We start from the raw sequence: 54,695 nt of genomic DNA, 5'->3' as shown, positions 1-54,695 counted from the left end.
ACTGCATTAAACTTAAAGTTATAGTGTTTTAAATACTTCTGTAGATGTACATTGATGATGTGTGTTATAAAGGAGCAGATCTTAACTGATATAAATACTACAGGTATCTTAAATTTGTAAATGAACATTATTTTAAGTTGGTAAAAATACTCCTGATCTGATTTAACACTGGTTTTTGTTTGTTAATAAATGTTGACGTTTTGATTTGAGAAGGAGTTTAACATTTTTTGTAAATCAAGCAGAAAACACAACCCAGCAAACCAACCAACTAATCTGCTAACTAACTAAAAACTAAACTCAACTAAAAAAAAACAACCAAGAAAAAAAAAAACAAAAAAAACTGAAAAAAAAACAAAAAACAAAAAACAAAAAACTGAAAAAACAACCAAGCACTGAAGTCACCAAGCAACCAGTGAAGCAACCAGCCAACTAACCAACCAACCTATGAACGAGCTAGCAAACCAACCACCCACCCCGCTAACCAAGCAACCAGCCAACTAACCAACCAACCTATGAACGAGCTAGCAAACCAACCAACCACCCCGCTAACCAAGCAACCAGCCAACTAACCAACCAACCTATGAACGAGCTAGCAAACCAACCACCCACCCCGCTAACCAAGCAACCAGCCAACTAACCAACCAAAAAACTGAAAAACACAAAAACCATGCAACAAAGTCACAAGCAATCAGTGAAGCAACCATCCAGCTGACCAGAAAAGCAAGCAACCTACCAACCAACCTATGAACTGGCTGGCAAACAACTAAGCAACCAAGCCCATTTGGTTTGTATTTAAAAGTGAGACAAATCTGACTATTTGCTCATATGTTTGTCATGTTTGATTTTTTTTTTCTAAGTGTAAATGGCAAATCACACTGAATCTGGCATTTTTGTATCAGATTCAGGACACTTTCCTATGTGGTACTCAATTAGGACCTGCAGTGTGAACACAGCCCAAGTCATAAAGAAACTTACTGGCCTCAGAACCAAGAAACCAAGAAACCAATCAACAAACCAACCAACCAAGCAACCAACCAAAGGAACAACCAAGCAAATCAGGTATGAACCAACTGACCGACCAACCAACCAACCAAGTCAATAAAACAACCCACCCCACGCAACCAAAGGCAACCAAGCAATTTAGAAATGAACCAACCCACCAACTTATCAACCGACCAACCAACCAAAGGAGCAACCAAGCAAACATGTTGCAAAGGCAACAAAGCAATTCAGAAATGAACCAACCAACCCCATGCAACCAACCAACCAACTAATCAATCAAAGAAGCAACCAAGCAATTCAGATATAAACCAACAAACCAACCAACCAACCAAAGTACCAAGGACATATGAATCAACCAAGCATCCAAATACAAAAAAGAACCAACTCACTCATCAGCCAACCTACTTACCTTGCAACTGATGAAACAAACAAGCAATGAAGCTATTAACCAACCAACCAACCAACCAACCAACCAACCAACCAACCAACCAACCAACACACCAACCAACCAACCAACCAACCAACACACCAACCAACCAACCAACCAACCAACCAACACACCAACCAACCAACACACCAACCAACCAACCAACACACCAACCAACCAACCAACCAACCAACACACCAACCAACCAACCAACCAACCAACCAACCAACCAACCAACCAACCAACCAACCAACCAACCAACACACCAACCAACCAACCAACACACCAACCAACCAACACACCAACCAACCAACACACCAACCAACCAACCAACCAACCAACCAACCAACCAACACACCAACCAACCAACCAACCAACCAACCAACCAACCAACACACCAACCAACCAACCAACCAACCAACACACCAACCAACCAACCAACCAACCAACACACCAACCAACCAACCAACACACCAACCAACCAACCAACCAACCAACCAACCAACCAACCAACCAACCAACCAACCAACACACCAACCAACCAACCAACCAACCAACCAACCAACCAACCAACACACCAACCAACCAACCAACACACCAACCAACCAACCAACACACCAACCAACCAACCAATCAACCAATTAACCAACCATGCAACCAAAGAAGCAACCAAGTAATGAAGACATGAATCAACCAAGTTACCAACTCCCAAACCAAACAACTCATCATGCATGCAACAAACCGATCAGCTAGCTAACCATCAAGGCAACTAATTAATCAATCAATAAACCAACTAACAGAACAAACCAACAATCATCTTATAAAGAGTTATCTCTCTATTTTAAAAATAATATAACAAAAATTCGGGAACAAACCAATGTGTTTTATTTTTAATGTTCTGTGCAGATTCTTGATGTTGGCCATTCCTGAACTTCAGACTCCAGAGCTTTGTTCCACCTCCATAAAGTTACTGATATTTTTAATAAGCAGGCCATCAGTGGGTACAGAGAATCAGTGGTTTTACATTTATCAGCTTTCTTTATGAAAGATGCCTACAGAAATCATAAATCCATCACATGTTCACATAAATGTGTTAAACACCAAAATAAATGAATTATTGGATTAAATACAGGAACTGGGTTTCTTGAAAGGCGCTATATAAATTCAAGATATTATTAACTTCTGATTTTAATAAGTAAATTTGAGTCTCATGTTCATCCTGCTGTAGATTCATGGCCTATAGAGGCGCTGTAAGAAACTTTAAGATTAATATCTTATTTGATCTTACTTTCAGACAGATACCCTCACTATAAAGACCGTAATGATGCTGAAATAACAGACCAGGCTTTCACATGGTTAAACCAGAGACATTTATGAGTGAAACCTTATGAATTATTTCACACCTGCCGCCCATATAAGGCATTTCCTTCCTCAGTGATCAGGTGCATTACTGCCTGCTGGAAGCAGGAAGCCGCTCCTCTGTTAGATTGATAACACCGCTTGGCATCGTGGGTAAACACGGCGCTCGTTTGAAGCCTTATCAGCGAACGGTTTGGATTGTCAGATGGAGTTTTAGTTCTGTTGGAGCAGAGAGCAGCATCTGTCTGATGAGATTACAGCTACATGAACAACACTGTTTACTGTTCTTCTGATCCTGCAGATCTGAACCAGACAGACACGTGCACACGTTCGCACCAGGGCCTGATGTTTGATGGAGGGTTGATGTTTGGATCAGGCTGAATTTGTGGCGTCTCAGAACAGAAACCAGAACACTTCCTGTGCTGCACAGATCCTTCACGTTCATGCAGAATTTGAAATCAGAAATAGCCTTACTGATGTCTTAAATTCTGCTGTAGAAGTGAAGATTTTTGCAGAATAAACAAGTGCAGAGGCGTTTAGAAGCGACCTTTGCTTTGCTGCAGAACTCTGTGATTTCTGGTTAAACTGGAGCACAGAGGCAGCAGCAGAATTTACCAAAGGTCAGGCTTGTGTCAGTTGCGTTTCTTGTAATTATTTGCCACTCTGCTGTTCTTCTTCTTGCTCTTTTGATGTGACCGAGCGTGGCGAGCAGAGAGATGTGATGGGGAGACACCGATGACTCACATTTTGCTCACACATGCTGATTTCTGCATCTTCTGAAGCATTTAGTTTCCACTTTTCAGAGCATGTTTTCTTTTTTAGACTTTTCGTCTCAGAGGGAAACCCCCCTCAGACTTCCTCCCACTGAAAATCCTCCATTGTGACATTTTCATCTTATCTTTGTGATGATCGTTTGCAAATTTGACCCTTTATCTCACAATGCATTGTTCATATTTTCCCTCTCAACCTTACAGAAATATTAGAGAATTTTCTCAAACCTTGCAGACCTTTATTTTAGCCCTTATTCAGATATTTAAGACTTTTTCTGTCCTGCTTGTTTCCTCTGTCTGTCATAGTGCCTTGGTAAACAAGGCCTGGGCGATACAGCCTGAATACCATATCATATATTTTTTATTGTGGTATTACAAAACTAGAGGAGATAATAGATTTAAACACAGATTCAGGTGTTACTGCCTTCGTCTCCTCCTTAAATAAACATGTGCTTGCAGGTGAAACTCTGTCTGAAGTTAAGATCTCAGAAAAGTGATTTAAGTCTCTGTTTCCATTTCTACCTGTAGTTCTAAGTTTCATTTCTCTCCTGCTGAGGTGTGCCAGGCTGCTACTAAAAACATATTTTCTGATGTGGACTTAAAACAAGCAGGTCACGAGTTAAAACTCACCTTTGAACAGCTGTATAAGCTGTAATAAGAATGCTGCAGCACTGGGCTAGACACAAACCAAGTCAATCCAACACACCTCTCAGAGCGCAGTAAAGCCTCAGACAGGAGGATAGAGACGCTGTGCAAAGAGGGCACACTCACTGTATGTTGCTGTTATTACAGACAGCAAACTTGGGGAGAAGAGATAACTTTTTTCCCAATAAAAGGGGTTTCTGGGGCCCAGCCAAATGCGGACCCATGGAAGTCAGCAAAATCCTGGTCCACTGTAAAGCAAAGCTGTGAAAATCACACTTTATTTTCAGCTTGAATAACAACCGCCCTTATCATTGCAACAAACAATTAATTTCATTCATTGATGCTGTTATAGGGCTGCACGGTGGTGCAGGGGTTAGCACTGTTGCCTAACAGCAAGAAGGTCCCTGCTTTCTGTGTGGAGTTTGCATGTTCTGCGCATACATACATGCGTGAGTTCTCTCCGGGTGCCCCGGCGTCCTCCAACCACCAAAGACATGCTCATTAGGTTAATTGGTGACTCTAAATTGGCCGTAGGTGGTTGTCTGCCTCTATGTCAGCCCTGTGATTGACTGGCAACCAGTCCAGGGTGAACCCCGTCTCTCACTAGGGGTCTAATGGTATTTGTATTCATCCCGTACCATCACGGTTCAGTGCACGCAGTAATACCACGTATACGTCTGAGTGAGCATTAAACAAAAGTCAAGTTCTCACTTCGATTCAGGCGGAGGCAGTGAGCCTAAAAGCTGCCAGCAACCGTCATTACAGAAGAAGGAGCAGTTACAAAAACAAACGAAGAAGAGTGATGGCGCATGTGGAGTTAGAAGAGCCGCCGGCTTCATTTAAATCACCCGTATAGCGATGGTGCTCTGTGAATCATATTAACTTTACCTTCAACTATCAGCCTCGGAGGAGAGAGAGAGGGACTCTGCAGCTGTGTCACAGGTAAAGTTATCCTCAGATTTCACACGGCTTTGACCTCTTTATCCTCCAACATGGGCTGTGAAAAGTTCTTCCACTCTTTTTAGTAGGTCCCATTGGTTAAAAAAGTAGTCCAGTCCTGAAGTCCATGTTGACTTCAGCACTAATTTGCATACTTAACAAGCTAACTTGCGGTTGTGTGATGATACGTTCAACTTTGCTGGGAAATTTTAGTGTTTAAAGAACGGGTATAAATATGTCAATATATCAATGAAAATAACCTAGTTATTCAAAAATGTATTTATTTATTAATATTTTTAATCATTGAAGAACTTTTGAAGGGAGGTGGCAGCATTATTTATAATTTGAATTTAATTTATTCAGCCTATTTATTTAATACAATTTAATTAAAAAATTAAAATTACATTTTATTTATCCGCTTCAATCACGGTACTGAAAACGTGTGAACCGTGACTTCAAAACCGAGGTACATAATGAACCGAAATTTTTCTGTACCGTTACACCCCTACCTCCCACCCAGTGACAGCTGGGATAGACCCCCAAAAAATAAGTGGTATAGAAAATGGATGGATCGAATGCTGTTATACAATACAACCCTTATCAAATATGAACCTCTTTTTTTTTATAAAACAGAATTAATTTTTTATTGGTAATGTTTGCAATGTGGAAGAGCACACTGAACTAAACCTTTAGGAGAGTAACGTCATACTTTACAGCCACGCCATGATGTGCATGAGTGTCACGATGCCAGAAAATAAAATTGAGAAAACTGAGACAACTCTGAGGGAAAAATGATTGAATAATTGTTAAAAACACGCAAAAAAATGGACCAAAAAGTGACGAAAGTGTGTAAAAGTGGCTTAAAGAATTGCAGAGTGTCAAAAGGGGTTTACATAGATTGAAAAGTGTCAGTAGTGGGTTACAGGGGGTAGAAATGGGCAGAAAAATTGATTTAAAAAGGGGTTGAAAAGAGGTGAAAGTTAGTTGAAAATGGAAAAAGGGTTGAAGGAGAAAAAAATGGGAAAAGAGGCCAAATAGTAAAGAGACGTGGTGAAAGAAAGAGGCAAAAATGGTTAAAAGTGGCAGATGAGGGCAGAAAAATGGTTGAAAAGGGGTAAAAGAAAGTGTCTAAAATAGGTTAGAACAGTCAAAACATTGGTCAAATGTAGCATAACCTGGTACAAAGGTGCAAAAATTGGTTAGAAGTGGCCAAAAGTGGCTTAAATGCCTATGCTAAAAAAAAAAAAAAATGCATTTAAGTACTTAGAACGTTAGAACCCAGCAAAAGCATGACTCAGTCAACATGCTAAGAGAGCCAGGTTACCACACTGGAAGCCGTAGTATACTCTGGCATCTAAAGGTCATATGTAAGGGGATTAAAAGGATCTTGATGACTAAGGGTCAGCTGCAGCTGTGACTGCCCAGTGCTCCTGCCCTCACCAGCATACAAAAACAACAGAAATTAATAAAAAATGTAGAAAATTACAAAAACTAGAGTAGATCAGAAGAGATCATCCATGACAGGCTGCATTTAGGATCACTTCTTCTTCAACAAGAAGCTCTTTATGTCATTAATGCAGCGGTTAGGATGAGATCTCATTTACAGGCACAGGTCACTATGGAAGTATAAATATAACGTGTCTATCGTCCCCACGCCGCTCACTTTCCCACACTGAGCCACGTCAACAGAAAGTCCGTTGTGTTAAACGTGCATAAACGTGTTTTTAATGGAAAGTTGTCGCTCTGTTTCTATCGGTGGTCTGCAGACAAACAGTTTCACTTTCCCCTGAGCGTGGGAGGAAGTCGACGCTCGGGAAGCCCTGCGGCTGATGCCCTGGGTGGGCGGTGTCAGAGGGGGAGACCGTCATGGTGTCCCATGGGGGCTTAGCAGGATGGGCGGGGGGAGTACAGATCTGCACCTGACTGAGGACTTTTGACTTCCTGTTAGAGAGGATTAAATTTGATCTGCAGCAGTGTTCAGATGCTTTTCAGATATTTTACTTTAGTCTTTAGATCAAATGCCTTTCAGTTTTAGTCATTCTTACCCTTCTTTAGTCGATGAAAACTCTAAAACTTTTAGTCCGGTCCAAAAGTTTTCACATTTCAGTCTAAACTTCTGGTCAAAGAATTTACCCTCTTATTTACCGCTTGTGCTTTCTCATACCATGGACTTTTAATGTCCAATGAAAGCTTAATTATATTATTCTCTCATTTTAGTCTCCTTGATGAAAACTAAACTCACTTTTTGATTTTATCATCAAAGATCTCATTTCAGCTAGTCGTCCTCATGGAAAAGAAAAGAGTCGACAAACATTTTCACAGTTTTTGGCATCAAACTTAACACTGATCTTTAATCAAAGAGAGCCATAAAAGTCTCAAACACGTCATATCAAGCTGATGCCATGCCAGTCGTGTTGGACTGTGCGACTGAATGGTTACAAGCGATCAGTGCTGACAATCTTCACAGCTGCATGCAGGCACTGTGAAATTATCCCCATTATGATGGATTTTTGGATAAAAGGGACAAGAACAGCATCCTGGTGAAATGTAAGTTTAAAAGCTCCGTTTGCTTTCGTTGAATCAGCTGTTCAGCGGTTCCAATTGCACGCTGTTATTATGCACAGCGTTTGAGTGATTCTGTCTGCCTCTGCTCAGCTTGTTGTCTGATTGTGAGCATGTTCAAGAGCTGTAAAGGTTTCCCTGTCTGTTAGTGGTGTTCTTAGGCTGCAGAGATACAGACTGTAAATAAATACAGGCTGTAAATGATGCTGTACATTGGCATTAGAGTCTGCACATTTAAATGCAGACGTGCGATCGGCATCTGTTGTTTTTACAACCCCCAAGTGGAACGAGTGGCTTAAAGGTTTTAATATTTAGTAACGCAAAAAGTAGTCTAACGCGTTAGTTTTAGAAGTAGGTAACGCAGTAACGCAACAAATTACTTTTCTCAGTATGTAATGCAGTAATCTAATGACTTAGTTTTAAAAGCAACGCTACCTTAACCTGACACACCAGATGGATTTGTTTCACACACCCATCTGGGAAAGCTTCAATAAGAAATGTTTAAGAAAAGGCAGAGGATTTTAAAAAACTCAGAGTGTGATTGGATGAACGTTCTGTCTGTCACATGTCCACGGGCCAATCAGAGCAACAAAACACGTGACGTAGCTGCTATCAGGCTGTGTGTACTGAGGAATAACGCAAAACACAGCCATTATAGACATGTCAGTACTCAACTTTTGTTGTTTTTGAAAAGGAAACAACTCACTGCTGTTCTTTGTTCTTCTTTTAATGAAGAAATGTCGTTAAGTTCTGATAAAACTGGCGCTTTAGCAGCATCCACGCTAATCTCTTCCTCCATAACTGCACCAGCTCTTGCTGCTGCTTGTTTACGTCACAACCCTGCTGTGTGTACTGCCCCTGGTCGCTGATTGGTCCTGTCACTGTCTAACCAGGCCCAAACGGTTCAGATGGGAGCTTTGAGAGATGGATTTGCCAGTGAAAAACAAGGAAATAGGCGCATCCATCTGCTTTGCAAGGTTAACGCTACCCAACACTGATCAAGAAGCAAGTTGGACAAAGGAGGAAGCACAACAAGCACGGCCATGGCAACATTAGTATGCAGAAAGCTTATAGTTACATGGATGTCAGAAACAGGTGAGCAACTTCTTGATTTTTGGCGATGAAACTAGTTTTTAACTTGTCCTCTAAAACATATCCAGCTAAGCGTGATCAGGCACCACTTCCAAACCAGTCATGTGACTCCATGAATCTGCTAGAAATCCCAGTGTACGCCTGGCCTATGGACTGCAAACATTTCAGTCAGGAGAGACTTAATACAAGTTTAATAATAATTTATTCTACAAACTGAATGAAAGAATTGCGTGAAGTCCCGTGAGGATCTGGACTAGATGCTGAATAACTAAATGGAGGTGGCTGGGGTGGAGGAGGGTGGCAGCGTCCAGTACGACTGGCTGACTGTGAAAGAGAGGAGGACAGATTTAACATCTGACAGGTGCACGATGATTGGTCGAGCGAGGTTGTGGCAGAATCTGATTCGCTGAGCACTTAGGAGAGTGAACGCCCATAATCGGAAAAGAGAGACATGAAGAATGAGCAGAAACAGTCAGAACATGAACTTTAACTGGGCTTCATATCCATTATGCCACATGACTTTGACGGCAGCATAGTAACGCCTCTTTAGGCGGTCGCCATGATGGTTTTTGGTTCTTTTGGAAGCCAGAAACCAGGGTGACTGCAGAAACAGGAAATCCTTCAGAGCTCGCTCATTGCTGACCATCCTGGATAATCTGCACAGTCTTAGCGTGACTCAGCAGAGAGTCACGGTGACTCAACAGGTTTAGTGGATAACAGAAATGTTAAATATGCAGAGGGTGAAACGGCCGTGGTTAATGCTCTGTGTGTACACTAACAGTTGTTTGTCTGACAACAGTACAGGAAAGGAGAGGAACTTTAACTACAAACAGCTGTCAGATCACTCTCAACTTTCACCTCGTTTAAAGCAGTTTAAGACGGTCAGATTCCTTCAAACCACAGTCAGCAAAGGTCCTATTACCAGATGGTTCTAATGATTATCAGGACAGGTAGTGTGAAGTGTGATTTCACCCTTTCTGATCCATTCAGATGATCCAAGCTGCTCTTATTTGAAATATTTAATGTCTAATATTAAGGATCCTAACTCTGTTGGTGCAGTCCTCAGCTGGTCTTGCCATTGGACCCAAATTTCTGAATATTTTCCCACACTTAAATTCATTTAATAAATGATGTAGTTGCAGCAAAGATGCTGGGCAGAGCTTTAGGAGGATGATAACGTGGGGTTTGGTAAATATTTTAAAAAATAAGGCCACTATCCTGGGAAAAGGAGTTTACTCACTGTCCAGCTAAACAGAGTTAAATAAAACAGATTGAGACCGACAGCCTTGAACTTCTGTACATCTAAGACACACTATGTGGACAAAAGTATTTGGCCACACCTGTTAATGAGATCTATTGACACAGGTGAATAAAATCACCTAGCCATGCAGTCTCAAACATCTGAGATCCTAAACGGGTCGTTCTGAAGAGCTCAGAGATGTCCAGTGTGGTTCTGTGATGATGCCATCTTTGACATAAGACCCTGCTGGATGTTCTACAGTCAGCTGTTAGTGATATTATTAGAAAGTGGAAGAGTTTAGGAACAACAGTAGCTCAGCCATGAAGACTCAGAGTGGGGTCAACGACTGCTTAGGCTCATGGTGTGTAAAAGTCTCGGCTGATTCCACAGCTGAACTTCCACTGGCATTAATTAATGCAAACAATAAAACTGCAGCAGGAGCTCCATGAGTGGGTTTCTATGGTAACAGCTGCATGCAAGCCTCGCATCACCAAATCAAACGACAAGCATCAGATGCGGTGGAGTAAAGTACTGTGACACTGGACTATGGAGCAGTGGAAACGTGTGACGAATGACCAGTCACGCGTCTCTGTTTACTGTCAGATGGTGAGTCTGGGTTTGGAGGATGCTGGGAGGATGTTACCTGTCTGACTGTGAAGTTTGCTGGAGGAGGGATAACGGTATGGGGCTGTTTTTCAGGGTCTGGGCTAGACCCCTTATCTCTAGTGATCTTAATGCTTCAGCAGACCAGGACATTCTGGACAATGCTATGCTTCCAACTGTGTGGCAACAGTTTGGAGAAGGCCCTTTTCTATTCCAGCATGACTGTGACCCAGAGACCAAAGAAGGACTAGAAAGACCAAGTCCTGACCTCAACCCCATCCAGCACCTCTGGGATGATCTAGAACAGAGATTGTGATCCAGACCTTCTGGACCAACATCAGAGCCAGACTCATAAATGCTCTACAGAATGAGTGGACACACATTCCCACAGAAACACTCCAGAATCTTCAGGAAAGCCTTCCAAGAAGAGCGGAGGCTGTTAAAGCTGCAAAAGGAGGAGCAACTCCATCTTAAAGTACATTTACATTAATGTCATTTAGGGCTGGGTGATTAAGGCAAAAATCAAAATCACGATTTATTGAACTTTTTACCTCGATTACGATTAATGAACAATTATTCCACCCCCAACCTCCGACTCGGTTTCTTTTGTAAATATTTGTAGAATCTTAAAACAAACAAATGGAAGTAACATGCATGGATAAACAATTTATGGTTATTAGTTGAAACATTTGAAATCAAAACACACAAAAGCTGAAATGAAAATGATTTTTCGTAAAAAGCTGCATTTTTCCAAGAAAAGGGGAAAAATTTGAAATAATTTCCAAGACAGGTTTATGTCGGTTAGAGGCTTTAAATGTCGGTTTGGATTATTTTTCGATTAACTGCCCAGCTCTGTCATTACAGTCCCTGTTGGTGTAATGGACAAGTGGCTGAATACTTTTGTCCATATAGTCCACAATTTTTTTTTCCAGACACCAACTCAGAAACCTGAACAACAGCTCCATGACCCACTGTTAGTGTGTGCTGTGTTGGTCGCCACAGATAAAAACAAAACTGTTCGTTTTTATCATCATTTTACATTTTCATGAATTTCAAATATAGTTTGGCCAGGATTTAGTCCAGCACAAATAGTTGGAATGACAAGAATATCATTATTATTTATATATATTATTTTATTTTTGTTGATGTATTTTTATAAATTGTATTTTTGTTTTTCTATTTTTTTACCATCCATTTTTTCTTTAAATATTTTCATTATTCTATATTTATTTTCTACAATTAATATATTTACTATATATGATTATACATAATTAATACAAGATTATTATTATTCTTATTATCATTACTATTGTGATGATTAGACCACTGATCCGGCCTCAGGGCCCACCAGTCTGACTTACGACAGATCGCGACCAAAGTTTCCAAAACATTTTCAACAACGCATGTTTAGTTGATTGAATATATTTCAGTTTGGAGCATGACTGTACCAAAACACCTGATATAAAAAAAAGAAAAGGGATAAGACTGAAAAATTTCATAACTTCTTTCCTCATTATTATATATCAATTTTTGCCAGTTTTCCAGAAAGCTTGTGAAATTACTTCATTATCATGGGAAGAGTAGCCATTTATCGCAAGAAGAGGAGAAAAATTAGTTGAAATGTTGATCAAATGTTTAAATTTACCCAGTTTCACAGTAAAACAGGGTAAAATAAGAGGTACTGATGCATGTCCAATAAGGACCTCGGGACTTCTGCCACCTTTTCTTTCCCCAGATATCTAGTCGTGACCCACTGAAGACTGCTCCGCGACCCACTTTTGGGTCCCGACCCACCAGTTGAGAACCACTGGATTAGACCATGATTATTTGAAAATATAATTTATGTAACACTTCTAATGAGACAAAAAAACACCTTTAGCTCAGTTCTGGTGTTGACCTCCAGTGCATGAAGGGCTTTTATTCTGACATTTGAACAGTCCTACTCTGCTTTTATAACATCAGACACACAAAGAAACATATAAAAATATAAAATATAAAATTAAAAATCCATGCTTTAAGGAATATCTTTGATTAAACACATTTAAATTAGTCATAGTCATGATTATTACCAGCTGCTGCATACATTTCAGTATATTTCTCTAGAATGTTTTTAAATAAAATGTGAAAACAGATTTAAAGTTGAGGTTTGCAGGATTATCAATAAAATAAGATAAATACAAACACAGGGTTTTCAAAATAAAGCTCTGATGGCAGTGCATTCGTCATAGTGCATCATGGTCCTTGTAGTTCCACGTTTGTGTGCCGTTGTTTCATAAATATCTCATCATTAAAGTTGTAGCTGCGTCATAGATTTTCATGGTCCAGTTCTTCACACATTTAAAGGTGACTCCAGTGATTTTAAAATCTAACAGTCCTCATATAGGTTGTTTCCACCGAGCAGTTCGGTTCAGTTCGGTGCGGGACGGCACGCTTTTTTTTTTGTCGTTTCCATAGAGAAAGGATCCCAAAAAGGTGAACTGTACCGTCCCACTTTTCGGCAGCCTTCCGTAGGGGTGCCAATCTTACCTAACCGTACCAAAAAGGTGGAGCTACACACACAACAATAGGGGCTGCACTGACGTCACGTCAGCGCGGAGACTCAGCTGCTCGCCTCCGGGCTTCAAAGACGGAAGTCTGCGCTGTGAGAAGTGGGCGAAAACAGGAGAAAAATGGACCAATATCTGCCTAAATGGGAAATATCTGGACTCGACGGAGATCCAAACTGTTTCCTAGTCTGTGGATATTGGTATCTGGCCACAAATCAAGTTTCCTGACGTTTATCTGGATGATTTTAAGAACACAAAGCAGAGCCCAAAGGCTCACATCAGCCTGATCCATCAGCGATGGATGAGAAACTAAATTAATGCTCAAGTTTTGTGAATATGAAGCCTTTGAACAGTTCATTCTCATCAGTAACTAGTTATTAATCTACGTCTTACGTTAGATAACCTGTGAAAACATCGCTCTGTGGTTGTTTAACGGGCTCGTAAAACTTCAGGCTGCAGACTATTTTTAAACGAGATCAGCGCACCCCAGATTTCTGACTTAATCTAGCTTGATTTTATCACCAGCTGAACTTAACTTTATTTTGAATGCGGCGAATTCTCACAGTACAGCTCTAAACTCTCATATTTCATCATATAAACTGTTCTGGACTCGATATATTCACATATTAACGTAGCGTTACGACTTAAACCGTCTCTGTACACTATTCCATCAGCTGAGGATCTTTACAGACAGCGGTTAACGTCATTAAGATGTAGTTATTTTTTTAAAAGCACTTTCAGCTGAAATAAAGCTGTTTACTGCTTATTCCCGACTGATTTCTGTCACTCATCCTTTCTACAACTCTGCAGCTGGAACAGCTGACTCGTGCTGTCTGTGACTTTACATGCATGCTTTTACAGCCTCGCCCAACCAAGTGAGAGCACGGGTGTCTGTGGAAACGCAAACTACTTTGGGGTTTAGCGTACCAAACCATACCAAACCGAACTGAATCAAACCGGACCCCTGATGGAAACACGGCTATAAAGTCCTGAGCTGCTTCAGTCTGTGCCTCAGCTCTCTGCTCCTCCTCCTCAGCTCATCCTTCGTCGTCAGCAGCCTCCTTTCCTCCTCTCTCATCTCCTTGATAAATTCAGTCGCCTTCTTTAGGATGACCACCTTCGCCGCGCGATCGTTGTTCGCCAGTGCCGGGATCTCGTCCCTCAGAGTCAGGAAGCTCATCTTCAGCTCGTTCCTGCGCTGCCTCTCCAGCACGTTGTGAATCCTGCGTTTGTCCTCGTAGTCCTCGCCGTCTGACCGAGGACTGCTCTGCCTCGGCGCCGGGCAGGTGCTCTGGGGCTTGAGCCGTTTCCCTGCGGGCTGCTGGGCGGCGTAGTTGTGCTGGTGGATGTCGATGTGAGAGCGTTTCAGGACCAGCGGGGAGATGCTCCGCCTGCTGCTGTTTTCTGAGTGCCGAGACGCCGTTCGCCTGTCCACCGTCACCACATCGATCTCCCCATCCTCCTCCTCTTCTTCTTCTTCTGAGGATAATTAAAAGATTATTTCAGTTATTGAAATACTTTCACACGGTCAGGTATTGAAAAATACAAATAAAACTGTCAAGAAACTCAACTTTGGTCTGATTTTTGCTGTTTTGTTGAAAATCTTACCAAAAACTGAATTCTGACACTTACAAACCTGTGCTGTACACTAACAAACTCTAGGGTCAATGTTCATATGACAATCTAAAATGAAAACAGTCAACTGTTGTTGCATTTTCTGTTTTTCATGCAACAATGACACACAAAAATGTCCTGGCATGCATACAACTGCGCTTTCAGACATTTCTGCAGATCCATGACTACTCTTCGATATAAAGACGAGCTGCCATGACTTAAAGAATAAATAAAACAACAAAAGTTGTAAAAAAAAAAAAACCAACATGCATCCTTGACTGAGTTGGTTATAATGTGACTTCTCACAATAAAAGCCTGCTCTAACCTGATTCGCTGTCACTGCTGCTGAGAGGCGGAGAGTCCAGACACAGTTCTGATGCTACCTCCATCGCCACGTCTTCATCGCTCTTCTCACTCAGCGTGGGGCACGGAAACACCACCGAGGGGTCGATACAGTCTGTGGCTGCAGCATGGAGGTCCTTCAGGTACGTCGTGCTCTCCTGAGAGCTGCTCACCTGCTGATCAGCTGCTCTGTCAGCGTCAATGTTGGTCGCAGAGTCCCGGCGTGCCTGCAGAAGGGCCAGCCTCTCGGACACCACCCTCTCCAGCTTGGTGGCGGCAGCGAAGCTGCTGCTCCACATGCAGTCCTGGATGATGAAGGACTGGAGGAGCGCCGCTGAGGGGTTGCAGTCCTCATCCAGCAGGTCGGTCACCGCCTCCAGGTGTTCTGCAGCGGAGAGGGGCACGTTTGAGATGGAGGGTCTCCGACTGGGGGACAGAGGGGGCGTCGGCAGCAGCTCAAACTTCTTCCAGATGTCCTCGCCGGGGCCTGGGAGGTGCTGGCTGCAGGGGGGCAGGTAGAAGTCCTCCTCCTCGCAGTCCAGCAGAAAGTAGGGCTGCACCGTGTCGTAGTCATAATCGTAGTTCATGCTTGGCATAGTTAACATGGATGGCATCAGGCTACCTGAGGAGACAGACCTGAGGTTAGTGTTGGCCAGTTTCCCCCGAAAATACTAAAATGATCCTCTGAAGCAAATATAGTATTCATTTAATCAACAAATAAAACTAACAATAAAACATGACAGAAATGACTTTGACACTGAAACTTTAAAGTGAGCGTGCCTATATTTACAACCAACTTTGGCTCATATTGACAGCCAAAACTGGCCGATATAGATCAGTGTTTACAGTCAGTTAGGGCTGTTATTACAGTCAATAAGGGCTGACATAGATGAGTGGTTAAAGCCAATTAAAGGTCACATATTCTGCAAAATACACTTTATCAGGCTTTTCTAGCAAAAAAATGTGCTTTTCCCCTCATGATGTCACATGGGGAGTTACCCCCCCCCCCAAAAAAAAATCCAATACTGGAGTAAAAAATCCAGCAACACACTTCTCAGGCATGTTTTGGGGACCTCTGAGACCAATATAAACTTGCCTTAAAGGGTTAAATATGTGACCTTTAGGGCAGGCACTTACAGTTAATACAGGGCAATATAGGTCAATGTTTATGGTCAAGTTTGGATGACATTTACAGACAATTTCGGCTGATATTAACAGCCAATTTAGGCCAATATTGACAGCAAATATAGGCCGACATTTACAGCAGAAATTGGCTGATAAAAGTCAAGGTTCACGTCCAATTAAGGCCGATATATATACAACCAATGTGGGCTGATATGGATTAGTTATTACACCAAATTTGGGCCAATATAGGTCAGAGTTTACATCCAATTAAGGCCGATACTTACAGAATCTATGAGCTGCTTTTTACAGCAAATACAGGCTGATAAAAGTCAAGGTTCATGTCCAATTTAGGTAAATATATATACAACCAATTTGGGCTGATATGGATTAGTTATTACACCAAATTTGGGCCGATATATGTCAGAGTTCACAGCCAATTCAGGCCGACACAGTCGATTTTGGCTGATATAGGTCAGTATTTACAGACAATTTTGGCTTTTACATATAGCCTATTTAGGTATATATTTACAGACAGTTTTGGCAGATATCTTTGCACAATTTCCACTGATATTAACAGCCAATTTATGCCAGTACTGACAGTAAATATGGGCTGATATTTACATGCAGATATTGGCTTGTAAAAGTCAGGGTTTGCATCCAATTAAGGCCGATATATTCAACCAATTATGGCTGATATGGATTGGTTTGGGCTAGTATAGGTCAGAGTTTTCAGCCAACTAAGGCCGATAATTACAGAAACTTTGAGTTGATATTTACAGCAGATATAGACTGATAAAAGTTAAGGTTCATATCTAATTGAGGCCAATATATATACGACCATCTTGGGCTGATATGGATTAGCTATCACACCAAATTTAGGCTGATAAAGGTCAGAGTTTACAGCCAATTAAGGCAGATACTTACAGCTGATTTTGGCTGATGTAATTGGATTCTTACAGCCAATTTTGGTTGATGTTTACAACCAGATAAATATCAGTATTTACAGCCAATTCAGACTAATACAGGTTAATGTTTCCAGCGGATTTTGGCTGATGATTATAACCAATCTGGCTAATATAGGTCAATGTTTCCAGCTGATTTAGGCTTATATTCAGCTCTCTTTACAAGTTCCACCCATTTTTCCAATCATTGTCAACATATTTGTGCAATTAAGACAACATGAAGGAGTTTCCTGCAATTTCTGGTCATTAAAAACCATAATAGCCCAATAATGGATGTCTAGGACTTTTATTATGTTGCTGCAGAAACAAAAAGGCATCTGTATGTTTGATTTTTAATACTGATATCAATGCTCTTCAAATAAAATGATTAAAATTAACATTCAGTTGTTTCCATGTTAATAAGCATAAATATCAGTGGTTGTGCTATATCTTTTCACAGAGCATCTTTTTAAATCAGTATACTCTATATAAATATAAACATTACTGTCTAACCTTAAATCCCGTTTGAAAACATGATAATAAAGCCTTAAAACTTGACATATTTCCCAGCCCTAGTTTAAAGCCAGCAAAGGGTAAAAGTTGTTTCTTGAGGCTTGGAGGGTAAAATAGAGAAAAGCAGTAGTGATGCAAAACCTAATGCATGGAAATGGAAATTTAGGATTGACTTGCAGGTAGATAAACAGTCATAATGTAAACAGCAGCATAGGTAGCGTGGTCATATCAGTGGATGCTGTTCGTCAGTTCGGCTTGTAGAAATAGCATTTACTATCTTTAAGAAATTAGCTTTAAGTTGCTTTTGTTGTCCTTCTTAAAAGACTCTTTAAAAACTCAGAAAATTAAAATTTAAAAACAAAAACATAACATGGTCTTTATTTTTAATATTCTGTTTGATAACTTTACTGGAGAATCAAACTTGGCCTGCTTTAAGTGTAGATATTCCTGCTACCAGACTCCGTTAAGAAAACATGTAATTCTTCTTTTACATCACTAAATTACAGCTTTAACTAAAAACCTTTAAGATGATTTTTTGCAAACAGTCGAAAATATTTACCATGAAAAGTTCGGCTAACTTTCTAGACTTATTTGGAGTAAACTGTCCTGATGAGAAGTAAAAAGAGGCGTTAAAGTCAGATGACCGTTATCTGCCATTAAAACGTACCGTTATATCTCCCGGGGTAAACTTGAAGGAAAGTTCCAGTAAAATCCAAACGTTCCGAAGATAAGAGTTCGGTTTGTCCTACAGAACCGGTGCCTGTCAGTAAACAATAACAGCTATTTATCAGACTAAAGTGCTAAACTCAGAGAGGTCCTCCCGCGTCGCCCCCTCCGGATGAATCACAGCTGCCAGCTGCTCCGAGGACATTTAATACTCCTGACTCTGCCCTTCTTTCTTCATCCGCACAAACGTCAGTTTTGGCGCCAAATGTGAGCTACGTACTAAACTTAAACGACGATTTAACATATCATATCCACGCTTAAAAAAATCAAGCACACTCCTCACAAGTTACACTTGACTTTATAGTAAAATCATCTTCATAAAGGCAGTAAAATGAGATATACTTTGGGACTATTTTACTCCGCGGATGTATATGGAAAAAATGTTCCGGGCTACCAGTAAATGATGCAGGGGGACTTCCGGAAAGCTGCTCTGATTCAGTGGTTGCAGGCTGAAAAAAAGAAAAACAATTATGTAAACAAAGGGAATTTTATGTAAATAATTATACTAAATGGAAGGGGGGGATTTGACATATATTTAACAAAATATATTAGACAAAATATAAATACAATATTTTTTTAAAAATAAAATAAAAACGTTTTAAAAGAAGATGTGTAATATAAGCAACCAAGTAAATCAATCTATAAATACATTTTGAAAAATGGTAAAAGGAACAACAATAAATAATTTTAAAATGAAATATATCATTTATCTCTCTGTAATTTTCTGAAAAGGTATTATTTTCTTTCTTTTTTTTTTTCAAGCAAACACATTTTTTTTATGTCCAAATATAGGCCTAACAAATATCGTATAAAAGTTTATTTTCTTATAGTAGCTATCTTAAGTCTTGGTCCAGCATCAGGGGGTTTGTGTTGAGCAATAAATGGGTTATTTCTGGGAGGACACACTTTTTCACACTTCCTGTCATTACTGGACTTATTCTGTCAGACATCATTGTATCATTGATGACGAGTCTGATGTTGATCACTTTATGGATTAACTTTATTCAAGAACAAAAATGGCTGACAATCATTTAATGATTCTTTTAAAGGCTGTTCACACTGACCTCAGGGCAGTAATAGATCATAGCATCCTGTAGGACAGAATGAGGCACAGGATGGAGTTATTCTCTCTGTTTCTGCTGCCCCTGGAGAATAACATTGAAACACATGGTATGTCACTGAGTCCCAGCTCATCACAGAGAAAGTGCTGCCATCTGCTGGTTCCCTTTAGTAATAATACAGCACATTGGGAAAGTTTTATCCACTGCTGTCCCCAGTGGTTGAATGGGTTTCCCAACTATAGTTAGCTCGCACTGTCCTGCTCTACTTCTGGGATTTCTTTGCCCAGCTCTTTGGGAATGATCCAGCACTTGGTACTTGGTAATTAGTTGTTGTGAAGTCTAATGGATGGCGATTAGTGATCCCACATTTTCCTTGATTCATTGTTGCCGTCTAATAACAAAAAAACAAAACAAAAAAACAAAACAAAACAAAACAAACAAAACAAAACAAAACAAAACAAAACAAAACAAAACAACCAAACAAAACAAACAAACAAAACAAAACAAAACAAAACAAACCAAACCAAACCAAACCAAAACAAACCAAACCAAACCAAAACAAACAAACAAAACAAAACAAAACAAAACAAAACAAAACAAACAAAACAAAACAAAACAAAACAAACAAAACAAAACAAAACAAAACAAAACAAAAACACACACACACAAAAAAAACTCCACAAGAACAACAACGTATATTTAAGGTGCTTTGCCTTAAACTCTACATGTGTCCAGTTGGACCTGAAGCACTTGATGGCACTTACTGATGTTGTTTCTTCTTGTCTAGATCGTTGCTTGTGTTGTTCTTACTCTCAAATGTACGTCACTTTGGAGAAAAGCGTCTGCTAAATGACATTGTAACATTGTATTCAGACCCCATCACTTTATTTCAGTTTAGCTATGACACAGCCTGATGCTACAGTAGAAAAAATGTTATTTTCATTCATCTACATTCAGAACCCCATGATGACAAAGTAAAAACAGAATTTTTTTTTTTTTTTTGCAAATTAATTAAAAAAACTAGATCCAAATTGCAATTACAGCTGAAATTGTGTGGAGATGCTGTGAGCTGAATGGTGGAAGAACTGCTGAAAATAGCCAAAAGCACAAAAATAGCTGAAAATAGCATAGAAATAGCATACAATGGCACAGAAGGAGCTGAAAACGGCATTCAATAGCTTTAAAAATGATAAAAATAGCTAGAGGTAGCCAAATAAAAGCTGAAAGTAGCCTAAAAAAGCTGTAAATACTCTAAAATTGGCTGAAAATAGCATAAAAATAGCTGAAAAGCATAAAAAGCAGGAAATACCCTAAAAAATAGCTGACAGTAGCCTAAAATTATTTGACAATATCTTAAGAACAGCTAAAAGTAGCCTAAAAAAAGCTGAAAATAGCATATAAACAGCTAAAATAGCATTCAATTGCTGAAAAAGCATAAAATAACTGAAAATAACCTAAAAGTAGCTGAAAATGCATTAAACCAGCTGAAAATAGACTTAAAGTAGCTAAAAATTGCATTCAGTGGCTGAAAAAGCATAGAAATAGCTGAAAATAGCCTAAAAGTAGCTGGAAATAGCATACAAATAGCATGCAATGGCATAAAAGCTGAAATTGGCATTCAATAGCTTAAAAAAGGAGAAAATAGCTGAAAGTAGCCTAAAAAAAGGTGAAAATAGCATAAAACAGCTGAAGTTAGCCAAACAGAGAGCTGAAAATAGCCTTAAAATAGCTGAGAGTAGCCTAAAAATAGCTGAAAGTGGCTTAAAAATAGCTGACAATATCTTAAAAATAGCTAAGAGTAGCCTTAAAATAGCTTAAAATAGCATAAAAATAGCTGAAAAAGCATAGTTATAGCTGAAAATAGTGGAAAATTAGCTGAAAACAGCATAAAAGCTGAAGAGCACAATACTTGATTTGTGAAGAATGTGAAATAGTTGCTCAAAATGTAGAATTTAGTTAACACAAAAATTGATCACTGCCTTATTGACAGAGTAGCCTCTTGAGTCTAAAGGCTGAAGGTGTGTGAGACTGTGCTAAAGATGGAGGAGATATTGTTCACAGCAGTGTTACTCAACCCTGCCTAACCAAAGAGCCACATTGTTGAAAAATACCTTTGCAAAAGCCACCTCTTTCACCTTGCAAAGATATTTGATTATATCATTAGTGTGGACCAAAGAGCAGTTTGTTGGGAAGTTCTGCCTCTGTTTCACACAGTTTCTGTGCTCTAAGTGTGACATCGTCACTCTAAGGCTCTTCATTATTCCCATTGTAAATGTTTGAGAGAGCTCAAATATTCATGAAGTTTGATCAGTGATTATAAAAAATTTGTTAAAGATATCAATAATGTGAATCAGTCCTAAATAGCTGAACAGTTTGTCTACGTTTGAAAGCAAAAATGAAGACTGTGTGTGGAAGTGAGCTGAAGTTATGAGCCTTAGAAGTTAAAACAGTTTTGGATGATTTACTGAACTGGCCCATCTGAAATAATGTTATTTTAATTAAAAAAAAAATAGTTGAAAAAGTATCAATAGTATAAAAAAGTATTATAAATAGCTGAAAAGAGCACAAGAAGCTGAAGAGTCTGATAATAGAATAAGAAAATAGCCCAAGAAATGCCAAAGTTATGAGGAGTTGAAGAAAGTGCAGATTTGTGAAATTCTGCCATCTCTTTATCATTGTTAAACAAAGCTAAATATTTTAAAAATTATAAAAGTTAGAAATAAGAAAAGTCAGAGCAGTCGAATGAGGAAGAAACTGAATTTAAAGTTTAAACGGTGTCGATACGACAAAGAATGAAGGAGGAGATAGCCAGTGCGCAAGAATAATAATAAACAAAATGGCCGACACAAATATCAATAGTGTGTGGATGCTCTAACCTTGCAAAGCAGATGGATACGCCGTTTCCTTGTTTTTCACTGGTGAATCCATCTTGTTAAGCTCCCGTCTGAACCATTTGGGCCCGGTTAGCCAGTGACAGGACCAATCAGCGATCAGCGTACTTTCAGGCCAAAGTGTCGTGACGTAAACAAGCAGCAGCAAGAGATACAGAAGGAGGAAGAGATTAGCGTGGATGCTGCTAAAGCACCAGTTTTATCAGAACTTGATGACATGTCTTCATGAAAAGAAGGACAAAGATCAGCAGTGAGTTGTTTTCTTTTCAAAAACGAAAGTCGAGTACTAACATGTCTATTGTCGCCATGTTTCGCGTTAATCCTTGGTAGCAGCGTAAGCGCCGCTCGATAGCGGCTACGTCACGTGTTTTGTTGCTGTTTGGCCCGTGGAGATGTGACAGAACGTTCATCCAATCACACTCCAAGTGTTTTTCAAATCCTCTGCCTTTTCTCAAACGGTTCCTATTGAAGCTTTCCCAGACGGATGTGTGAAACAAATCTATCTGGCGTGTCAGGTTATGGATGCTCAGCATCCCCACTAAAAACCCCTAAAACACCACATTAGCATACAGTAAGTATTAAGACCTTTTGCAAAAACACTGTTGATGTAGCTCAAGCTCCTCCCATTTCTCTGGATCCTTGCTGAGACTTTATTCACCTTGATTGGTGAGTTAAACTGATTTGGAAAGTCACACACCTCTTTATAGAAGACCTCACATCTGAAAATGATATCAGAGCAGAAACCACGAGGTCAAAAGGAGTCTTCTTTGAGTCCGAGGCGGGTTTTCGCATGTTTTCCACCAAGGTGAGTCTTCCACTCTGCCATTAAGCCCAGGTCAATGAAGGGGTGCAGAGATGGTTGTCTTTCTAGAGCTCTGTCCCAACTTCACACAGGATCTCTGGAGCTCAGTCAGAGTCACCATCAGGTTCTTGGTCTCCTCTCTTACTAAGGCCCTTCTCCCTGATCGCTCAGTTTGGCCTGGCAACCAGCTCTTGGTAGAGTCCAAGACTGACCAAGACCAAGTTTGAACTGTTTGTCCTTAATTCTAAATATTGTGTCCCCAGGAAGCCAGGCACTGCTCATCACCTGTCCAACACCGTCTTAACAGCTAAGCATGGGGGTGGCAGCATCATGCTGGGGGGGTGTTTCTCGGCAGCAGGGGCTGGGAGACTGGCCAGGGTTGAGGGAAAGCTGAATGGAGCAAAGTACAGAGATGCTGGGCCAAAGGTTCACCTTCCAACATGACAATGACCCTAAGACCACAGCCAAGACAACACAGGAGCGTTTCAGTGACATCACTGTGAAGGTCCTAGAGCGGCCCAGCCAGGGCCCTGATTAGAACCCTATCAGACATCAGAGGAGAGATCTGATAGTCCCCATGGAACCTGACTGACCAAAGAAATCCTGAGCAAAGGGCTGGAAACTAATGCCAATGTGAAATCTCATTTTTTTATTTTTTAACTTATTATGATGTGGTAGTGAGTGCAGAATAATGAGAATAAAAAATGATTTTTCCCACTGTAGCATCAGGCTGAAACAGAACAAAATTAATTATTCTCCACAAGATGGCGCTGTTTATCAGCAGCTAAACAACACATAACAGCATCACCATGATGACAAAGAGCAGCGTCATCAGGGGATCTCTGCAGTTCTCCAAACTGACCACAAGGTGGAGCTCTTTCTCCTTCAACTTCAAAGTCTGCTCCAGCAGCACACTGAGGTGCTCCTTCTAAAACACTGCTTTAAAATACAAACAACAGCCAATAGGAAGAGCTGGATTTGATCATGTGACACTGAGCCAACAGCAGAGAGACACACAACTAAATCTATGATATATAGTTGAGTTTTTGCAGCACTTTTATTTCTGGTGAGACAAAACAAAGGGACAAATGTCCATGAGAGAGAAACAGTCCTTAACATCAGACAGACTTATTCTATTACTGCCTTTAGAACTCACTGATGAACACTTACAACATTTTCTTCACTACAATCATCCTGATAGTTTACATCAAACTGGATTTCCGTCTCTTATTTTAGAACACCTGGGTCCTGGAGGTTAAAGGTCATCTACTTTCAGACGTTTTTTCTTCTATGTAATAAGATCCGGCCTGCTGTCACACCGCAGCCTTATCTCTTCACCGCAAGGGCTGATGGGAGATGTGAGGCCGTGTCAGAATCAGGTGTTCCTCCTCTGATGTCTCAGCTCGTCCTGGTTTGCCCTCAGCAGCGTCAGAGCGTCACTTCTCCTCAGGTTCTCCAGAGGATACACCACGGCACAGAATGCTTCTCCTCCCAGCTGCTGCCCTGTGCTGTCTGTGTTCAGGTGAGAGTTTCCAGCCAATCAGGAGCCAGAAAACTCCACCTTTACCAAACACTGTCACACTCACCTTCACCTGTCTGTGTCTTTGTCTGCAGCGCTGGTTTCCATGGCGACAGAGCTGATTCAGGATGATTTAACACTGACCAGGAGAGTCGGTGAAAACGTTTCATTCAGCTGTGGAGGAACTGACCGGTGTTTGAGTAGCATCCCATTCATATTCTGGTACCAGAAGAAGGAGTCAGATACATTCAGACTGATTCTTCTTATTGGCAGTAGTGATGGTAAAATATATAAAGGCTACAATCATCCTCAGGAAGATGATTTCTCATCTGTGAATAAGGGGAACGGCTGGGAGTTGCAGATCCAGAGAGTTAAACTCTCTCATTCAGCCTCATATTTCTGCTCCTGTTACTATGATCCTGGTCCCCACAGTGAGAAATGAAGCGAGGAGCCTGAACAAAAACCCTCAGATGAACAGATGTCAGTCAGAGTTTGTAACATGAAGAGAGCAGTAAACCACATCCAGGTTCACATGTTTCACCTCCATCTCAGCCAGAGTCACAGACACTGAGGGATTTATTTCATCACTGCTGACAGGACCACTGGAAAGTCAAATCACAGATCAGACTTTATTGATGACAGCAGCTTTATTGTTGCTCCACATAGTCAGAAACAAGGGAAAGATACAGACACAGAGGAATGGAGATGAAGAGAAAGCAACAAAGATCCTCTGGAAATAATCCAGTGAAATGTCCCTTTAAATGAGATCTTCACTTCTTTATCATTGAAGTTGTTTGATCAAATATTTAGTGAGGACTAAATCCTTGAATGTTTGTTGAGCTGAGCCCACAAGCTGAGTTTTTAGAGCTCTACTAACTGCTGATTACTGTTGTTAGCTGATGAACTTTGTCACTGAGTTCCACTTTCCTCAGTCTGTTAAAGTGGTTTCACATGAAAGACTCAGGACCAGATCTGAGGAAAACGGACCTCAAAGTACAAACAGACTGGACTCAGGGAGCGTGTCTGAGTCCACTGGATCAGGAAGTCCTGGGCATGATGGATCTGGACTTGGGGACGGTATGTTGGTGATGTGGTAGGGTACTTGTCAGCCAGTAGGAGTGTAAAGGCACTTCTTAACGTCCTGTCTCTTCAAAATGTGTGTTTGAGTGCAGCCTGGGCCCATGACATCCTCTGAGCTTCAAGGTAGAAGTGGAAATAGGAAGACAAATGTGTGTTGATGAGACAGAGCATGGAAACATCTCTGTTATCTCTTTAAAGTCATTCATACAAAGGTGCATGCTTTTTCAAACATCTCTTCATTTGATCAGGTCTTTGATTCAACTTGATAACAGAGTTCACTCCCTTTTTGCTTTTTATTGGTCAGTGGAGGAGAAATGACAGAGATGATCTTGGATATTTCATGTTTGATAACCCTGATATTTGGAGAAATATTCTGAAGATAAAGACTTGAACTTTCACAACCTTAATGTGAACCTGATCTTCTTTATCACTGAACCAAAACAGCATTCTGCAGCTACATTTCTGTAGACATGTCTGAAATATCAACTCAAGTAAAAATTCTGTTTTGTTTGAACAATTTAAAAGTTTATTTCTTATTTTTTGCTCAATCTGGACTTCCTAAACTAATCTTTTGCTTGTTTTATTTTGAAAATCCTGTTGTCAGTATTTGTTATCAGGTCAAGTATGGGATCATTTGGTTCAGCACTTGATCAGCCTTGGTCCTGGACTGCTCTGTCCTCCTGATGGACATCCTCCAGACCTGCTCCAGGTCCATGTCCCATCTCTCCAGGTATCCTCCCAGCTGACCCCTCCACAACACACATGGTGTCTCCTGTTGTCTGGACCAGCCCAGTGTGTCCTTGTCTCCCAGTATGCAGTGAGCTGGATCAGGAAAGCGTCTGCTAGATAAAACTCCTCAAAGCAGCCAGACCATCGTAGCTTGATCTCTGACTCCTCTGGGAGGATCAGTTACAGTAACAACACAGTATCACAGACAAAAGGGGGTCATCTTTCCTTGCTGCCAGAGCCTCAGTGTGTGGGATCTGCATCCCCCTTAAACTACATCACACACACTCACCTACAGACCAAAGATCCCTACAGAGGTAGACCTCCTGACTCTAGATGAGATATCTGTTACATAAAGGTGGAGGTCAAAGTCCTTGGGACCCTCGCTGCTGGATGAGGAGGAAATCCCTACAGAACAAGCATCAATCAGGTAGGTCAACTGTTGCTGGTGGTGCTGAGGTGTCATTAACCAGTTCTCAGCTGTTTCTGCTCAACTTGAGGAAGTTTATCTGGGTCGGTACCTGGAACGGGACTTCACTACATTAGGACTGTTGCATACTTGTGATGTCCAGAGAGCTGTCTCAGCGTGGGATTGCTGTTGCTGCCTTGTCTGAGGTCAGGCACCCTGACACTGGTGAGACTGGGTGGATACACCTATAACTGGTCTGGCTGCACTGATAGAAGCCACTCTGAGGGGGTGGTACTGGCAGTCGTGGGCCGATTGTCCTCCTTGATATCAGAGGTGAGGCCTGTCAGTGAGCGTTTACTGCACACTGATCCATTCATCAGGCTCAGTCTCGTTTGTTGCTGTCTGTGCTCCAACAGGGGCCCGTTGCACAAAACTAGGATAAGAGATTAAGCCGGGATATCTTGGTTATCCTGGCTCAAGTTATCTGTGATCCGGTTGCACAAAAGCGGGATAGTGGAAAGCGGGATATGTTATGGCATAAGTTACCATGGAGATTTATTCTGTGGAGCTAGCCTGCTCCAGACCAGGCTAATTCCAGGATCTGTTTAATGTCATCCCTTCTCTCAGTCAGCAGTCACCACAAATGGAAACCAATAGTTATTCCACTGCCCACTACACAATGTTATCACATTCAACTAGACCCACTGTCATTGTCTAAACATTTGTGATATTACATTTCAATCATTTTGGATGAATGATTATTTTAGATGATTTTGCAATCATTAGATAATTTACAGTTTGCCATAGACTATATATGCCACATAAATATAAATACACATCAAAGAGTAACATGAAGTTCCTTGATTGAATCAGGATAAATCAAAGCAAGTAAACCATCAGCTCCTTTCAAAACTGAAGTCACACAGTGACTCTACAAGATAAAGGCACAGAATCACAGCATATCATAGGACAGAAAAATAAATACACATTCAAAGGTCTATATAATACAGCCCACATGTCTGCACACTCAAATAAATGCATATATACACTCTAAAAAAATTACTGGACTTTACTTAATAAAATCAATTAAAAAAATATTACCAAAATATCACAAAAATATTACACAAATTGTCAAAATGAGTAAATCTAACTTATAGTTTCAAGTGTGTCTGCATAAATTGAGTTATTAGAATTAAATTGAGTAAATGTACTCAAAGTTTTTAGGTGGTAGAAATTTTTTGAGTAATAATTACTCGTAGGTTTATGTTTGCTGGTTTTTCTAAACCCATGTGTTCTACATCAACTACAACCATCCTTTTTTCTATCACATACTTTAATTTTGATTTTGTCCAACTTATGTGACTTCAAACCACAATTACTGTAAAGTATACTTTATACAATGATGTTTTCTTTCATTGTCTTTAGTTATACACTCACCATTTAGTTTTTTTTCCTCTGCAGGTGGAACTTATTTCCACTGTCACTGAGTTAGTGTCCTCACTCATGGTGCATATGTGTCTAATGCCCAAAGGCATTCTGGGACAAAAAATAATTACAATGGCTGAGTACTATTTAACTAAAACTTAAAATGTGTTCAACAACTCAGAAAAATAGAGCTTAAATAGCTATTTTGGACTTTTAGTTTAAAACAATCGATTTTTTAACAACCTCCAGCTGGTCGGCCTTACAGTGTGCTCAGCTGTTGCTTCTGTAACTGCTGCTTTCTCTCGTTGTTTTATAACTGTGTCGGTGTTTCTTTTTATTTGGTCCTTTACCTCCTCGTAAGCCTCCATGAGGATTTCTGCCTCCAACGCGGAAAAGTACGCCGCTCTCGTTGTCATGGTGAATCGGTGAATCTGTGATCGATGGCGGGGTCTAGTTGAGGAAGCCGCATGTGTGCACTAATCCAGGATTGGTTTCACCTGGCTTGGTCTTTGTGCAAACAGTTAAGTGAGATTGAGTGAGTTCTCTGCAAAGGAAGACTTCTACACCAGACTCAACTCAGTGGTAGATTCAGTCTCCAAGGGTGATGCCTTGGTTGTTCTTGGTGACTACAATCATAAAACCATGAGGCGTGTGTTGGTCCACATGGCTCCGGACAACAAGATGAAAGCTCCTCAGTGCTCATTTCTAGACTTGGTATCCCAGTGATGGCGTCATCAAGAAGGAGACTGACCATGTAAGTGTAGGTGGATGCTGGAGGCTGCTCAGGGACTGAAGGGTTTTCAGGAGAGCCCATCAGCTCCTGGTCACAAACCTGACACTGTGCTGAGTTTCCCCAGGAAGGCTGACTCTGGTTGAATCAGGTTGGATGTTGGTCAGATTGGGGGGCCAGATGTTGCACAGGCATTTACAGCTGAGCTTGTGGCCACTCTTGGAGAACCAGATGGCTCTCAAGATCCTGAATCTCTCTGGGTGGACTTCAAGTCTGGTACCCTGGCTGCTGCCAATGAATGTATCCTGAGGTTTCAGAGGAGGAGAGAGGTTCTCATCTCAGAGTCAACTGTTGTTATCTTTGAGACGAGTCAAAGGGCAAGACTTGATGTGAAAACTGGACTGGGCAGGAGGCTGAGGCATGAAGCTACAAGGGTGATGTGGAGAGATGTGGAGGCCACTGTGTGAGAGAGTAGAGGTCCACCTGGGGACAGGTAATACCTGCCTGGCTGAGACAGATGCATCCTCTCCATGCTGCTCTGCAGTAAAGCTGCCTGATGGGACCATGCTGACAGAGGAGTCAGATATCTATAAACAATGGTCAGGTTACTGAGAGATGTATCAGGCAGATCTTAGCAGTCGTGAGCTCCAAATGGATGCTGCAGATGCAGTGAGTGTGGACCCACCTGTAAGCTGGGATCCACCAACTGTTGAGGAGACTCCATGGGCAGTGAACCAGCTGAAGCCCAGGAAAGCAGCAGGTGTATGTGGGATCCAGGCTGAGATCCTCAAGGTGGTGGTGAAACCTCCCTCCTGTGGTTCCATGCTCTCATCTGCTCCGTATGGAGAACAGGCATCATCCTACTGACTGGAAGAGGGGCATTGTTGATCCAGTCTGGAAGGGAAAGGGTGATGTTAGAGAGAGTAACAACTACAGGGGTGTTACACTTCTCTCAGTCCTGACACTGATGCTGCTGAACAGGATCCATGACCCACTGCTCCGACACCAGAGGTCTATGGTAGACCACATCCTGGCACTTCAGATCCTGAGTGCTCTTGTGAACTCAGAAGAGGGTTGCTGAAGCTCGTGTTGACTTCCAGAAGACGTTTGACGCAGTGAGTTGAGATGCCCCAGGGAGGATCCTGGAACTCTGCAGGATCCATCATCCAGCTGATATCTGCCCAATATTCTGGTCCAAAGTGTGATGGCTCTGACTTCTTCCCAGTTGATCCTGGGGTGAGGCAGGGGTACGTCTTAGCTCCTATACTCTTCAGAACCTGTATGGACGTGGATGCTGCCATTGAATCAGTGTCTGAATGGTGGAAGTCTTAGACCAGTTCACCTTGGCAGCTTAACCCATCGATCCTCTGACTGTGAGGCTGAGCTCAACCTCAGACTTGGTCTCAGGCATGGGGCGATGGCTTCACTGAGTAAAACAGTGTGGTGTCTAATGCTGATGTAGAGAGCTGGGATGGAAAGGGTCACCTGCCTGATACAGGAATCACAGCTGGTACCTGGAACCTGGTATGCTTTCCTGGGCCTGATCCAGCTCACAGCATACTGGCTGCACAGAGCCTGGTGGGCTGGTCCAGGTGCTGTGGGCATCATGGAGGTGTCAGCTGTGAGGATACCTGGACAGAGGGGTCACTGGCCGGGCGTAGGCCTGAAGGATGGCCATCAGGAGGCCAGAGCAGGACAGGACCAAGGTTAACGTGGTGAAGTACCAGACCAGCATATGGTCCCATAACTTACCTTACTGTCAGGATCAGACCATCAGGCACCAGGTTGTTTATTATAGAGCTTGGCCTAACCTAAAGTACAGCAACAGCTGTTCTGGGAAGAAACATGGAATCATTCTCTGCTATGTGCATGTACTGACCATCATGTGTTGTGAAAGCCAAACCACTGGTCCTTTTCATGTTGTTGGCAGAAAGCTTGGACCTCCTTGTTGTGGCTTTGAGGGTTTATCTTTTACTATATGCTTTTTCAATTGTAGTTAGGTACAATACTTCACTAAAAATATACCCAAGAAAAAGTAAAACTAAATGTGGGATGACAATAACAGCAGCCAGGGTCCTGGACCTGGAGTCCACCCAGAGAGTCCCAGGATCTCTAGACCTTTGCTAAATCAGTGATGTTGATAGGGAAAGACTTAAATGACTGCATCACCTTCATTGTGAGGTTCAAATGTGTTTCTGCGGCTCCTCAAAGATTTTCTGGAAGGGGGTACGGGTAAAACTGGCTCTTCAACAGAAAAGGTTTCCGACCCCTGGCCCAGAGAGAAACAGGATCTCTAGAGACATGTGGTGGTCCAAGAGTGGCCACAAGCCCAGCCACAAACACCTGTGCAACGTCTGGCTCCCCAAGAAGACCCACATCCAGTCTGATTCAACCAGAGTCAGCCTTCCTGGGGAAACTCAGCGCAGTTTCAGGGTTTCAGAGTAAAAACTAAAGTCTCCATTTTTCACTGCCAACATTCAAATGAAAGCTAAAGATGTTTTGAATCCTCACCTTTTCTGTCTTCTTTACTGTCATTTACAGTCGAGCCCTGTTGTAGTATTCTGAATGAATGAGGTCAATCCTCTGGAGACCAAGAATGTTGGTCAAACATTCAGATCCATGTGGACTCAATGATTGGACTGAGCAACATTCTGGTCCTCAGAGGAAGTCTACTAGTGTCAATAATATCAGAGACAGTCATGTTGAAGTCAGCTTTAGAAAAACACATCCCAGAGCTGAAATCTGATCCTGCTTCATGATCTGGATAGATTCAGCTGGGCCGAGGTTTTTGTACCAGTCTGGATCACTGTGGGAGGGTATAACTATTTCATCTTTGGCTCTGGGACTAAACTGGTTGTAACAGGTAAGAATAAAGTGTTTCTTCAGATTTGATCATGATTTCTGCTTTTTCAGCCTTTCTATTTTCTCTTGTCATCATCAGTAAACATTTGTTGTTTCTTTAGTTGTTGTTTAAATAGGGATGTGGATCACATCAGGTCTCTTCTAAAACAGCTCTAAGATCATTCAGTAATGACTGTGAGATTCACATGTTCACCGCCTTTTCTCTCAGCCTTCACAAACTTGCTGTTTTCTCACAAAGACATATATTACAGGAAGAGAAGGAATGAAAATGTCCATTTTTACACCATGGTTCAGCCGTTCCAACACTTCTGACTCCTCTCAGTCACTCAGCAATCTTTTGATTTAGTGGAGAGAGATTGAACTACAAAACAGAAAAGCATAGATCTGACTAAATAGACTCTACATTCAACTCATTCAATCATTTACATTCACTACACAGCATTTTAGTTCACAGGAGATTTTTCTTTGGATTCAATCATCCAAAACAATTCAACTTTTGATCCAAAGAAAACTTTAATATATAAACCATAAATCTGACCTCATGAGAATCCATGTTTTCATCTTAGCTTTTATGTTTTCACCTGAAAAATAAAATAAAAACAATAAAAACACAGAATAAATGATTCTAACATGTCTAAAAATAGATGTTGTTGTTTCTAATATTCAGGTAAATTAAAATGGCTGATCATCCAAGAAAATGTCTGACTTTTAAAATTTACTTGGAAATCTGAAATTGCAAAAATTCAGAATCAAAAATGTTTTTTCTTTACTTGTCTGAGAGGAAAAAATGTAACTACATTTTCTCTTCTATGCCCCAAAAAAAGTCAAAAAAAGAAAACAACAAAACAAAAAAAGACAACAAAAAAGCCATGGCTAATTTTAATTGAATTTGATTTAATCTAGTTCTTTTCTGTAATTTTATTTAATGACTACTGATACAAAAGATGCAGAATAGACGATTACAACATGTATAAAAATACATGTATTTGTTTTTAATATTCAAGTAAATTACTTGGAGTGGCTGATCATCTGTGGAAATTTTTACTCTAAAATTTATTTAATCTGAAACTGAAAAATGCAAAATCAAATTTTGTATTTTTAAAATTTCTTTTCTTATCTGATCTAAAAAAAAAGTTTTCAGTCGACATTATCGATTCAACGCCTGAAAGAAAGAACCACAAAACAAACAAAAACAAAAACATCTGTGGCCTCTTTAAATTTAATTTAATTCAATTCACTTTATTTATTTTGTTTACATTTTTATATATATATATTTTATTTTATCTTATTGTTATTTATAAAAAAGATACAGAATTAATGATCCAAAATTTTTTGAACAAATACATGTAACTGATTTTGATATTCAGGTACTCTACTTTGAATGTCTGATCATCCGTGGAAATATCTTACTAAAATAATCACTGAGAATCTGAAATGGCAAAAGTTCATGTATTTGTCCTTCCTTTAGTTATCGGACATAAAAAACAACTTTTACCTCCTGATGTTATCGACCCTACGCTATGAACAAAGGTCCACAAACACAAACAGAAAAACTACATAAATAAATAAAAGTTCATTTTTTAGTTCATGTTCTCAGACAGAAAATAAACAACAAAACTAAGAGTGAAAAAGTAGTCATAAAAATGTCAACAGTGAGCTAATATTGATGAACATCATCAAACAGAGGTGAAGAGCAAAAACCAACCTGATCCATTTATAATTAAACTGAATCAGTAAAGCTACGCCAACCTGATATCAGCTGATTATAATAATAGTGACAAGACTTATCATTATTATTAATATTATTTTTATTTTTTATTTCTCTCTCTCTCTCTCTCTATATATATATATATATATATTTTTTATTCTCTATATATTATCATTATTATATTATTATTGAATTTCCCGTCGGGGATAAATAAAGTTCTTGTATTATTATTACATAAAAATAGAACATGTTTTTAAAAGATTGCTAAATTTACTTTTCATATTTTTAATTAGAATTTTTTAATAAAAAGACAAAAAGAAGATGAGATCAGATCAAATTCAGTCATTTTTACCCACGCTGGAAAATGAACAACAGAAAAAAAATCAGTCAGCAGCGAGCTACATTTATGGTCATGTCTGAAACAGAGGGGTGAAAGGTCAAAGGTATCAGCTCAAATGCACAGTTTTCTCATGCCAACAGCGCTACGTCCACACTTTTTTGCTAGTGAGTAACAGCAGAGAGGACAGATGCAGTGTTGGCTTCATGTCTTTCTATGTGTTCTTCAGATCATGAGGTGCTGGAGCCCGTGGTGAGCCTGTACTCAGCAGCATCCAGAGACCAGCAGGAGGAGAAGAGTCCTCTGCTGTGTGTGGCCTCAGCCATGTTTCCTCCTCTGGTCCAGATCTCCTGGAAAAGACAGAAGGACAACGGTCCTCTGGAGGAAGTTCCCCCTGCTGAGGGAGAGCAGCTGGAGATCAGAGAGTCAGGACCAACCAGCTCCATCTTACTGATCAATCAGACCATGATCAACCAGTATCAATACCTCTGCTCTGTGAAGCACGAGGGGAACTCCACCTCAGTCTCATTTCACAAAGACCAACAGATCAACCCGTATGAATACTTGTGCTCCGGCCGGCATGAGGGCGGCACAGAGGAGGCGGCGACTGGACAAGGTAACGGCAGCTTGGTGTTTGTAGACACTGTCATAGAGAAGAGGGATCATGACATTTCTGTTGGACTTGTCTGTTTCAGATGATCCTTTCAGGTCTGAGTGCAGGGTGAGGCTGCTGACTCTGCTGTACTCTGTGCTGATAGTGAAGAGTCTGGTGTACTGCTGTGGACTCTGTCTGCTGACGCTGTCTGCTGAGGAACCCTAACCAACAACACACCGTCCATCCGCCGCACAACAGCTGACTGACTGTCTTCAGATCAGAGTAAAAATATGCAGTAGTTAGCTACAGACTCACTCAACATGTGTTCATGTCTCCTGCACATTTAGATATCAAATAAAAGCAGATCTACTCAGAGTGAACATTATTGCTTCTAATGGAGTTTTTCCACTCACTAGATTGTAAATGATGTCATGTGGAAATTAGTAGCTGTGTGATAGAAATAATATCAGAATTGCATTTGTTATTCCTCTGCTTGTTTTTCTTGCATCATGCAGAGTGTGGAAGATTTTTCTCATTTTCATGGAGCTTTTTCAATAAACTGACAAATGTTTAGTGTCTGTGTTTGAATATTTGACCTCAGTGCAGAAAAAATGCTCTTATATGCACTTGTATCAAAAGTCTGACAATGATAAGAAAGCATGAAAATAAAGCTAAATATGTCACATGGTGTTGTCATGCAGTCAGGTTCAGTGCTGGAAACTTTAGAATAATGGTGTCAGTGTGAAAGTAAAGCTCTACGCTGATGATACTGTTGTTTATAGAGATGAACAAACAGCACAGCAGGATGCTTTTAAACTACACATTTGACTCCAGTGTCCTGCAGTGACTTTATCAGTCAGACTGTTGGAAACATGCTGGCTGTGTTTACCTTTTCTACTCTGTCATACCTTTAATGATCAAGTGGATTCATGTGAAAACAGTCACACACAAACTCCACACTACAACAATGACAATATAATCATGAGCAGAAAACACAGTCAGAAACAGACAAAGCTGAGACGTGGATTTCTGAGCTCTGATATCAAAGTGAAGTTCCTGGAATGATGCTTTAACCAGAGCCCATGGTTGTAACTGTGCTGGTGTTGTTAAAGTGAAAACCCTCAGCTAACGGTGAAGAGGCTGCAGAGCAGAAACCCACACAGCAGGAGAGGAAGTGCTGCTCTGCTCTCAACTGTTTTTACCAACCCTAATAACCACAGAGAATAGATTTAGATCTGCTGCTGCTCTCACTCAGGAACTCTTCTCACACTCTGAGCCTGTTTGTCATCTCTGTTGTTTCTTATGAACTTTTTTTTTTATTCAGCATAAACCATGAAGACTCTCCTGGAGGCATTGTTTCAGTACATTATAATATCTAGTCAGAATCCATCAATAAATAACACAGGCTCTGACAGACATCACACATCACATAACCAAGTCTAGGTTAGAATATGAATTTAGTTTTTGCAGATTTTCCTCTTTTCATTTTCTAAAATCTGCGTCATAGATGTTTAATGAAGTAATGATTGTGTCACTGGTCAAAAAGACTCACTTAATGTCAATCATTCAAATCAGAATCACTTTTCATCAGAAATAAAGAATAAGATAAATAGTCTCTACTCTTCCTCCAGTACAGTCACATTAAACTCACTGACTGCAACACATTCAACTGTTCTCTACAATCCATCCAACCCGTTCAGCACAAAATATATATCCTGTGTTATATGTTCTTATTTTTTATATTATTTGAGCATTTTTAAGAAACGTGGCATTATAAACAGTCCAATTTAATTTGCTCTATTGTTTAGTTATTTCACTTTTGTCAACTTGATAATAAACCACAGTCTTTAAATTGAAGTTTTGGGCTTTTCAGACAACATTTTGGATGGCTGATAAAAAGATATTTCAGTGTAAACAACAGTATCATCAGCGTAGAGCTTTATTTTCACTCTAACCTAAATAAAACAGACCCAGCATTAAAGCAGGTGGCACAAACCAACAGAGTGGCATATTTATAGCGTATAAACATCTATATTTATCTGTTAATCTCTGACTTTGTTTAATTTTAGGCTTTATATTTACACATGTATGCATCTTTCCACATTATATTGTCAACAGTGTTAGAAATGTTTTGACAATCAGCAGACATTTACTGGTTATTTTCTGATGTTTTTAGTCATTATGAGATTTTTGTAACCAATGATGTGAAGTCAAAGATGTTGACATTTTTAATGTGTGTAAATATATAAATATTATACAGTAATTAGCATAATCACATGTTCTGGATTACACGGTAAACAGTAAATGTGAACTGTACATGAACATTGTTTTGGTTTATATCACATCATACTGGAGTAAAAATAAGATAATTTGCATAAATATGATTTATCTGAACAAGTCTTAGGTTGATAAAATTTCTTTTTGTTTTCTTTAATTCTCCCTCAGTGGTGTGGATTTCATCTTTCTGTATCTTCTTTTGCTCCCTTTTAAGTGAAATGAAATATGAAATCTTATTTTTCTGTTTTGTTTACTTAAATCTTAAATCTATTTTAAAATCTTTCATACAATAAAAATTATAAAGTCAAACAAACAGAATCAACTAGATTCATTCAACTTTAAATTTAAATCTATGAAGCCAAAATCAAATCAGACTGCTGTTTGTCCGTGTAAACAACAGTGTCATCAGCGTACAGCTTTACTTTCACACACGGGCAGTTATTTAAAAAAGATGATCCAACCTGGATCAATCTAAGTCACATTTACTCAGAATTACAGCTTCATGTTCATGTTTGCTCTCATGGTTGATTAAAAGAAACTTGTCTTTACTCTGAGATTATTGAGAAAAAACTCTTTATTAAGAAAAACTGAAAAATAACACACAGATGATGCAGGAAAATGTATGAAAAACAAATGAGTAATATTATAAGACATCATTAAGAACATTTACAGTGATCATGTTTATAGAACTATAATATATTACATAGAGAGAGATAGATTCATCATAATTTTGATCCTCCTTGAATTAGAACTCTGGTTTTATGGTCCAAATGTTTGGATTACTAAACTAGAACTGCAGTTACATTTGAAAACTGTCAGACATTTTAAAACATAAATCAGAATATTTATTAGAATTCTATCTTACTTTAAAAAGCTGAGAATGAAAAGATTTTATTACGTGAAAACTTTAAGAGGACAGTCAGTCAGCTGTTGTGCGGCGGATGGACGGTGTGTTGTTGGTTAGGGTTCCTCAGCAGACAGCGTCAGCAGACAGAGTCCACAGCAGTACACCAGACTCTTCACTATCAGCACAGAGTACAGCAGAGTCAGCAGCCTCACCCTGCACTCAGACCTGAAAGGATCATCTGAAACAGACAAGTCCAACAGAAATGTCATGATCCCTCTTCTCTATGACAGTGTCTACAAACACCAAGCTGCCGTTACCTTGTCCAGTCGCCGCCTCCTCTGTGCCGCCCTCATGCCGGCCGGAGCACAAGTATTCATACGGGTTGATCTGTTGGTCTTTGTGAAATGAGACTGAGGTGGAGTTCCCCTCGTGCTTCACAGAGCAGAGGTATTGATACTGGTTGATCATGGTCTGATTGATCAGTAAGATGGAGCTGGTTGGTCCTGACTCTCTGATCTCCAGCTGCTCTCCCTCAGCAGGGGGAACTTCCTCCAGAGGACCGTTGTCCTTCTGTCTTTTCCAGGAGATCTGGACCAGAGGAGGAAACATGGCTGAGGCCACACACAGCAGAGGACTCTTCTCCTCCTGCTGGTCTCTGGATGCTGCTGAGTACAGGCTCACCACGGGCTCCAGCACCTCATGATCTGAAGAACACATAGAAAGACATGAAGCCAACACTGCATCTGTCCTCTCTGCTGTTACTCACTAGCAAAAAAGTGTGGACGTAGCGCTGTTGGCATGAGAAGACTGTGCATTTGAGCTGATCCCTTTGACCTTTGACCCCTCTGTTTCAGACATGACCATAAATGTAGCTCTGCTGCTGACTGATTTTTTTTCTGTTGTTCATTTTCCAGCGTGGGTAAAAATGACTGAATTTGATCTGATCTCATCTTCTTTTTGTCTTTTTATTAAAAAATTCTAATTAAAAATATGAAAAGTAAATTTAGCAATCTTTTAAAAACATGTTCTATTTTTATGTAATAATAATACAAGAACTTTATTTATCCCCGACGGGAAATTCAATAATAATATAATAATGATAATATATAGAGAATAAAAAAAAAAAATATATATATATATATAGAGAGAGAGAGAGAGAGAAACAAAATAATATTAATAATATTGATAAGTCTTGTCACTATTATTATAATCAGCTGATATCAGGTTGGCGTAGCTTTACTGATTCAGTTTAATTATAAATGGATCAGGTTGGTTTTTGCTCTTCACCTCTGTTTGATGATGTTCATCAATATTAGCTCACTGTTGACATTTTTATGACTACTTTTTCACTCTTAGTTTTGTTGTTTATTTTCTGTCTGAGAACATGAACTAAAAAATGAACTTTTATTTATTTATGTAGTTTTTCTGTTTGTGTTTGTGGACCTTTGTTCATAGCGTAGGGTCGATAACATCAGGAGGTAAAAGTTGTTTTTTATGTCCGATAACTAAAGGAAGGACAAATACATGAACTTTTGCCATTTCAGATTCTCAGTGATTATTTTAGTAAGATATTTCCACGGATGATCAGACATTCAAAGTAGAGTACCTGAATATCAAAATCAGTTACATGTATTTGTTCAAAAAATTTTGGATCATTGATTCTGTATCTTTATCATAAATAACAATAAGATAAAATTAAAAAAAATAAAAATGTAAACAAAATAAATAAATTGAATTAAATTAAATTTAAAGAGGCCACAGATGTTTTTGTTTTTGTTTGTTTTGTGGTTCTTTCTTTCAGGCGTTGAATCGATAATGTCGGCTGAAAACCTTTTTTTTTAGATCAGATAAGAAAAGAAATTTTAAAAATACTAAATTTGATTTTGCATTTTTCAGTTTCAGATTAAATAAATTTTAGAGTAAAAATTTCCACAGATGATCAGCCACTCCAAGTAATTTACTTGAATATTAAAAACAAATACATGTATTTTTATACATGTTGTAATCGTCTATTCTGCATCTTTTGTATCAGTAGTCATTAAATAAAATTACAGAAAAGAACTAGATTAAATCAAATTCAATTAAAATTAGCCATGGCTTTTTTGTTGTCTTTTTTTGTTTTGTTGTTTTCTTTTTTTGTCTTTTTTTGGGGCATAGAAGAGAAAATGTAGTTACATTTTTTCCTCTCAGACAAGTAAAGAAAAAACATTTTTGATTCTGAATTTTTGCAATTTCAGATTTCCAAGTAAATTTTAAAAGTCAGACATTTTCATGGATGATCAGCCATTTTAATTTACCTGAATATTAGAAACAACAACATCTATTTTTAGACATGTTAGAATCATTTATTCTGTGTTTTTATTGTTTTTATTTTATTTTTCAGGTGAAAACATAAAAGCTAAGATGAAAACATGGATTCTCATGAGGTCAGATTTATGGTTTATATATTAAAGTTTTCTTTGGATCAAAAGTTGAATTGTTTTGGATGATTGAATCCAAAGAAAAATCTCCTGTGAACTAAAATGCTGTGTAGTGAATGTAAATGATTGAATGAGTTGAATGTAGAGTCTATTTAGTCAGATCTATGCTTTTCTGTTTTGTAGTTCAATCTCTCTCCACTAAATCAAAAGATTGCTGAGTGACTGAGAGGAGTCAGAAGTGTTGGAACGGCTGAACCATGGTGTAAAAATGGACATTTTCATTCCTTCTCTTCCTGTAATATATGTCTTTGTGAGAAAACAGCAAGTTTGTGAAGGCTGAGAGAAAAGGCGGTGAACATGTGAATCTCACAGTCATTACTGAATGATCTTAGAGCTGTTTTAGAAGAGACCTGATGTGATCCACATCCCTATTTAAACAACAACTAAAGAAACAACAAATGTTTACTGATGATGACAAGAGAAAATAGAAAGGCTGAAAAAGCAGAAATCATGATCAAATCTGAAGAAACACTTTATTCTTACCTGTTACAACCAGTTTAGTCCCAGAGCCAAAGATGTAATAGTCATTACCTCCCACAGTGATCCAGACTGGTACAAAAACCTCGGCCCAGCTGAATCTATCCAGATCATGAAGCAGGATCAGATTTCAGCTCTGGGATGTGTTTTTCTAAAGCTGACTTCAACATGACTGTCTCTGATATTATTGACACTAGTAGACTTCCTCTGAGGACCAGAATGTTGCTCAGTCCAATCATTGAGTCCACATGGATCTGAATGTTTGACCAACATTCTTGGTCTCCAGAGGATTGACCTCATTCATTCAGAATACTACAACAGGGCTCGACTGTAAATGACAGTAAAGAGACAGAAAAGGTGAGGATTCAAAACATCTTTAGCTTTCATTTGAATGTTGGCAGTGAAAAATGGAGACTTTAGTTTTTACTCTCCAGTGTTGTTGGGGATTCCTGTTTGCCCTTGTTATTCAAGGACTCAGCTTTTTAAATGTCTGACATTCAGAGTCTGGACTCCAGGAGAAAATAGAAATAAGTTAGTAAGTTTAGTGACTTTAGTGTAACCAGAACAAAACTCACCAGAATTTATACTTTTCATAAATCATGACAAAAGTTAAACACCATCGCCATTATAATCTGATTTTCATAACAATCTTTCCTGATTTTTGGTGATTTTTTTGGGTCGATATTAAAAAAAACCTTCTTCCAGACATTTTATCAGTTTCGACCATCAGCTCGTGGTCACAACCCTGAAACTGCGCTGAGTTTCCCCAGGAAGGCTGACTCTGGTTGAATCAGACTGGATGTGGGTCTTCTTGGGGAGCCAGACGTTGCACAGGTGTTTGTGGCTGGGCTTGTGGCCACTCTTGGACCACCACATGTCTCTAGAGATCCTGTTTCTCTCTGGGCCAGGGGTCGGAAACCTTTTCTGTTGAAGAGCCAGTTTTACCCGTACCCCCTTCCAGAAAATCTTTGAGGAGCCGCAGAAAGTCATTTAAGTCTTTCCCTATCAACATCACTGATTTAGCAAAGGTCTAGAGATCCTGGGACTCTCTGGGTGGACTCCAGGTCCAGGACCCTGGCTGCTGTCATTGAATGCATCCTCAATTTATGTGGAGTTTCATCTCTGATGAAACCCTTGATATCTTTGAGGTGAGTCACAGGACAAGACTTGAGGGTCAAAGTGAACTGGGAAGGAGACTGAGGCGTGAGCAGGGGTGGAAAGTAACTCATGACATTTACTCAGATTACTGTACAACAGGCCCATGACTCCTCTCTCCAGGTATCTCTCCAGGTATCCTCCCTCCATGGTGTATGCGGTTGCCTCTGGCATCTGAACCAGCCCTCCAGGTCCTGGTCACCCAGAATGCTGTGAGCTGGATCAGTCTTGTTGGTGCCTCTGGCCATCAGTCATCATCCAGGCCTCACAAGACTAGAGGAAGAGTGGAAGGACCAAGGACCAGAAGGTTCTGACTTTCATCTGCATCCTTAGATACCAGGAACACCACACTGTTTTACTCAGTGAACCCATCGCCCCATACCTGAGACCAAGTCTGTGGTTGAGCTCAGCCTCACAGTCAGAGATTCGATGGATTAAGCTGCCAAGGTAGGTGAACTGGTCTAAGACTTCCACCATTCAGACACTGATTTGATGGCAGCATCCAAGTCCAACAGGTACTGAGGAGTATAGTGGCTAAGAGGAGCCCCTGCCTCACCCCAGGATCAACTGGGAAGAAGTCAGAGCCATCACACTTTGGACCAGAATATAGGGCAGATATCAGCTGGATGATGGATCCTGCAGAGTTCCAGGATCCTCCCTGGGGCATCTCAACTCACCGCATCAAACGTCTTCTGGAAGTCAACACGGGCTTCAGCAACCCTCTTCTGAGTTCACAAGAGCACTCAGGATCTGAAGTGCCAGGATGTGTGAAGTGTAACACCCCTGTAGTTGTTACTCTCTCTAACATCACCCTTTCCCTTCCAGACTGGATCAACAATGCCCCTCTTCCAGTCAGTAGGATGATGCCTGTTCTCCATACGGAGCAGATGAGAGCATGGAACCACAGGAGGATCTCAGCCTGGATCCCTTACGTTTGCTGCTTTCTCAGACTTCAGCTGGTTCACTGCCCATGGAGTCTCCTCAACAGTTGGTGGATCCCAGCTTACAGGTGGGTCCACACTCACTCAGCTGTAGCATCCATTTGGAGCTCACAACTGTGAAGATCTGCCTGATACATCTCTCAGTAACCAGACCATTGTTTATAGATATCTGACTCCTCTGTCAGCATGGTCTCATCAGGCAGCTTTACTGCAGAGCAGCATGGAGAGGATGCATCTGTCTCAGCCAGGCAGGTATTACCTGTCCCCAGGTGGACCTCTACTCTCTCACACAGTGACCTCCACATCTCTCCACATCACCCTTGTAGCTTCATGCCTCAGCCTCCTGCCCAGTCCAGTTTTCACATCAAGTCTTGCCCTTTGACTTGTCTCAAAGATAACAACAGTTGACTCTGAGATGAGAACCTCTCTCCTCCTCTGAAACCTCAGGATACATTCATTGGCAGCAGCGAGGGTACCAGACTTGAAGTCCACCCAGAGAGACTCAGGATCTTGAGAGGCATCTGGTTCTCCAAGAGTGGCCACGAGCCCAGCAGTAAATGCCTGTGCAACATCTGGCCCCCCAATTTGACCAACATCCAATCTGATTCAACCAGAGTCAGCCTTCCTGGGGAAACTCAGCACAGTGTCAGGTTTGTGACCAGGAGCTGATGGGCTCTCCTGAAAACCCTTCAGTCCCTGAGCAGCCTCCAGCATCCACCTACACTTACATGGTCAGTCTCCTTCTTGATGACGCCATCACTGGGATACCAAGTCTAGAAATGAGCATTGAGGAGCTTTCATCTTGTTGTCCAGAGCCGTGTGGACCAACACACGCCTCATGGTTTTATGACTGTAGTCACCAAGAACAACCAAGGCATCACCCTTGGAGACTGAATCTAGCACTGAGTTGAGTCTGGTGTAGAAGTCTTCCTTTGCAGAGAACTCACTCAATCCTGTTGGAGCACAGACAGCAACAAACGAGACTGAGCCTGATGAATGGATCAGTCTGGTGTGCAGTAAACGCTCACTGACAGGCCTCACCTCTGATATCAAGGAGGACAATCGGCTCACAACCACCAGTACCACCCCCTCAGAGTGGCATCTGTCAGCGCAGCCAGACCAGTTATAGGTGTATCCACCCAGTCTCACCAGTGTCAGGGTGCCTGACCTCAGACAAGGCAGCAACAGCAATCCCAAGCTGAGCCAGCTCTCTGGACATCACAAGTATGCAAGAGTCCTCCTGTAGAGAAGTCACGTTCCAGGCCTGGAAAGACTTCGTCAAGTTGAGCAGAAACAGCTGAGGACTGGTTAATGACACCACCAGCACCACCAGCAATGGTTGACCTACCTGATCAATGTTTGTTCTGTAGGGATTTCCTCCTCGTCCAGCAGCGAGGGTCCCATGGGCTTTGACCTCCACCTTTATGTAACGGACATCTCATCTAGAGCCAGGAGGTCTACCTCTGTAGGGATCTTTGGTCTGTAGGTGAGTGTGTGTGATGCAGTTTAAGGCAGTCATTCTCAGACTTGGGGTCCCGACCCCAACTGGGGTCATGAGATGATTTCTGGGGGTCGCCAAATCATTTTGGGAAAATATAAATGCACATAATTAATATTACATAATTTTAGACAGGGCGTTGTTTTAGTTGTTTTCTGCTTCATAATCTGTCAAACATTCATTGTCTCAGCTGAGTTTATATGATCTGAACTGTGTGTGGGAGATTCTGTTCAGACAGCGGAAAAAAGAAACAAAGAGAGAGAAAAAAAAATCATGCATCGTTGTTTTAGCCGCAGCTGCAGCAAGTTTGCTAGCTACCTGATGAAAAATGGAGCGACTGGCTTCACAGAAAAAGTGTTCCAGGTCAAGACTTGGGTCAGCAGCAGCAGGGGTCTCAAGGTCAGTCACCAGAAGGCCTAACAGCAGCTCCACCACCTGAGAAATGTAAGGCCCTGAGGCTGACACCAGCTGATATCAGAGCTTCAAGGCTCTGTAAATATCAGCCCCACTTTTTGAAATATGGCTTTTCATGCACGAGCGGAAACAACACAGCATTACCTGCTGTGTGTTTTCATGTTAACAAGCTCTCAGCAACAGAAATGTTCAAACTTTTTCTCCCCGCTGTGTTTTGTTAAGGCTTTAATATTGCTACATGTTTTTCAGTAAAATTATTGTACCTTTGGGCAAGACCTGTGTCTCAATAAGAAACTGATAGCTGAAGTGTGATCTTAAGTGCTTGTTTGTAAATCAGACACAAACAGTTTGCTGTGTTGGTCTGGCGTGCAAGCGACAGAAAGGATCAGGAACGCCTTTAAGATAACTGAAGTTATGAATTTAGACAGAATGTCATGAAAAAACAAGTATCTATTGAGATTTATTGTACATGTTATTCATCATGTACAGAAATAAGAAAGCTCATCCTCAGAGGCAAAGCTGCTGCTTTTTTCTCTCTCACACTTGTTGACCATCGCTTCACTTAGTTATGTTTCCGCTATTTCTCGATTTCTCCACTGACATTAGAGTGAAATTAGAGCCAGAGTTTTACTGACAACCAATAAAGGGAGTAGAATCAGAACTCTAAGTACATTTTCAGTAGTTTTTCAGTGCAGCGCAGAGGCCATTATCCATTCACACCAGCATGGGGGGGGTTTGTGTGCGTGTTTGGGAGAAGTACACGGGGGTGGGGTCATGGACAACAGTGCATGTTAAACTGGGGGTTGCGACTCAAAAAGGTTGAGAACCACTGGTTTAAGGGTTATGTTTAGTTTAAGTCAGAGATCAAGCTATGATGCAGGGCTGTACAGTGGGACATATATGTCACAAATGCCACAGGAAAACTGGTCTGTGCCAAGAGGTTTTCACTCCTCACTGCACAGGTGCTATGACAAAGTGGGAGAGGTGTGTGCATGCCAGATGTGCAGATCAGACTTTAGGTTTGACTTGTTGCCCCAAAATCTTCACTCCACTTTGATTTGAGATTTGAATTTCATGCCCAGTCTATTTATTTCTTATTTCTGGAACATTTTAGACTAGGGCTGAACGATTTGCAAAAATAATCTAATTGCAGTTTTTTCATGCAATATTGCGATTTGAAATGTGATTATTTAGGTTCCTAAGTTTTTCTGTTTAACAAACATGAACAAGAAAAATATTAGATGAGTTTAAACTAGGGCTAAATTTAGAAATATAATATTTCTGTGATTTTGGCTACTAAAGCAAATTTGATATCAACTATTTTATTGAAGGGGATGAATAGATGCATGAGCAAGAAAAGTAAGATTTTTGTAAAAAATAGAATGAAATAAAAAAGATTCTTGAAGGTTTAAATAATGTATAAAGCAGTGATACTCAACAAGTGGCTCTTTTATGTCTTCATTTTAAAAATTATTCCCCCAGAGAACCTTAAAAAAGGGAAACTTTTTTGAACTTTTTCACCCATTTTTCACTTTTCACCCATTTAAGCTACTTTTTGCCATTGAATACACTTTTTTTCCTACTTTTTTTTTCCCATTTTTTGCCACTTATATCGCATTTTTGTCTATTAGGGCTATCTTTTTGCCATTTAATACCACTTTTGCCTACTTTTTTTGCAACTTTTTACCCATTTTTTGCCACTTTTCAACTTTATTTCTCTGCATTTTCACCCATTTAAGCTACTTATTGTCATTAATACCACTTTTTTCCTAGTTTTTGCCAATTTTAGCCAATCTTGACTGCTTTTTGCCCATTTTAGTCACTTTTCACTCATTTTTTTTCATGGTTTTGCCACTTTTGTGTCATTTTTTGCCAACTGTCACTCATTTTCTGTCACTTCTCACCCATTTTTGCTACTTTCTGACCTTTTTTCCACTTTTCCTCTCCATTTTTGCCCCTTTTTGACCATTTTTGCCACCTTAACCTTATTGTTAGCGCTACTTCAAGCTGTTTTTGCCACTTTTCACCTCTTAGATTGTGGCTCTTGCAAAGGTATTTTTCAACAAATTTGGCTCTTTGGTTGAGCAGGGTTGAGTAACACTGGCATAAAGCATAACAGAAAAAAGATTGTATCAAACTGATATTCTGACATGTTCAAGGTTAAAGAAATATTGCTGTCTGCGATTTAAAAATTGCAGCATTGTGATTTAATTGTGATTGTGATTTAATCTCATTTGCGATTAGTTGTCTAGCCCTATTTTAGACTCAAGCAGAATGTTTTTTCCTCTCGTCATGTGCAATCCTGTGCGTCTGGAGTGCGAGCGGTCACGCTCCGCGATGGTGAGAGAGTGACCTGCTGCCACTCTAACAGACGGGGCAGGCTCAGGGCAGACGCCGTACAGGTGTCGTTATGTTGAAGAGGAGCGCTGCTATAATCCCAATTTTTAATTTTAAGGCACGCAGGCAAGACGATGTTAAAAAGGTGTAGCCTATCTGCTAGCTTACTTCTCTGTTAGCCTCATCCTCTCCAATTATGCACTGACAGTTGCAGGGAGTTGGCTGTCAGTGAGAGGACAGAGCTCTCAGTCTGCGCTAACTTCTGGTTAAAGATTAATGTATAAAATGATGCATTTTTCTCCACTAACATTGTAGCTGATGCTGTTTAGGTCTGAATTTAGCATACAGGTCTGATATGACAGGGACAGACAGACAGCAGTGTACAAGGGAGAGAGAGAGAGAGAGAGAGAGAGACAGAGAGAGAGAGAGAGAGAGAGACAGAGACAGAGAGAGAGAGAGAGAGAGAGAGAGAGAGAGAGAGAGAGAGAGAGAGAGAGAGAGAGAGAGAGAGAGACAGAGAGAGACAGAGAGAGAGAGAGAGAGACAGAGAGAGAGAGAGAGAGAGAGAGAGACAGAGAGAGACAGAGAGAGAGAGAGAGACAGAGAGAGAGAGAGGTGCACAGAGGAGAGGATAATACATCCCACACTGCATAAACTTTGTGTGTATTGTTAGGGTAAAGACTCCAACAGGACTGATGTTCTGATTACACAGTTAGAGAGAAAAGAGCGTCTGTTCATTTACATCATCTCTGTAAACATCAGACCCCAGTGTGATACTACAATATGGACCAGACTCTAACAGTGTTTGATTAATTTCTACTAATGTTAGGAATATTTCCCTATTACTCTGAGTATCAGTAAATAGATAAGGGGTGTCCAAACTATGGCCCATGGGCCAACTGTGGCCCTTGGTCCTTTTGAATTGACCTCCAAGAAATCCATTAAAAAGGCCCACATAAGAACATAAAACTTTACTATATTTCTTAGTTTGACTAGGAATGCACAATATTGGGGTTTATACAATATGGAGGTATTTACAAATTAAATTTAGCTGATATCATACCAGTACACACTGCCTGGCCAAAAAAAAAAAGTCGCCACCAAAAAAAGGTCACACACTCTAATATTTGGTTGGACCGCCTTCAGCTTTGATTACAGCACGCATTCGCTGTGGCATTGTTTCAGTAAGCTTCTGCAGTCTCACAAGATTTATTTCCATCCAGTGCTGCATTAATTTTAATATTGATGATGGGAGAGTCTGACCACTGCGCAAAGGCTTCTCCAGCACATCCCAAAGATTCTCAATGGGGTTTAGGTCTGGACTCTGTGGTGGCCAATCCATGTGTGAAAACGATGTCTCATGCTCCCTGAACCACTCTTTCACAATTTGAGCCTGATGAATCCTGGCATTGTCATCTTGGAATATGCCCGTGCCATTAGGGAAGAAAAAATCCACTGATGGAATAACCTGGTCATTCAGTTTCAGGTAGTCAGCTGACCTCATTATTTGGGCACATAATGTTGCTGAACCTAGACCTGACCAACTGCAGCAACCCCAGATCATAGCCCCGCCCCCACAGGCTTGTACAGTAGGCACTAGGCATGATGGGTGCATCACTTCACCTGCCTCTCTTCTTACCCTGATGCACCCATCACTCTGGAACAGGGTCAGTCTGGACTCATCAGACCACATGACCTTCTTCCATTCCTTCAGAGTCCAGTCTTTATGCTCCCTAGCAAACTGAAGCCTTTTTTCCTGGTTGCCAATGATTTGACCCTTCTTAAACAGACTAACATCTTTTCCACGACCACAGGATGTGTCTTTGACATGGTTGTTTAAGAAATGAGAAGTTACTCATTGCATCAGCTGGGGTTAAATAACTTGTTGCCAGCTGAAAGATAATCGCCCATGCAGTAATTATCCAATAGGAGGCTGGTATCTATTTGCTTACTTAAATCCAGGTGGCGACTTCTTTTTGGCCAGGCAGTGTATAAAAATGTATAAATATTAATATAAATGTAGTTTAGACCTAACACTTCAGTCCTTGAAACACAGTCTAAGGATGAAAAAAGAAACATACTTCAGTCTCTAGAACACACTGAAGTTTAAGTGAATAGGATGAACACAAAAAAAGACTTCTGCTGTCTGTCAGTCCTGCCTAAAGTAGAAAAAAATAGATGGAAACAAACTAAAGGATTCCAGCAGCAAACAGCAGCACAAACTGAGCTCATCTGCTCTTCTGTCTGATCTCAAACTCTGATTTCCAAATCATACTGCTCTGGTCATCTTCAAGCACCAAAGTTTCTGTAAAGTCAGTCAGCTTCCAGCAGTTTGCTCTTGTTTTGTGTCTGAATGTGGAGATGAACCATCAGCGTCTCTCTTCTCTGTGATTGGCTGTTTGCTTTGGTAGACATTGATGAGAGCTGTAATTTAGGCTGTCTTGTTTTTGTTTTTCCAAGTACATTCACTTGCAGCATATATTTTGGTTACATGTTGGTTTTAGAGATGTAACAAACATTTTATATATTGTGCTACAGGTTTTTGTTCAGTGCTACAAGATTGTCAACCTCTGTAGCACCAGCGCTACGGGCAAAAATGTTAACCTACAGCCCTGTGATGGTCTGGCTGCTTCGAGGAGTTTTATCTAGCAGATGCTTTCCTGATCCAGCTCACTGCATACTGGGAGACAAGGACACGGTGGACTGGTCCATAACGGAGGTGACCATGTGTGTTGTGGAGGGGTCAGCTGGGAGGATACCTGGAGAGATGGGACATGGACCTGGAGCAGGTCTGGAGGATGTCCATCAGGAGGACAGAGCAGTACAGGACCAAGGCTGATCAAGTGCTGAACCAAATGATCCCATACTTGACCTGATAACAAACACTGACAACAGGATTTTCAAAATTGATTTAAACGAAAGATGTAACAAAACATTTAAATTGTTCAAACAAAACAGCATTTTTACTTGAGTTGATATTTCAGACATTTCTACAGAAATGTAGCTGCAGAATGCTGTTTTGGTTCAGTGATAAAGAAGATCAGGTTCACATTAAGGTTGTGAAAGTTCAAGTCTTTATCTTCAGAATATTTCTCCAAATATCAGGGTTATCAAACATGAAATATCCAAGATCATCTCTGTCATTTCTCCTCCACTGACCAATAAAAAGCAAAAAGGGAGTGAACTCTGTTATCAAGTTGAATCAAAGACCTGATCAAATGAAGAGATGTTTGAAAAAGCATGCACCTTTGTCTGAATGACTTTAAAGAGATAACAGAGATGTTTCCATGCTCTGTCTCATCAACACACATTTGTCTTCCTACTTCCACTTCTACCTTGAAGCTCAGAGGATGTCATGGGCCCAGGCTGCACTCAAACACACATTTTGAAGAGACAGGACGTTAAGAAGTGCCTTTACACTCCTACTGGCTGACAAGTACCCTACCACATCACCAACATACCGTCCCCAAGTCCAGATCCATCATGCCCAGGACTTCCTGATCCAGTGGACTCAGACACGCTCCCTGAGTCCAGTCTGTTTGTACTTTGAGGTCCGTTTTCCTCAGATCTGGTCCTGAGTCTTTCATGTGAAACCACTTTAACAGACTGAGGAAAGTGGAACTCAGTGACAAAGTTCATCAGCTAACAACAGTAATCAGCAGTTAGTAGAGCTCTAAAAACTCAGCTTGTGGGCTCAGCTCAACAAACATTCAAGGATTTAGTCCTCACTAAATATCTGATCAAACAACTTCAATGATAAAGAAGTGAAGATCTCATTTAAAGGGACATTTCACTGGATTATTTCCAGAGGATCTTTGTTGCTTTCTCTTCATCTCCATTCCTCTGTGTCTGTATCTTTCCCTTGTTTCTGACTATGTGGAGCAACAATAAAGCTGCTGTCATCAATAAAGTCTGATCTGTGATTTGACTTTCCAGTGGTCCTGTCAGCAGTGATGAAATAAATCCCTCAGTGTCTGTGACTCTGGCTGAGATGGAGGTGAAACATGTGAACCTGGATGTGGTTTACTGCTCTCTTCATGTTACAAACTCTGACTGACATCTGTTCATCTGAGGGTTTTTGTTCAGGCTCCTCGCTTCATTTCTCACTGTGGAGACCAGGATCATAGTAACAGGAGCAGAAATATGAGGCTGAATGAGAGACATTAACTCTCTGGATCTGCAACTCCCAGCCGTTCCCTTTATTCACAGATGAGAAATCATCTTCCTGAGGATGACTGTAGCCTTTAGCTATTACACCATCACTACTGCCAATAAGAAGAATCCCTCTGAATGTATCTGACTCTTTCTTCTGGTACCAGAATACATAGCTAGTACTACACTGGTCAGTCCCTCCACAGCTGAATGAAACGTTTCCACCGACTCTCCTGGTCAGTGTTAAATCATCCTGAATCAGCTCTGTCGCCGTGGAAACCAGCGCTGCAGACAAAGACACAGACAGGTGAAGGTGAGTGTGACAGTGTTTGGTAAAGGTGGAGTTTTCTGGCTCCTGATTGGCTGGAAACTCTCACCTGAACACAGACAGCACAGGGCAGCAGCTGGGAGGAGAAGCATTCTGTGCCGTGGTGTATCCTCTGGAGAACCTGAGGAGAAGTGACGCTCTGACGCTGCTGAGGGCAAACCAGGACGAGCTGAGACATCAGAGGAGGAACACCTGATTCTGACACGGCCTCACATCTCCCATCAGCCCTTGCGGCGGAGAGATAAGGCTGCGGTGTGACAGCAGGCCGGATCTTATTACATAGAAGAAAAAACGTCTGAAAATAGATGACCTTTAACCTCCAGGACCCAGGTGTTCTAAAGTAACCTGAGCAGATTACATTTATTGTGTTGCATAAATGGAAATCCAGTTTGATGTAAACTATCAGGATGATTGTAGTGAAGAAAATGTTGTAAGTGTTCATCAGTGAGTTCTAAAGGCAGTAATAGAATAAGTGTCTGATGTTAAGGACTGTTTCTCTCTCATGGACATTTGTCCCTTTGTTTTGTCTCACCAGAAATAAAAGTGCTGCAAAAACTCAACTATATATCATAGATTTAGTTGTCTGTCCTTCTGCTGTTGGCTCAGTGTCACATGATCAAATCCAGCTCTTCCTATTGGCTGTTGTTTGTATTTTAAAGCAGTGTTTTAGAAGGAGCACCTCAGTGTGCTGCTGGAGCAGACTTTGAAGTTGAAGGAGAAAGAGCTCCTCCTTGTGGTCAGTTTGGAGAACTGCAGAGATCCCCTGATGCTGCTCTTTGTCATCATGGTGATGCTGTTATGTGTTGTTCAGCTGCTGATACAACAGCGCCATCTTGTGGAGAATCAGGAAATCAGCTTTCACCAACATGCATCCTGTTCAGTTTCAGGTTGAAACAAACTTTCAAAATAAGAACAGGAAGTACCTATGACTTCTACAGCTGAACGTCAGATCTACGTCTGTTACTTCTCTCGCTGCTGATTTTCATCCTCATTTTCTCTGCCGTAATAAAAGGCATGCATGTGCACGTTTTATTTGTTGTTTTTCCTGAGACAGCATGGAAACTTTGGTAATTTCACCAGGAATTACCCTCTTATCTCCTTATTTTTTGATCACCGTGGGAGTTAATCCCAGCATGCTTTGGGGCTGTGAGGTGATCTGTCCATCATGTCAGTTAGGCCTTGTTTGTTTTAAACAGCATTGTAAATCAGCCATGACATGGCAGTAGCTGTTATTGAGAGCAGCTCTCGTCCACCCAGCTCTGTGTACACGCTGACACAAAGGTCACCGCTGCTATGTGACCTTTAACGGCCCATTTTTAACCCCCACGACGTCATAACATGATTTATTCTAAAGCAAAGAGACTCAGAGGCATAATTAGATCATCAGACAAAGATGGCATTCACTCGCATCCTGATATCAGCCAATGAAGGGGAGCTCTGTCGTCTGGAATGAACCAATCAGATCTCTCTGATGAGCTCTCCTTGGAGCTGCAGGTCAGCGTATTGTTTATGTTAATAGGAGACAGATTGGCCATGACCTCACTTCCTCTGCTGAATATTTGCATTCGTGCTTCAGGGAAAAAGCCTTTCCCCCGCCATGAACACAGCGATGCCAGAGGAAGCTCACTCACCAGGTTACAGAGACATCTGTCCTGGTTCAGAGCAAACAGAGCTGTCTGCATTTTATTCTGATGAATGCGATCAGTACCAAGGCCTGGGGGCCAAATCCGGCCGGTGGAACGGTTATATCCGGCCCGCGAGATCATATCATGTTTATATTACTGGCCCACCAGTATGAGGTCTGCAGATTTCCTCCAGTAGAAGTTATTAAACCATAAAAATCTGAAAATAAAGATTCATAGAGAATCAAGAATGTGGGGACAGAAATTAATTAGTTTTTATTTCATATTCACTTTAGCATCTCAAGATTACGACTAACTTATGATTTTGATTTTTCATTTCATGCTTTGACCTTTTCAACTCATAATTTGGACTTAATATATCACATTTTTATCTTTCAGACTCCCAGTTTTAAATTTTAAGTCATATTTTGACCTTTTCAGCTCCTTACTTTGGAGGGGACTTTTTAATAGAATTTTAACATTTTAATACCAGAACCTCTAACGCCGGGGTGTCAAACTCAGTCACAGCAGGGGCCAGATTCTGGATTTAAGTCTAGCCTGAGAGCCTGAGAGGGTTCAAACTGGGCTATAAACTGTCAGAAAAAAAAGCATTGATTATAAATCACTTTGATATAATTTAAAAAGTCACAATGCTAGGTTTAAAGGCTCAAAATCTGAGATAAAGTCAATCTTATTAGTTTAAGGGGTCAAAACACAAAACTAAAATAGCAAAATAATGTTTAAGAAATGCTACTATATGAGAAAGTCAAAATCATGAGTTTAAAAGGTCAAATATGAGTTAAAATTTCAAACTGTAAGTCTGAAGGTCAAAATATGACTAAACTAAAAATACTGAGTTAAAAGCTTAAAAATGACTCCAAATTTAAAAACTTGCATCTAAACTGTTATAATATGATAAAAAATATCAAAATTATGAGTTGAAAGGGTCAAACTATAAAATAAAAAGTCAGAATACTAAGTTTCAGTCATAATTTTTAGATGCAAAAACTGCAAATATGACAAAAACACACAAATTAAACACTTTACCCATTTTGTTGTCTTTTAAATAAAAATTAAATCAGTAATATTTTTACTCTGTTTCAGATTTTCATGGCTTAGATGAACGTGTCTGATCATGCAGAGTTCCTTTTAAAAACAGAACAGTAAATTATGTGAGGCAGTGTTTTCCAACCATTTTTCCTAAATGTAGCAATTCATTAGAATATTGACATAAAAATAACTGTGCATAAAAATCAGAGTTGTTGCTCATCATCAACATATTCAAAGATGTGATAATCACATTCAAATTTTAATTTGCATGACGTATATGAAAAATATTTCTGCACTTAAACTGGCATTTAAGGGGTTAAATTCCTAAAAAAAAAAAAATAAAAAAAATATATATATATATATATATATATATATATATATACATATTAGTAATCAGGTCTGATCTTGATTAAAACATTTTTTTTGCTCATTATTAACATTTTTAAGGCTGTGATAATCTGCCTCAAGGAAAATCAAATTTGCACGTGGTACATGGAAATATTATTTTTTTTGTGTTTTTTTACAT

The 54,695-nt window shown here is 40.3% G+C and overlaps 3 protein-coding genes across 4 annotated transcripts; 1 reads left to right on the top strand and 2 right to left on the bottom strand.

Annotated features, from left to right (window-relative positions):
* Positions 1 to 14,042: 14,042 nt before the first annotated feature.
* On the bottom strand, positions 14,043 to 18,561 carry LOC121520189 (transcriptional regulator Myc-like). 2 transcript variants are annotated; one of them, XM_041803546.1, is made up of 3 exons: positions 18,388 to 18,561; positions 15,125 to 15,763; positions 14,043 to 14,664 (listed from the first exon to the last, which is right to left on the bottom strand). In XM_041803546.1, exons 2-3 carry the CDS (start codon positions 15,753 to 15,755, stop codon positions 14,165 to 14,167), a joined length of 1,131 nt encoding a protein of 376 aa, XP_041659480.1. In that variant the 5' UTR covers positions 15,756 to 15,763; positions 18,388 to 18,561; the 3' UTR covers positions 14,043 to 14,164. The 2 variants fall into 2 exon arrangements, with proteins under 2 accessions (XP_041659480.1, XP_041659481.1); XM_041803547.1 differs by having other exon boundaries at positions 14,043 to 14,661.
* Positions 18,562 to 24,009: 5,448 nt separating this feature from the next.
* Positions 24,010 to 34,816, top strand: LOC121520267. Its single transcript, XM_041803641.1, has 6 exons — positions 24,010 to 24,119; positions 24,437 to 24,705; positions 24,815 to 25,141; positions 31,887 to 31,952; positions 34,226 to 34,612; positions 34,692 to 34,816. The coding sequence occupies exons 1-6, from the start codon at positions 24,010 to 24,012 to the stop codon at positions 34,814 to 34,816; spliced, it is 1,284 nt and encodes a 427-aa protein (XP_041659575.1).
* Positions 34,817 to 37,610: 2,794 nt separating this feature from the next.
* LOC121520681 (immunoglobulin lambda-1 light chain-like) lies at positions 37,611 to 51,589 on the bottom strand. Its single transcript, XM_041804258.1, has 5 exons — positions 51,547 to 51,589; positions 51,134 to 51,454; positions 40,679 to 40,726; positions 38,095 to 38,419; positions 37,611 to 37,991 (listed from the first exon to the last, which is right to left on the bottom strand). Exons 1-5 carry the CDS (start codon positions 51,587 to 51,589, stop codon positions 37,829 to 37,831), a joined length of 900 nt encoding a protein of 299 aa, XP_041660192.1. The 3' UTR covers positions 37,611 to 37,828.
* Between the last annotated feature and the right edge of the window lie 3,106 nt (positions 51,590 to 54,695).

Source organism: Cheilinus undulatus, linkage group 13 (genome assembly GCF_018320785.1).
Source record: "Cheilinus undulatus linkage group 13, ASM1832078v1, whole genome shotgun sequence".
NCBI classification, from domain to species: Eukaryota; Metazoa; Chordata; class Actinopteri; order Labriformes; family Labridae; genus Cheilinus; species Cheilinus undulatus.
Note: the sequence above shows the minus strand (reverse complement) of the source record. Positions and strands in the feature narration are given on the sequence as shown.

Coding starts and splice junctions, on each gene's coding strand:
- LOC121520189 (XM_041803546.1), bottom strand. CDS start 15,755: ATGCCATCCATGTTAACTATGCCAAGCATGAACTACGATTATGACTAC. Junction 14,665..15,124: donor CAGCAGTGACAGCGAATCAG/GTTAGAGCAGGC, acceptor AATTATCCTCAG/AAGAAGAAGAAGAGGAGGAG.
- LOC121520267 (XM_041803641.1), top strand. CDS start 24,010: ATGATGACAAAGAGCAGCGTCATCAGGGGATCTCTGCAGTTCTCCAAA. Junction 24,120..24,436: donor TGCTCCAGCAGCACACTGAG/GTGCTCCTTCTA, acceptor CTCTTATTTTAG/AACACCTGGGTCCTGGAGGT. Junction 24,706..24,814: donor CTCCTCCCAGCTGCTGCCCT/GTGCTGTCTGTG, acceptor CTTTGTCTGCAG/CGCTGGTTTCCATGGCGACA.
- LOC121520681 (XM_041804258.1), bottom strand. CDS start 51,589: ATGCTTCTCCTCCCAGCTGCTGCCCTGTGCTGTCTGTGTTCAG. Junction 51,455..51,546: donor CCTGTGCTGTCTGTGTTCAG/GTGAGAGTTTCC, acceptor CTTTGTCTGCAG/CGCTGGTTTCCACGGCGACA. Junction 38,420..40,678: donor GACTAAACTGGTTGTAACAG/GTAAGAATAAAG, acceptor TGTGTTCTTCAG/ATCATGAGGTGCTGGAGCCC.